The sequence below is a fragment of the Hemiscyllium ocellatum genome, chromosome 38, assembly GCF_020745735.1.
Source record: "Hemiscyllium ocellatum isolate sHemOce1 chromosome 38, sHemOce1.pat.X.cur, whole genome shotgun sequence".
Lineage (NCBI taxonomy): Eukaryota > Metazoa > Chordata > Chondrichthyes > Orectolobiformes > Hemiscylliidae > Hemiscyllium > Hemiscyllium ocellatum.
In genome coordinates, this window is record NC_083438.1 from 29,605,166 (window position 1) to 29,677,254 (window position 72,089).

The 72,089-nt window shown below is 43.3% G+C and overlaps 1 long non-coding RNA gene across 2 annotated transcripts; it reads left to right on the top strand.

Annotated features, from left to right (window-relative positions):
• The first annotated feature begins 545 nt into the window (after nt 1-545).
• LOC132833964 (uncharacterized) lies at nt 546-36,384 on the top strand. Of its 2 annotated transcripts, none has more exons than XR_009647127.1 (3): nt 546-680; nt 32,919-33,089; nt 35,638-36,384. It is a non-coding gene; the product is annotated as an uncharacterized LOC132833964 (long non-coding RNA). The 2 variants fall into 2 exon arrangements; XR_009647128.1 differs by having other exon boundaries at nt 32,922-33,089.
• The last annotated feature ends 35,705 nt before the right edge of the window (nt 36,385-72,089 follow it).

Below are 72,089 nucleotides of genomic sequence, written 5' to 3' on the forward strand. Positions count from 1 at the left end.
CCTGCAATAGCAAACAGGTTGTGGAATTGGAGGACCAACACTGTATTGGAAACAGCCAATTGCACAAAGACTGGGACAGTCAGTCTCAAAGCATTTCTGTGCTCCAAAGCACTGAGCTCAAATATCTTTGGCATGTTCTTCCCAATCATTGAATAGTGTGCATATATTTTGGCAGAGCATCTATTTACTGAAATGCTTTCGAGACCCCAGATCTCTGCTCAAAAGCGGAATGAAAATCACTTCAACAGTTTGACCATAACATTGAGTAATTTTCAGTAACTGCTGGTCTTCCATGACATCCCTGGAAGGGTTGCTTGGAAACCCGAGCACATCAGTTGTAACAACTGAGCAAAGCAGCAACTGAACCATCACCAACAAAAACGTGAAATGTGAGTCCGTGTGTTGAAGAATGCAGTAGAACTTGCTCCTCAGTAACTGAAAGAGCAGGGCGTGGTGCTTCTGTGCTTGTTGCTGCTTTCCCACTTTTAGATGCACCATCAAATCACTCCCCACAAAGAGCCTGTGCATAATATGACAAGAGTCTCTGATGCTTAAAGTGATAGATAAAAGTCAATATTTGAAGTGATTGTCTGGTGGCTAATACAGCAACTTTGTCATATGAGATGCTCAGCATTGGAACTCAACAGCATATAAGGGGAACACATTGGCAGGATGTTGAGGTTTGTGAGATTGCCTATTTTGAAAAGGAAATAATTAAAATGTTTCAACGTGGTCCGATTGGAATCATGTGGGAAATAACAAAGTTGCTCTTACTTAGTATAATTTTGTATTGCAAATGTTAACAGACAATGAATGTAAACTTTCAGAATGAATTACACAACGTTATGATTTCAATCATGGAGTTGCAAATTATATGGAATGAGTCAGGTAAGGTTTGTTGGAGATGCACAAATTTCTTTCTTGTCTGACTGCTCCACTGATTGTGAATAATGTTTAGTAATATGGGTGATACAGCAAATTATAAAGATTTGGGACCTTATCTTGTTAAGCATTAGACTTATAGAGTGATAAAGGTGTACAGCATGGAAACAGACCCGTTGGTCCATTTGTCCTTGCTAACCAGACATCCTAACTTAATCTAGTCCCATTTGTCAACACTTGGTCTATATCCCTCTAAACCCTTTCTATTCATATCCCCTACCAGCTGGCTTTTTTTTAGACTACTTACAGTGTGGAAACAGGCCCTTCAGCCCAACAAGTCCACACTGACCCACCGAAGCGCAACCCATCCAGACCCATTCCCCTACATTTACCCTTTCACCTAACCTTTCGGGCAATTTAGCATGGTCAATTTACCTAACCTCATACTTTTGGATTGTGGGAGGAAACTGGAGCACCCAGATATGGGGAGAATGTGCAAACTCCACATAGAGAGTCACCTGAGATGGGAATTGAACCTGGGTTTCTGGTGCTGTGAGGCAGCAGTGCTAACCACTGTGCCACAGTGCTGCTTTTAAATGTTGCTATTGTACCTGCCTCCACCACTTCCTCTGGCAGCTCGTTCCATACACACACTACCCTCTACCTGAAAAAGTTGCCCCATATGATTTTATAAACCTCTATAAGATCACTCCTCAGCCTCCAACGTTCCATAGAAAACAGCCCCAACCTATTCAGCCTCTCGCTCTAGTTCAAATCCTCCAACAATATTCCAAAAGTCGCCTGACCAATGTCCTGTACGGCCGCAGCATGACCTCACAACTCCTATACGCAGTGCTCTGACCAATAAAGGAAAGTTTAACAAACACCTTCTTCATTATCCTATGTACTCGCAACTCTACTTTCAAGGAACTATGAACCTGCACTCCAAGGTCTCTTTGTTCAGCAACACTCCCGAGGACCTACCATTAAATGAATAAGCCCTACCCTGATTTGCCTTCCCAAAATGCAGCCATTCACATTTATCTAAATTAAACTCCACCTGCCACTCCTTAGTCCATTGGTCCATCTGATCAAAATCCTATCATTCTTTCAGGTAACCTTTGTTGCTGTCCACGGCACCTCCAATTTTGGTGTCATCTACAAACTTACTAACTATTCTTTGTGTGTTCACATCCAAATGAGTTATATAAATGATGAACAGTGGTGAACCCAGCATCAATCCTTCTAGCACAGCACTGGTCACAGGCCTCCAGTCCGAAAAGCAACCCTCCGTCTTCCACCTTCAAGTCAGCACTGTATCCAAGTGGCCAGTTCACCCTGTATTACATGAGATCAAACCTTGTTAACCAGTCACCCATGAGGAACCTTGTCGAATGCCTCACTGAATTCCATGTAGATCCCATCCACTGCTTTGCCATTGTCAATCCTCTTTGTTACTTTTTCACAAAACATGATCAAGTTCGTGAGACGTGATTTCTCACGCACAAAGCCATGTTGACTATTCTTAATCAGGGAGGAGAAAGTGAGGTCTGCAGATGCTGGAGATCAGAGCTGAAAATGTGTTGCTGGAAAAGGGCAGCAGGTCAGGCAGCATCCAAGGAACAGGAAATTCGACGTTTCGGGCATAAGCCCTTCATCAGGAATGGGCTGATGAAGGGCTTATGCCCGAAACGTCGAATTTCCTGTTCCTTGGATGCTGCCTGACCTGCTGCGCTTTTCCAGCAACACATTTTCTATTCTTAATCAGTCCTTGCAATTCCAAATGCATGTAAATCCTGTTCCTCAGGCTTCTCCAAAAACCTGCCCACCACCGATGTCAGGCTCACTGATTAAAACGTCCCTGATTTTTCCTTATCAATCTTCCTTAAATAGTGGCACCACGTTAGCCAATCTCCAGTCTTCCGGTATTCCCCTGTGACTACTGATGATCCAAATATCTCAGCAAAGGGCCCAGCAATCATTTGCCTAGTTTTGCACAGTGTTCTGGGGTACACCTCATCAGGTCCTGGGGATCTACCCACTTTGATGCATTTTAAGACATCCAGCAACTCCTCCTCTGTAATATGAACATTTTTCAAGATGTCACCATCTATTTCCCCACATTCCATATTTTCTATGTCCTTCTCCACGGTAAACACTGATGCAAAATACTCATTTAGCATCTCCTCAACTCCTGCAGTTTCACATGTAGGCTCTCTCGCTGATCTAGAAGGGGCCCTATTCTCTCTTTAGTTACTCTTTTGTCCTTAATATATTTTTAAAATCCCCTTGGATTCTCCTTAACCTTATTTGCCACAGCTATCTCATGTCCCCTTTTGTCGTCCTGATTTCCTTCATCAGTCTATTCCTTTTATTTTATATTCTTTTCAGGATTGACTCGATCACTGCTGTCTATACCTGACACTTGTTTATTACTTTTCCTTCAGCAAAAACTCAATTTCTCTAGTCATCCAGCATTCACGACACCAACCAGCCTTGCATTTGACCCAAGTGGGAATATACTGTCCTTGGTCTCTTCTTCTCTCAGTTTTGAAGGCTTCCCATTTTTCAGCTGTCCCTATATCTGCTAAAATATGCTCCCACTCAACGTTTCAAAGTTCTTGTGTCATACCATCAAAATTGGCCATCCTCCAATTTAGAACTTCAACTTTTAGATGCGGTTTATCCTTTTCCATCACTAATTTATTTTTAAACGAACAGATTTATAGTCACTGACCCCAATGTGATTCCCCACAATCACCTGCCCTGTCTTATTTCCCAAGAGGAGGTCAAGTCTTGCAGCTTCTCTCGGTACATCCATATGCTGAATCACAAAATTTTCTTGTACACTCTTATCAAATTCCTCTCCATTGAAACCCTTAATATTTTGGCAGTCCCCGTCTATGTTTGGAAAGTTAATATCCCCTACCATAACTACCCTATTAGTCTTACAGATAACTGAGATCTCCTGACAGATTTGCTTCTCAATTTCCCGCTGACTATTGGGGGATTCGAGAATACAATCCCAAAGATGTCATCATCCCTTTCCTATTTCTCAGTTCCATCCAAAGAACATCCTTGGATGTTTTTGGAGGAATGTCCTCCCTCAGGACAGCTGTAATGCTATCCCTTATCGAAAAGGTTACGTCACCTCCTCTCTCATTCTCCTTTCTATTCTTCCTACAGTATTTGTATCGTGGAACATTAAGCTGCCAGTCCTGTCCATCCCCAAGCCACGTCTCTGTAATTACTATGATATCCTATTCCCACGTTCCTAACTATGCCATGAGTTCATCTGCCTTCCATGTTCGGCTGCTTGCATTGAAACAAATGCAGTTTAATTTATCAGTCCGACTTTGTTCTGTTTTTTCTCCTGTTTGCCCTGAGTGTTTTACTCGCTACTTTTCCCAACTGTACCAGTCTCAGTATGATTTCTTTCCTCACTATTCCCCTGGGTCTCCCATCACCCAAAATTTCTGGTTTAAACCCTCCCGAGCAGCTCTAGCAAATCTCCCTGCATGTATATTAGTCCCCTGGAAAAAAATCTGGAAAAACATCCTTGAGAAACACACAAAGGGAAAGATTGACATGCTACATGTTCTACATTATCAAAATTAGTTTGAGGCAAACACAAATAACAGACAAGTCAGGTGATAGATGTCGTCAAGACAGATCCCACGGGATTCTTAGTGAAAGCCTTCCCCACACCACAGCTCCATTCTGGTGTTAGTGACACTGTGGAACACCAAATCCCTTGTAAACTTCACAAGGCTGTCACATTGTTCAGTTTTTAATGTCATGAAGACATTAGATTCAATGTTAACAGACTTTCTCTCTTTAAAGATGCTGCCAGACCTGTTGAGATTCTGCAATGCTTTCTGTGTTTCACTTTTTGATGACCTGATCTTTAAACTGTGGAGGGAAGTTGATGTTAATATATAGATTACGCAGGTATATTAGTGGTGCGTCAAACTCTTAACAATTCCTCACCATCATTTCTTCAAACTGTTTGTTCCTTTTTTTTCCCAAAATCTCAATTGATTTTCTATCCCCTCAGGGACCAATTGCTGGTTGTTCTGGTATAACAAGTGTTTCATCAACACGATATCACTCTCACACGATTGAAGAATTGGGGACACTTTCTACAGTGTCAATTTTTAAAGTGTGTGTTGGCTGCACCGATTGGCACCAACACATTCAGTGCTGTTCCTGAAGCGTGATCTTTCTATAGGATGGAATTGCACAAGAATGGAGTACAGGTTTATAGTTCCTTAAAAATGGAGTTGCAGGTAGATAGGGTAGTGAAGAAGGTGTTTGGTATACTTTCCTTTATTGGTCAGAGCATTGCTTATAGGAGTTGGGACGTTATGTTGCTGCTGTACAGGACATTCATTAGGCCATTTTTGGAATATTGTGTGCAATTCTGGTCTCCCTTCTATTGGAAGGATGCTGTGAAACTTCAAAGGGCTCAGAAAAAATTGACAAGGATGTTGCCAGGGTTGGACGATTTGAGCAATAGGGAAAGGCTGAATAGGCTGGGGATGTTTTCCCTGGAGCGTCAGAGGCTGAGGGAAGATCTTCTTGAGGTTTATAAAATCATGAGGGGCATGGATAGGAAAAACAGACAAGGTCTTTTTTTGCGGGGTGGGGTTTCCAGAGCTAGAGGGCATAGGTTTAGGGTGAGAGGAGAAAGATTTCAAAGGAACCGAAGTGGCAACATTTTCATGCAGTGGGTACGCACATGGAATGAGCTGCCAGAGGAATTGGTGGAGGTTAGTACAATTACAACATTTAAAAGGCATCTGGTTGCATACATGAATGGGTAGAGTTAGAGGGAAATGAGGCGAAGTGTTGACAAATGGGATTAGATTAGATTAGGATATCTGGTCAGCATGGACAAGTTGGAGTGAAGGGTTTGAGTCTGTGCTGTACCTCTCTATGACGAATGTAACCATTGCGTGATAGAAGAACTGACTGCGTTGGCATTATCAAATCGCTTCAAATGAGAAGTGTAGGAGGGCTACCGCAGAGCAACACCAAACATACTCACAACAAGGAGTTAATTTACTAATGACATGACACAGGGTTGCTCCACTGTGGGCAATCAATGCGCAACTAGCAAGGTTAAGTAATCCTACACACTCGTTCCAAATTCAGTTGTGACTGATGGTGGACAATTAAATCATTAATTGGGGGAGGTCAATCACCTCCAACCTCATTGCCTGGAGGATTCCAACCCATCAGGTCCAAAAGATGAGGCTGAAACATCTGCAACACCTTCAGCCAGAAGTGCCAAGTGGGTGATCCATCTCAGTCTCCCCCATGAGATTCCCATCATCATGGATGTCAGCCAATAACCAATTCGATTCAGTCCATGTGACACCATGGAATGACTGAAGGCACAGGAGATTGCAATTGTCATGAACCCATCTGACATGCCTGTAACAGCACTGGGACAAGATGCAATGCAAGACTCCTCCGTAAACACCTCCCCAACCCAGGGCCTAGACAGTCAGGGGAAGCAAAAGAAAAGAATCAGCACCAAATAAGTTAGAATCTCAATTCAAAGACACGCAACACACTGACTTGGAACTATATCACCATTCTTACAGACAGTGTTGTACAGCATGGAAATAGATCCTTTGGTGCAACTCTTCCGTTCTGACCAGGTATCCTGATTTAATCTAATCCCATTTGCCAGCATTTGGATCATATTCTTCTCAACCCTTCCTATTTATCTCCACACCCAAATGCCTGTTAAATGCTGTCATTGTACTGGCCTCCAACATTTGCTGTGGCAGCTCATTCCATACAAGCACCATCCTCGGTGTGAAAAATCTATCCCTTAGATCCCTCCAGTTTTGGACTCCCCGAACTTGAGAAAAAGATATTGTCTATTCACCCTACCCATGCTCTTCATGACTTTATAAACTATCAGTTCACCCCTCAGTCTCCGGTGCTCCAGAGAATGTAGACCAGATTATTCAGTGTCTATAGGTCAAAGCCACCAACCCCAACATCTTCATAAATCATTTCTGCACCTTCTCTTGTTTAACTACATCTTTCTGACAGCAGGGAGAACTGAATTGAATGTGGTATTCCAGAAGTGGCCTAACTAATGTGCTGTACAGCCGCAACGTGACCTCCTAACTCCAAAACCCAATGCATTGATCTATAAAGACAAGCCGAGCAAATGCCTTCTTCACTGGCCTGTCAAACTGCCACTCCACCTTCAAGAAACCATGAACTTGCAAGCCCAGGTCACTGTCTAGGGCAGTATCTCTAAGTCTACAAGTCCTGAACCGATTTGCCCTTACCAAAATGCAACACCTCGCATTGACCATCTGGTCTCCTTCCTATCAGGAAGGTGTTGTGAAACTTGAAAGGGTTCAGAAAAGATTCACAAGGATGTTGCCAGAGTTGGAGTAATTGACATATAGGGAGAGATTGAATAGGCTAGGGCTGTTTTCCCTGGAACGTCAGATGCTGAGGGGTGACCTTATAGAATCCTGTTTATTAAATCATGAGGGGTATGGATAGGATAAATAGACAAAGTGTTTTCCCTTAGATGGGGGAGTCCAGAATTAGGGGGGCATAGGTTTAGGATGAGAGGGGAAAGATATAAAAGAGACTTAAGGGGCGATACATGTACGGAATGAGCTGCCAGAGGAAGTGGTGGAGGTTGGCACAATTGCGACATTTAAAAGGCATCTGGATGGGTATCTGAATAGGAAAGGTTTGGAGGAATATGGGCCAGATACTGACAGGTGGGACTAGGTTGGGTTGGGATACCTGGCCGGCGTGGACCAGTTGGATGGAAAGGTCTGTTTCTATGCTGCACCTCTCCACGACTATGACATGTCGACATACTCATAAGAATGTGGTTGACTCCAAACAGCCATCTGGAAAATTAGTGATGGGCGATAAACACCAGCATTGCCTATGGAAAATTCCAAATGGGATGCTTGTACTAGATACCTGATACATGGGGAGTTGTGATTCTCACTCAAAGATATTCAAGAAATGATTTACAGACCAAGATAGGGAGAGGTTGCAAACAAGGAACAAGAGTAGACCATTCTGCCCTTCAAACCAGCTATGCCTTCCATGACGACGATGCACTGATCTGATGTTCATCTCAATTCTACATATCTGCATATTCCCAATAATCCACCTCATCTTGGGCAGCACGGTGGTTCAGTGGTTAGCATCGCTGCTTTGGCACACCAGGGACCCATGGTCAATTCCAGCTTCAGGTGACTGTTTGTGTTTAGTTTGCACATTTTCCTTACATCGGTTTGGGTTTCCATTGGCTCCTTTGGTCTCTTCCCACAGTCCAAAGGATGTGCAGGCTAGGTGAATTGGCAATGCTAAATTGCCCACAGTGTTCAGGGATGTATAGGTTAGGTGCAGTAGTTGGGGTAAATGTAAAGTAATACATGAGGAGAAATGGGTCTGGATGGGATACACTTTGACATGTCAATATAGACTTGTTGGTTCAAATGGCCTGTTTCCACACTGTATTGATTCAATGAATTTTATCTTTGTAATTCAGAATCTATCTGGCTGTGACTGAAAAATACTTAAAAATATTGCATTCACGACCTTTTGATGAAGAGAATTCCAAAGACTCAGAACCCTCTGAGGGTATAAAAATTATTTATCTTCTTTATTTTAAATGAGTGCCCACTTATTTTGAAAAAATGACCACCTTGTTCTAGATTGTTCCACAAGCCGAAACCATCCTATCCACACCCACTCACTCAAGCTGCTTAGGGATCTTATAGGTATCAAACCATTCATGTCTAACCATAGGGAGAGGCTAGATACAATGGGAATTTATCCGTGGAGCAGCTTTATAACATCATGAATGGCATGGATAGGGTGATTAGCCAATGTCCCTTTCCCAGTGATCGGGTTATCTCAACCAGAGGTCATAGGTTTAAGGTGAGAGATGAAAGATTTAAAATGGACTTAAGGGACAACATTTTCACGCAGAGGGTGGTGCATGTATAGAATGAACTGCCAGAGGAAATGGTGGAGGCTGGGAAAACTGTAAGATGGATGGGTATATGAATTGGAAGGGTTTAAAGAGATATGGGACAAGTGTTGAGTCATGGGACTAAATTAGGTTCAGATATCTGGTCAGCAGGGACAAGTTGGAATGCCTTCTGTGATTGTTTCAGTTTTTGTTGATCTCATCCTGAAACTGTGGAGAGAAATCGGTATTCACACGTACATTAAATACTCTTATGAAATCCTTACCACCATTTCTTCAGCATGTGACACATTGCTAAAATTGTTTGTTGTGGTTGTCCAAACTTTCAACTCCATGTTTTAAAGCACAATGCCCCCAGGGGCCAATTATTGACAATATCAAACCTGGGAAATGAGAGCGGCGAGCAAGGAGCAGCAAACATACCGAAGCCAAAGAGTCAACCTGGAAATTTGATAAGGAGAAAGGGAAGACTGCAGACGCTGGAGATCAGAGTCCAACAGTGTGATGTCGGAAAAGCAACGCCAGTGAGGCAGCATCCGAGAGCTCGAGAATTGGCATTTCACGAATGAGACCACGTTTCTGATGAAAGGCGTATGCCAGAAACGTCGAATCTCCTGCTCCTCGGATGCTGCCTGACTGAATGTGCTTTTCCAGCATCACCCACTTCAACTGGCAATGTCACCACACAGGGTTGTTCAACACTGAAAAAAAATCAACTTGCACCAGGTTGAGTGAAGTGATCTGACAATGGTCATTCCACATCCATTTGGGACTGGGGGGGAGGGGTGGGTGGGTGGGGCAATAATTAAACGCGCAATTGGGAGGGGGCACCCACCGCCATCTTCAATAATTGGGGATTCCAGCCAATCGGTCCAAGAGATGAGGCTGAAGAATGTGCCAGGTGAGTGATCCATCTTGGTCTGCCCCATGAGATTCCCAGCATCATGAATGTCAGTCATTATCCAATTCGATTCATCCCACGTCGAATGACTGAAGGCACAGGATATTGCAATGATCATGAACCCATCTAACATGCCTGCAATAGCACTGGGACAAGATGCAATGCAGTACCAAAGTGAGGGTCCTCTGTAAACACCTCCCAGACCCATGATCTGGAAGGTCATTCTGGAAGGTCAGGAGAAGCAAAAGAATAGGCACACAGTAAGCTACAAGCTCAAGTCCAAGCCACTCAACACACTGACTTGGAACCATATCACCATTCTGATAGTCATTGAGCCGTACAACATGGAGACAGACCCTTTGGTCCAACTCATCCATGCTGATCAGATATCCTAAATTAATGTAGTCCCATTTGCCAGCATTTGGACCGAATCCCTCGATGCCCTTTCTATTCATGTACCCGTGCAGATGCCTTTTGAATGCTGCAATTGCACAAGCCGACAACACCACCTCTGGCAGCTCATTCTATTCAAACATGACCCTGTGCATGTTAAAGTTGCCCCTTGGGTCCCTTTTCAATCTTTCCCCTCTCATCTTAAAGCTTTGCCATATTGTTTTGTACTCCCTTAACCTGGGAAAAAAAGATCTTGGCTCTTCACCCTGTTCATGTCTCACATGATTTTATAAACTTTAACATCACCCCTCAGGCTCTGATGCTCCAAAAAAACCAACCCCAGCCCATTCAGCCTCTCCCTGTAGCTCAAAGCCTCCAACCCTGGCAATATCCTTGTACATATTGTGTGCATCGTTTCAAGTTCAACAACATCTTTCTGAAAGCAAGGAGGCCAGAATTGAATGTAGTATTCCAAAAATGATGTAAGCAACGTCTTGTATTGCTGCAACATGACATCACAACTCCTCTACTCAATGCAAGACAAGCGTACCTAACGCCTTCTTCACCACTCTGTCTACCTGCGACTCCACCTTCAATGAATTATGAACTTGTACCCCAAGGTCTCTCAATCAGCATCACTCGCAGGGCCGTCTCATTAAGTGCATAGGTCCTGAACTGATTGGCCTCACCAAAATGCAACACCTCACATTTACAACAATGTGGATTCAGGGTCTGAGATATTCAAGAGCTGATTTGTGGATCAACACATTCCTGACAGAGAATCGCACATCAGGAAGAACATCCATAGAAGGAACAAATGTAGGCCACATGGCCCTTCACGTTAGTTCTGCCTTCCACGAAGATCACAGCGGATCTGATTTTAACATCAACTCTACATTCCTGCACCTTCCCCAATAATCCCACCCACTCTTGGTCATTAAGAATCAATCTACTTTTGCCTTAAAAATATTTGAAGATTCTGCATCCACTGCCTGTTGAGGAAGGGAATTCCAAAGACACTCACTCTCTGAGAGAAAAAATGTTTTCCCATCTCTGTTTCAAACAGGTGCTCACTTATTTTCAAACCGTGACCCCCGAGATCTAGATTCTCCCACAACAGGAATCATCATTTCTACATGCATCCAGTCAGGTCCCCTCAGGGTGTCATATGTTTGAAAAAAATTGCTTCTGATCATAGGGAGAGGCTGAATTGGCTGTGGCTTTTATTCCTTGGAGTGTTGGAGGTAGAGGGGTGACCTCATTGAGGTTTTTGGTGTCATGAGGGGCATGTATTGTGTGAGTGACCAAGATCGTTTCCCCAGGAGAGGGAGTCCAAACCAGAAGGCATAGGTTTAAGGTGAGAGAGGAAAGATATTAAAGGGACCTCACGGGCAACTGTTTCACGCTGAAGATGGTGCATGCACAGAAGTGTTGTAGGTGGTAAAATTTCAACATTTAAGAGGCAACTGGATGGGTCCATGAATATGAAGAATTGAGAGGGAGTGGATACAGAGGATACAGAGCCAGACTGCCTTGCTGCAGTTTGGAAAAACGAGTCAGAGCAAGAGTTATACAATTAATGGTAAGGTTCTGGGGAGTGTTGCTGAACAATGAAACCTTTGAGTGCAGGTTCGTAGTTCCTTGTAAATAGAATCACAGGTGTATACACGCAGGAAGAAGGCATTTGGTTAAAGCATTGAGTACAGGATTTTGGGTGTCATGTTGCTGCACATCTCTATGACTATGATTCTAAAAAAGCTTCACTATCTACAAATTTCTGACATTTGCAGGAAATGCTCTTTATCTCAGCCTCACACTTATTATTGCATCCTGCAACTTTAGCTACGATTTGGGCAGCTAATGAAGGAACATACCTTGAGGCGGTAGCAATGAAACTAATTGCAGTTGTGCAACATTCAATACAGTTTACAGCACTTCAGAGCTCCCAATGGGAGAAAGAATGCCTGAAATGTGAGTAGGAGGTGAACGCAAACACAGACGGAGCTCTCTCGATACTGAATAATCTACTTCGAAACAACTTCTATATTTTGGTATTTGAATGCGAGTCACTGTTTCTGTGTAACTGCAGGAACGGGAACGGGCCATTTAACCCTTTGATCCTGCTCCCTCTCTCTGCACATTCATGGCCATTGAAACAGTTACAAAGCCCTCGAGAATGAGGCTGGGGAAATAATAGTGGGGAACATTGAGGTTGAAGGACAGTATAGCACAAGCACAGGCCCTTCAGCCCACCATGTCTGTGCTGACCATGATGCCATTCTAAACTAATTCCCTCTGCCTGCACATGGTCCGTATCCCTCTATTCCCTTCCTGTTCACGTGTCTGTCCAAATGTCCCTTCAACTCTGTGACTGTATCTCCTTCTCCCATCTCCCCTGGCAATGTGTTCCAGGCACCTCCCATCCTCTGTGGAATAAAACTTTCCTCGCACATCAGCTTTAAACTTTCCCCCTCGCACCTTAACCCTCCGCCTCCTGGTATTTGAAGTTGGGGTTGAATAACTACTTGGCATCAGCCTTCCCAGTAGAACACACCAGCCCCTCTTCCCTGCATTAGGCACATTGCCTTGACATTTCAACTGCTCCTCCAAGTACTTTTTAAAGGATATCAGGTCAATTATCCTTTCAGGTGATATACTTCAGATCCCCACCACCATCTGGGAGATAGTGCCCCTGAAATTCCCTCGAACCCTCCTGACTTTTACCTTAAAATGAGACAACCCTGTTATTGACCCTGTGATTAAGGGGAACTGTTGCTTCGTATCCAGACTGTCCGTGCCCCTCACACTCTTATACACCTTTATTAGGTCCTCCCTCAATCCTTCCTACTCCAAGAAAATAATCCAAACGTAGCCAGTCTCTCTTCATTGCTGAACTGCTCCGTCCCAGTCAACATCCTGGGCAATCTCCTCTGCATCCCATCTGGTGCAATCACAACTACATCCAAATGGTGGCTCAGCGGTCAGCACCGCTGCTTTACAGTGCTCGGGACCCGGTTCTATTCTAACCTCAGGTGACTGTCTGTGTGGCATGTGCACATTCTCCCGGTGTCTGCGTGGGTTTCCTCTGGGAGCTCTGGGTTTCAAAGGTGTGCACGTCAGGTGGATTGGCCATGCTAAATTGCTCATAGAGACCTGGGATGCTGTTCAGAGGGTGGATCGGTCTGAGGAGATGCTGTTTGGAGGGCTGGTTTCGACTTAGTGGGCCAAATGGTCTGATTCCACACTGTAGGGATTCTAAGATTCTTATAGTGTGCACGCAGTACTCTATCTGTGGTTTAGTCAAAGTTCTGTGCAGTTCCGACATAACTTCCCTGATCTTAAAATCTTAGCCATGGCTGAGAAAGACAAGCAGTCCATATGTTTTCTGAAGTATCCTATGAATCTATCTGATAACTTCAGTGAAATGTGGATAAGTGCCTCATGATCCCTCCATTTCTCTGAGCTTCCGAGTGGCTTTCCATTCCTTGAGTACTCCCTTGTCTTGTTCCTTCTTCCAAAGTGCATCACCTCACACTTAATGGAATGAAACTCCATCTGCTACTGAATCTGCCCAGCTGATCAATCCGCTATTATCCTCTTGTAACTTAGCACTTCACTGTCCATTACCCAGTAATCAGCCAACTTATTTATCAAGCCCCAAAATACTTAACTACATTATTTATGAAGACCACAGACAAGAAGGGATCCAGCACCGATCCCTGTGATACATCACTGCACACTGAGCTCCAGTCACACAAACAGCCTCTACCACCAAGCTCTGTCTTCAATCACCAAGCCAACATTGCATCTAACTTGCCAACTTTCCCTGGATCCCATGGGTTTTTCACTTCTTTCTTGGTCTCTCCTGTGGGGCCTTCTCAAAGGCCTTGCTGAAATCCATATAATCCACGTTAACTGCCGCACCCTCATCCAAACACAGAGTCACCTCCTTGGGAAAGTCTGTCAGATTGGTTAGGCATGACCTCCCCATGTTGATTACCTCTGACCAAACCTTGCCACTCTGACTAGAGATTAATTTTCTCCTTCACTATTTTCTCCGAAGGGAACATGTTGGGCCTTTTTCCACCAAGTTTGTCCAGGACAGGCTTTATTTGAACAAAACCTGTCTTCCCTCAATCCACAATCTTTTTTGAAGACCATCTATCTTCTTTATCATAACAAACTTAAATTGTACAGTGTTTTCTGTCACTAAAATGCCCCCTCCCATTCCCTCGATCATTTGTTCAACTTCGTTCCCCAGAGATAAGCAGAGCACTGCACTGTTCCTTGTATCACTGTCTTTATGACAAATTAAAACACTCTCCAAGTAGTCTGCCCCCTTTAACCTTTATGACGAAAGAAAGAAGATTTACAGCCCAGGCACAGGACCTTCAGCCCTCCAAGCTTGTGCCAATCCAAATCCGCTGTCTGAACCTGTCACCCAATTTCTAAGGATCTGTATCCCTTTGCTCCCCATCTACTTTTGCATCTGTCTATATGCACCTTAAATGAATTTGCCATGCTTGCCTCTGCTCCCTCCGCTGGCAATGCATTCCAGGCACCTACCACCCTCTGTGAAAAGTGCTTCCTGCCTGTATCCCCCTTAAACTTTTCTTCGCTCACCTTGAACGTGTGACCTCTCGTTATTGAATCCCTCCCATTGGTAAATACGCTTATCTCTACTCTGTCTACACCCTTCACAATTGTGTAGACCACAATCAGGTCCCCTCTCAGTCTCCTTTTTTCTAAAGAAAGTAATCCTAACCTACTTGCCCTTTCTCCATAGCTAGCTCCTTCCATACCAGGCGACATCCTTGTAAACCTTCTCTGCTATGATTATCCCAACTAATATTTAAGTTTGTTTATATCCCCTGATATTATTTCACTTTTAAGGTTTTACTACACCTTGGAGAATAGACGACATGCCTCCTCCCTCAATTGTCACTGACTGTTTGGGGGCCTAGAATAGACCTAACAGTGTGACCGAATGGAATATCAAAATACAGAGGGTTAGCCAAAACAGTACAAGACATCAGTCAGACAATCTGTGAACAGTTTTGGCCTGCTTATCTGAGGAAAGATACACTGGCACTGGAGGCCATCTAGAGAAGGTTCCTAGGTATGGAGGGACTGTCTTATTGGAGCCAGCTGTGTAGAGTGAGCCTGTGCCTGTTGACATATTGAAGAATGAGAAGCAATTTTATTGGAACATCGAAGATTCTCAGAGGACTTGACAGGGGAGATGTGGAGCACTTGATTCCCTTGTGGGAGAACGTTCACTTTACAATTTAAAAAGGTCCAAGAGTAACTCCTAAATCCAAAAGAGGGAGTGGAAACAGACAACTAATGGGGCCATCAGCTAAGGACAATTGGCATTCAGAATTGATGTTGGCATTAAGAATTGGTTAAAACTTGCAGTTGGAGAAATTCAGTCCAATGAATCAGAGACCACACACGTGGATGGCGGTGAAATTGACAAGCGGTTTATTAAACAAAGCGATATCGCGGAAGAGAAATTGACCAGGCTGGCATAGAATTGATTCTCTGTACAGATGGCCAGAATGCTCTTCCTCGAATGGAAGGTGCTAGCAGGTTTAGAACATAGAACACAGAACAATACAGCACAGAACAGACCCTTCGGCCCACAATGTTGTGCCGAACATTTGTCCTAGCTTAAGCACCTATCCATGTACCTATCCAATTGCCGCTTAAAGGCCACCAATGATTCTGACTCTGCCACTCCCACAGGCAGCGCATTCCATGCCCCCACCACTCTCTGGGTAAAGAACCTACCCCTGACAACCCCCCATACCTTCCACCCTTCACCTTAAATTTATGTCCCCTTGTAACACTCTGTTGTACCCGGGGAAAAAGTCTCTGACTGTCTACTCTATCTATTCCCCTGATCATCTTATAAACCTCTATCAAGTCACCTCTCATCCTTTGCCGTTCCAATGAGAAAAGGCCTAGCACTCTCAACCTCTCCTCGTACAATCTATTCTCCATTCCAGGCAACATCCTGGTAAATCCCCACTGCACCCTCTCCAGAGCTTCCACATCTTTCCTAAAGTGAGGCGACCAGAACTGCACACAGTACTTCAAATGTGGCCTTACCAAGGTCCTGTACAGCTGCAACATCACCTCACGACTCTTGAATTCAATCCCTCTGCTAATGAACGCTAATACACCATAGGCCTTCTTACAAGCTCTATCCACCTGAGTGGCAACTTTCAAAAAGCTATGAACGTAGACCCCAAGATCCCTCTGCTCCTCCACCTTACTAAGAACCCTATCGTTAACCCTGTATTCCGCATTCTTATTTGTCCTTCCAAAATGGACAACCTCACACTTGACAGGGTTGAACTCCATCTGCCACTCCTCAGCCCAGCTCTGCATCATATGTAAGTTCCATTGCAACCGACAACAGCCCTCCTCAATATCCACAACTCCACCAAACTTCGTATCGTCTGCAAATTTACTGACCCACCCTTCGACTCCTTCTTCCAAATCATTAATAAAAATTACAAACAGCAGAGGACCCAGAACTGATCCCTGCGGAACTCCACTTGTAACGGCTCCAGGCTGAATATTTACCATCTAACACCACTCTCTGACTTCGACCGGTTAGCCAGTTCTCTATCCAACTGGCCAAATTTCCCACTATCCCATGCCTCCTCACTTTCCGCATAAGCCTACCATGGGGAACCTTATCAAATGCCTTACTAAAATCCATGTACGCTACATCCACTGCTCTACCCTCATCCACGTGCTTGGTCACCTCCTCAAAGAATTCAATAAGTCTTGTAAGGCAAGACCTACCCTCACAAATCCGTGCTGGCTGTCCCTAATCAAGCAGTGTCTTTCCAGATACTCATAAATTCTATCCCTCAGTGCCCTTTCCATTACTTTGCCTACCACCGAAGTAAGACTAACTGGCCTGTAATTCCTGGGGTTATCCCTATTCCCTTTTTTGAACAGGGGCACAACATTCGCCACTCTCCAGTCTTCTGGTACCACCCCCGTTGACAGTGAAGACAAAAGATCATTGCCAACGGCTCTGCAATTTCCTCTCTTGCTTCCCACATAATCCTAGGATATATCCCGTCAGGCCCGGGGGACTTGTCTATCCTCAAGTTTTTCAAAATGCCCAACACATCTTCCTTCCTAACAAGTATCTCCTCTCGCTTACCAGTCCGTTTCATACTCTCCTCTTCAACAATACGGTCCCTCTCATTTGTAAATACTGAAGAAAAGTACTCATTCAAGACCTCTCCTATCTCTTCCGACTCAATACACAGTCTCCCACTACTGTCCTTGATCGGACCTACCCTCGTTCTTGTCATTCTCATGTTTCTCACATACGCATAAAAGGCCTTGGGGTTATCCTTGATCCTACCCGCCAAAGATTTTTCATGCCCTCTCTTAGCTCTCCTAATCCCTTTCTTCAGCTCCCTCCTGGCTATCCTGTATCCCTCCAATGCTCTGTCTGAACCTTGTTTCCTCAACCTTATGTAAGCTTCCTTCTTCCTCTTTACAAGACATTCAACCTCCCTCTTCAACCAAGGTTCCCTCACACGACCATCTCTTTCCTGCCTGACAGGTACATACATATCAAGGACACGTTGTATCTGTTCCTTGAAAAAGTTCCACATTTCAATGACATCCTTCCCTGACAGCCTATGCTCCCAAGTTATGCTCCTCAGATCCTGTCTTACAGCATCGTATTTACCCTTCCCTCAGTTGTAAAATCTACCCTGTTGCATGCACCTAGCTCTCTCCATAACCAAGGTGAAAGTCACAGAATTGTGGTCACCATCACCAAAATGCTCACCCACTAACAAGCCCATCAATTGTCCCAGTTCATTACCAGGTACCAAGATGATTAGGGGTTTAAATAGGGTTGACCATGAGAACCTTTTTCCACCTATGGAGTCAGCTATTATGAGGGGGCATAGCTTTAAATTAAGGGTGGAAGGTATAGGACAAATGTTAGGGGTAGATTCTTTACTCAGCGAGTCGTGAGTTCATGGAATGCCCTGCCAGTAGCAGTGGTGGACTCTCCCTCTTTATGGGCATTTAAACGGGCATTGGATAGACATATGGAGGATAGTGGGCTAGTGTAGGTTAGATGGGCTTGGATCGGTGCACCATCGAGGGCCAAAGGGCCTGTACTGCGCTGTATTTTTCTATGTTCTATGTTCAAATCCAATATGGCCTCCCCTCTGGTCAGACAATCTACATACTGAGTTAGAAAAGCTTCCTGGACACACTGCACAACACCGCCCAGGCCAATCAACTTGATCTAAAGAGCTTCCAATCAATATTTGGGAAGTTGAAATCGCCCATGACTATTACCCTGTGGCTTCTGCACCTTTCCAAAATCTGTTTCCCAATTTGTTTCTCCACATCTCTGCTGCTATTAGGGGGCCTATAGTAAACACCCGACAAGGTGACTGCTCCTTTCCTACTTCTGATTTCAGCCCATACTACCTCCAAAGGCAGATCCCTCTCGAACTGCCTTTCTGCAGCCATTATACCATTTCTAATTAGCAACGCCACCCCCCCTCCTTTTTTACCACCCTCCCTAATCGTACTGAAACCTCTGTAACCAGGAACCTCCAACAACCATTCCTATCCCTCTTCTATCCACGTTTCCGTGATGGCCACAACATTGTAGTCCCAAGTACCGATCCACGACTTACGTTTACCCACCTTATTTCTGATACTCCTTGCGTTGAAGTATACACACTTGAACCCATCTCTGTGTCCGCAAGTATTCCCTGCCAGTGCTACCTTCTCCACAGCCTCCCTACATTCTTGGACATCCTGAAAAACAGCTCACTTACTTGCTGGACTACAAGTCCGAATCCCATCCCCCTGCCAAATTAGTTTAAACCCTCCCGAAGAGTGCTAGCAAACCTACCTCCCAGGATATTGGTGCCCTTCTGGTTCAGGTGCAACCCGTCCTGCTTGTACAGGTCCCACTTTCCCCAGAATGCAATCCAATTGTCCAAATACCTGAAGCCCTCCCTCCTACACCATCCTTGCAGCCACGTATTCAACTGCACTCTCTCTCTCTATTCCTTGCCTCACTGTCATGGGGCACTGGCAACAACCCAGAGATGACGACTCTGTCCGTCGCATCTTTTAGCTTCCATCCTAACTCCCTGAGCTCCTGAATGCTCCCCACCCCTCTTCCTACCTATGTCGTTGGTGCCAATGTGCACCACGACTTCTGGCTGCACACCCTCCCCCTTAAGGATTCTGAAGACACGGTCCGAGACGTCTTGGACCCTGGCAACCGGGAGGCAACAAACCAACCGAGAGTCTCGCCCACGTCCACAGAACCGCCTGTCTGTCCCTCTAACTATAGAGTCTCCTATAACTCCTCCTCCTCTCCCCCTTTCCCTTCTGAGCATCAGAGCCGGTCACTGCAGCTTACTCTGCTAGGCTGTCCCCCCCGACAGTATCCAAAACAGTATACTTATTGTTGAGGGGAATGACCACAGGGGATCCCTGCATTGCCTGCTTCCTCCCCTTCCCACCTCTTAGTTTTACCCAGCTACCTCTGTTCTCTGGTGTAACTATGTCCCTATAGCTTCTATCTATCACCCTCTCAGCCTCTCGAATAATTCTTCACTCAAATAACAATCACGTACCTTCCCGACCGGCTTTGCGCTCTGACTTCACTTCCGCCCAGCTCCCGCCGCTCTCTGCTGCAAAACGTACCCGTTTAATACGGGTACAACACAAAGGTGATAATTGTAAAGCTGTCACAATATACTTGTGAAAATTGTAAATCGATTAAAAGAAGAATAAACTGAATGGAAATTAATCAAGGATGCAGCTGCAACACTTCATTTGTAATTGAGACAGGAGATTCCAGCCATCTCCATGAGTGGATGAGAATGTCTTCTCCAGGATTCTTCATTGCAATTCCCGTCCGTGCGAATATGTACAAATGTCCCTTCTCCTGGCATTCAGATATGTCCACTGTGTTCCTCCTGCGGGCAAAGTCCTCCTGGGCCTCTCGGTCTGCCTGCTGGCTTATGTGGTATCAGTTTCAATGGGAAGTGAGCCTGCACTTCGGGGATTGGGAGCACAGTGCTAATCGGGGCTGGGAACATTGCTGTGAAAGCTGTTTGGGAAGTGCATTTTCTGGTCTGGGAGTAGCTTGGCCTTGTCTAGTTTCTTTGTTAGCCTGTTTGCCCAAGACTGGGGCATTGTGGGTGTGTTCTGCGTGTGTTGGCAGACCTGCTTCTGTGTTTCTTATGTGGTCATGCTGTATTGGGCAGGGTAGCAGATCTTTCTTCCATATTTGCATACAGTGCGGTTCAGCTTAATCCATGGGCCACAACTTCAAGGAGCGATCTTTAATGAACAATAAATTGTAGGTGGCACAGTGGTTGGCATTGCTGCCTCTCAGTGCCAGGGACCGTGATTTGATTCCTGCCTCAGGCGACTGACTGTGTGAAGTTTGCACGTTCTCTTTGTGTCTGTGTGGGTTTCCTCCCATCACCCAAAGATGTGCCGGCCAGGTGAATTGGGCACATCATATTTTTTGGAAATAAAGAGGAGGGCATTTCCTCCCAACCAGGAAACAACGGACCCCCCGAAGTCCACACTCCACCCAGTGAGATCCAGGGGGTACCCACTGCCCCACAAGTACAGGTAACTGAAAGCTGTGATCCTCTGACAGTCCCATTGTCAGACACAGAACTGGACGGTGCGGACCCTTGCCTTGGCTCAATGACACCAGAGCAGGTAAATGACCCCAGTGAGGAGCTGGATAGCTACCTCAGCCCAGCAAAGGTCCAGCAGTTCATGCTCACCATGGGGATACAGACAGCTACCCCAGAAACAGGACGGTCAAATGGACAATGGTAACCCCATAAACTGGGGATTAAAGAAGGTTCCTTTGCTATCGTATAACAGGGCACCCACCTCACTAGGTGGGTTCTGCTGAAGCCACAGCTAAATAATAAGAGACTGGATGGTTAATAAAGGGAACTGTAAATAGGATAACTGTAAATTCGATTAATTCAGTCTGTTCTTTGTAATGTTAAGACATGCAATGTATCTACCTATGAACGACATGACAAATTGTACAGGTACCAAAGATTTATTTCTATGAATAAAGTATATTTTGAAATTAAAAAATTTTTTTTTGGAAATTAAAAAAAATAGCGTTAGGTGCATTAGTCAGGGTTAAACATAAGATGGGAGGATGGGTCTAGGTGGGGTCCTCTTTGGAGGGTTGGTGTGAACTTGTTGGGCCGAAGGGCCTGTATTCACACTGTAGGGTATCTAATAACATCAAGCATGTGAGCCTGCAATAGCAAACAGGTTGTGGAATTGGAGGAACAACACTGTATTGGAAACAGCCAATTGCACAAAGACTGGGACAGTCAAAGTCTCAAAGCATTTCTGTGCTACAAAGCACTGAGCTCAGATATCTTTGGCATGTTCTTCCCAATCATTGAATAGTGTGCATATATTTTGACAGAACATCTATTTATTGAAATGCTTTCGAGACCCCAGATCTCTGCTCAAAAGCAGAATGAAAATCACTTCAACAGTTTGACCATAACATTGAGTAATTTTCAGTAGCTGCTGGTCTTCCATGACATCCCTGGAAGGGTTGCTTGGAAACCCGAGCACATCAGTTGTATCAACTGAGCAAAGCAGCAACTGAACCATCACCAACAAAAATGTGAAATGTGAGTCCGTGTGTTGAAGAATGCAGTAGAACTTGCTCCTCAGTAACTGAAAGAGCAGGGCGTGGTGCTTCTGTGCTAGTTGCTGCTTTTCCCCTGTTAGATGCACCATCAAATCACTCCCCACAAAGAGCCTGTGCATAATATGACAAGAGTCTCTGATGCTTAAAGTGATAGATAAGATTCAATATTTGAAATGATTTTCTGGTGGCCAATACAGCACTTTGCTTGTCATGTGACGCGCTCAGTATTGAAACTCAACAGCAGATCAGGGGAACCCAGAAGCGGGATATGTGAGGTTTGTGAGATTGCCTAGTTTGTGAGGGAAATAATTAAAAGGTTTCAACATGGTCCGATTGGAATGGTGTGGGAAAATAACAAAGTTGCTTTTAAATAGCATAATTTTGGGCTGCAAATATTAACAAACAATGAATATAAAGATTGGGAATGAATGAGACAACTTCATGGTTTTAATAGTTGGCGTTGCAAATGATATGGAATGAGCCACGACCCAGGTTTGTTGGATGCACAAATTTTCCCTCTAGCCCGATAGCTTCACTGATCATGAACAATTTTTAAATTTAGTCACATGGGTGATATGGCCTGAGTTACCTTTCCAAAATGCAGCACCTCACATTTATCTAAATTAAAATCGCAGTGCCTCTCCTCAGCCCATTGGTCCATCTGATCAAGATCCCATCATTCTGAGGTAACGTTTTTTGCTGTCCATGATGCCTCCAAATTTGGTGTCATCTGCAAACTTACTAACTATTCTTCTTGTGTTCACATCCAAATCATTGATACAAACGATGAAAAGCAGTGGACCCAACACCAGTCCTTCTAGCACAGCACTGGCCACAGGCCTCCAGTCCAAAAAGCAACCCTCCACCACTACCCTCTGTCTTCCACCTTCAAGTCAACCCTGTATCCAAATGGCCAGTTCTCACTGTATTACATGAGTTCAAACCTTGCTAACCAGTCTCCCATGAGGAACCTGTCGAATGCCTTACTGAAGTCCATGTAGATCACACCCACAGCTCTGCCGTTCTCAATACTTTGTTACTTCCTCAAAAAAACTTAATCAAGTTCATGAGTCATGATTTCCCATGCACAAAGCCATGTTAACTATTCTTAATCAGTCCTTGAGTTTCCAAATGCACGTAAATCCTGTCCCTCAGGGATCCCTCCAACAACATGCCCAACATCGATGTCAGGCTCATTGATAAGGGAAAGCAGCGGAACTTTCCACCACCTTTCTGAAATAGTGGCACCACGTTAGCCAACCTCTAGTCTTCCGGTATCTCACCTGCAACTACTGGTGATCCAAATATCTCAGCAAAGGGCCCAGCAATCACCTGCCTAGTTTCCTAAAGAGTTCTAGGGTACGCCTAATCAGGTCCTGGGGATTTACACACTTTTTGGCGTTTTAAGACATCCAGAAACTCCTCTGTAGTATAAACATTTTTCAAGATGTCACCATTTATTTCCCCACATTCTATATTTGCCATGTCCCACTTCACAGTAAACAGTGATGCAAAATACTCATTTAGCATCGCCCCATCTCCTGTGGTTTCACACTTGCGCTCTCTTGCTGATCTTGAAAGCTCCCTATTCTCTCTCTAGTTACCCTTTTGTCCTTAATATATTTTTAAAATCCCTTTGGATTCTCTTTCAGCTTATTTCCCACAGCTATCTCATATCTTGTTTTGGCCCTCCTGATTTCCCTATTAAGTATAGTCCTACTGCCTTTATACTCTTTTAAGAATCGACTCGATCACTGATGTCTATACCTGACACATGTTTATTGCTTTTCTTTCAGAAAAAATTCAATTTCTCTCATTATCCAGCATTCCCTACCCTAACTAGCCTTGCATTTCACCTGAACAGGAATATACGGTCCTTCTCGCATTCTCTCATTTTTGAAGGCTTCCCATTTTCCAGCTGTCCCTTTACCTGTGAAAATCTGCCCCCACTCAACTTTTTAATGTTCTTGCCTCATACCATCACAATTGGCCTTCTTCTAATTTAGAACTTAAATTTAAATGTGTTCTATCCTTTTCCATCACTAACTTATTTTAAAACATACAGATTTACAGTCACTAGCCCCTAAGTGCTCCCCCACTGACAGCTCAGTCACCTGCCCTGCCTTATTTCCCAACAGGAGGTCAAGTTTTGCAACTTGTCCAATGGGTACATCCAGATACTGAATCACAAAGTTTAATTGTACACTCTTAACAAATTCCTGTCCATCTAAACCCTTAACACTATGCACCTATTATTCTTACAGATAACTGAGACCTCCTTACAAACTTGCTTCTCAATTTCCCACTGACTATTGGGGAATTTGAGAATACAATCCCAATGATGTCATCATCCCTTTCCTATTTCTCAGTTCCACCTAAATAGCGCCCTTGGATGCATTCCCAGGAATGTCCTCCCTTAGTACAGCAGTAATGCTATCCATTATCAAAAAGTCTACTCCCCCTCCTCTCTCATCCCCCATTCTATTCTTCCCATACCATTTGTATCCTGGGACATTAAGCTGCCAGTCCTGTCCATCCTTGAACCACGTCTCTGTAATTACTATGATATCCCATTTACATGTTCCTAACCATGCCATGAGTTCATCTGCCTTCCCTGTTCAGGCTCTTGCATTGAAATAAATGCAGTTTAATTTATCATTTCTATTTATTCTGCTTTTTTCTCCTGCTTGCCCTGTTTGACTCGCTCCTTTTCCCAACTGTACCGGCCTCAGATTAATTTCTTTCCTCGCTATATTCCTCACAGCACCAGGGTCCCAGGTTCAATTCCAGCCTTGGGTGATGCCTGTGTGGAGTTTGCACATTCTCCCTGTGTCTGTGTGGGTTTCCTCCGGGTGCTCCAGTTTCCTCCCACAGTCCAAAGATGTGCAGGTCAGGTGACTTGGCGATGCTAAATTGTCTCACAGTGTTAGGAAAATTAGTCATAGGGAAATGGATCTGGGTGGGTTACTCTTTGGAGGGTCGGTGTGGACTGGTTGGACTGAAGTGCGTGTTTCCACACTGTAGGGAATCTAATCTAATCTATTTTCATGGCTTCCCCCCCATCCTGAAATTTCTAGTTTAAACTTTCCCGAGCAGCTGTAGCAAATCTCCCTGCTAGTATATTAGTCTCTTAGAAAAATGTCTGAGATTACTGAAGTCTGTGTGTTTAATTAAAGTTTAATTAACTTATTACACAGAAAACTTCCTCGAGAAACACACAAAAGGAAGGATTGGTGTATGACATGTTCTACCATCTCAAAATTAACATGGGGCAAACACAAGTAACAGATAAATCACATGAATAAACAACCCCCACAATACCTCAGAGAGGAGATGTTGTCAAGACAGATCCCACGGGTTTTTGAGTGAAACCTTTGCCAATGCCACAGCTCCCTTCAGATATGAGTGACACTGTGGAACACCAAGTCCCTTGTCAACTTCACAAGGCTGTCAAATTGGTCAGTTTTGAAGACGAGCCACATTAGACTCAATGTTAATGGTGTTTCTCTCTCCACAGATGCTGCTAGACCTGTTGAGCTTCTGCAATGCTTTCTTTGTTTGTTTCAGTTTTTGATGATCTGATCTTGAAACTGTGGAGAGAAATCAATATGAATACATACATCACGTATGTACATTGCTGGTTCATCAAACTCATCAATTCCTCACCACCATTTCCTGAAATTGTTTCTTCCTTTTTGCCCAAAATCTCAATTGACTTTTTCTAAAACAACTATTCCCTCAGGAACCAATTACAGGTTGTTCTGCTGTAACACGTGTTTCATCAACGCAAATTCAGTGTAACACGATCGAAAAATTGAGTACACTTTCTACAGTGTCACGTTTTAAAATGTGCGTTGGCTGCAGCATGATTGGCACAAACACTTTCAGCGCTGTTCCTGACACACAGCTTTTAAATAGTGTGGAGTTGCACAAGAATGGAGTGCAGGTTCATAGTCCCTCAAAAATGGAGCTGCACGTAGATAGGATAGTGAAGAAGGCATTTGGTAGGAGTTGGGAGGTCAGTTGCGACTGTGCATGACATTCATGAGGCCATTTGTGAAATATTGTGTGCAATTCTGGTCTCCCTCCTATCAGAAGGATGTTGTGAAACTTGAAAGGGTTCAGAAAAGCTTGACACGCTGGCTGTTGGCCCGGCCAGATAGCTCAGCGGGTTGAGCACTGGCCTTGTAAACCAGAGGTGATGAGTTCAAATCTCACTGGGACTTCTTTGCATTTCGGTAGTAGATTCGCCAACTTAAAGTACATTTAAGTTGTCATTGGGCAAGCATATGGACGTACATTGAATAGTGTAGGTTAGATGGGCTTCAGATTGGTATGACAGGTCGGCGCAACATCGAGGGCCAAAGGTCCTGTACTGCACTGTAATGTTCTACATGGCCAGGTTTGGATGATTTGAGCAATAGGCTGGGGCTGTTTTCCTTGGAGCATTAGAGGCTGAGGGAAGATCTTCTTGAGGTTTATAATATCATGGGGACATGGATAGGATAAACAGACAAGGTCTTTCCCCTGGGGTGGGGTGTCCAGAACTAGAGGGCATATGTTTAGGGTGAAAAGAACCGAAGGGGCAACATTTTCATGTAGTGGGTGGTGCGCGCATGGAATGAGTGACTGGAGGAATTGGTGAAGGCTCGTACAATTGCAACACTTAAAAGCCATTTGGATGCGTACATGAATAGATAGAGTTGAGCGGGTAATGGGCCAAGTGTTGTCAAATGGGATTAGATTAGGTTAGGACATCTGGTCAGCATGGACAGGTTAGAGTGAAGGTTCAGAGGATGTGCTGTACATCTCTATGACTAATGTAACCATTGCATTACAGAAGAACTGACTGTGTTGGCATTATCAAATCTCTTCAAACATACTCAAAACAAGGAGTTAATTTACTAATGTCACGCCACAGGGTTGCTCAACAGTGGGTAATCAACTCTCAACAGGCAGGGTGAAGTAATCCTACACAGTTGTTCCACATTCAGTTGTGACTGGTGGTGGACAATTAAATAATTATTTGGGGGAGGTCAATCACCTCCAACCTCATTGCCTGGAGGATCCCAACCCATCAGGTCCAAAAGATGAGGCTGAAGCATCTGCAACACTTTCAGCCAGAAGTGCCAAGTGGGTGATCCATCTCGGTCTCCTCCATGAGATTCCCAGCATCATGAAGGTCAGCCAATAGGCAATTCAATTCAGTCCATGTGACATCAAGGAATGACTGAAGGCACAGGATGTTACAATGGTCATGAACCCATCGAACATGCCTACAACAGCACTGGGACAAGATGCAATGCAGTACCAAAGTAAGAGTCCTCCACAAACAACTCCCCAACCCATCACCTAGATGGTCAGGGGGAGCAAAAGAAAAGAATTGGCACCAAGTAAACTAGAATCTCAACTCCAGGACAAGCAACACATTGACGTGGAACCATATCACCATTCTTACAGACAGAGTTGTACAGCATGGAGACAGATCCTTTGGTGCAACACTTCATTTCTGACCAGATATCCTGATTTAATCTCATCCCATTTGCCAGCATTTGGAGCATATCCTTCTCAACCCTTCCTATTTATCTCCCCACCCACATACCTGTTAAATACTGTCATTGTTCAGGCCTCTAACACTTGCTCTGGCAGCTCACTCTATACAAGCACCACCCTCGGTGTGAAAAATCTATCCCTTAGGTCCCTCCAGTTTTGGACTTCCCTAAGTTGAGAAAAAGATCTTGTCTATTCACCACATCCATGCCCTTCATGATTTTATAAACTATCAGTTCACCCCTCAGCCTCCGATGCTCCAGAGAACGTAAACCAGCTTATTCAGTGTCTATAGCTCAAAGCTGTCAACCCCGACAAAATCCTCATAAATCTTTTCTGCACCCTTTCATGTTAAACTACATCTTTCTGAAAGCAGGGAGACCAGAACTGAATGCGGTATTCCAGAAGTGGCCTAACTAATGCGCTGCACAGCCGCAACGTGACCTCCTAACCCCAAAACCCAATATATTGGCCTCTAAAGACAAGCCAAGCAAATGCTTTCTTCACTGGCCTCTGGATGGGTATGTGAATAGGAAAGGTTTGGAGGGTTATGGAACACGTGCTGACAGGTTGGTCTAAATTGGGTTGGAATGTCTGGTCAGCATGGACAAGTTGGAACGAACGGTCTGTTTCCGTGTTGTACACCTCTATGACTATGACATACCGACGAACCCATAAGAATGTGGCTAACCCCTAACAGCCATACGGAATTTTAGGGATGGGCGATAAACACTGACATTGCCTATGGAAAATTGCAAATGGGATGCTTGTGTCATATAATTAATATGTCAGGAATTGTGATTCATGCTCAGAGATATTCAAGAAATGATTTGCAGACCAAGACATTTCTGACAGGCATGAATCAAACGTTAAGAAGAAGTTCCAAACAAGGAATAGTGTAGGCCATTCGGCCCTTCAAACCAGCTTTGCCTTCCATGAAGGCGATGGGCTGGTCTGATGTTAATCTCAACTCTACATCCCTGCATAGTCCCAAAAATCCATCCCAACCAAGGGTGCGTGTTGACTCAGTGGCTAGCACTGCGCCAGGGACCCAGGTTCGATTCCAGCCTTGGGCGACTGTTTGTGTATTATTTGCACGTTCTCCTTTTGTCTGTGTGAGTTTCTTCCGGCTGCTCTGATTTCTTCCCACAGACCAAAGATGTGCAAGTCAGGCGAATTGGCCATGCTAAATTGTCCCATAGTGTTTGGGGATGTGTAGATTAGGTGCAGTAGTCAGGGTAAATATAAAGCAATATCCTAGGAGAAATGGGTCTGGGTGAGATACTCTTCGGCGCATCAATGTAGACTTGTTGGTTTAAATGGCCTGTTTCCACATTGTACTGATCAATGAATTTTATCTTTGTAAGTCAGAATCTAGCTGGCTGTGACTGAAAAATACTTAAAGGTACTGCATCCACGACCATTTGAGGAAGAGAATTGCAAAGACTCAGAACCCTCTGAGGGAATAAAAATTATTTATCTTCTTTGTTTTAAATGAATGCCCACTTATTTTTAAACCATGACCACCAATTTCTACATTCTCCCACAACCTTCCTTTCCTCACCCATTCAGTCAAGCCACTTAGGGATCTTATAGGTATCAAAAAATTCATGTCTGACCATAGGGAGAGGCTAGATACGATGGGAATGTTTTCCCTGAAGCATCAGAGGCTGAGGAGGGACTTGATAGAAATTTATAGAGTGGCATGGATAGGGTGATTTGCCAATATCTATTTCCTAGGGATAGGGTTGTCTCAACCAGAGATCATAGGTTTAAGGTGACAGATGAAAGATTAAAAAGAGACTAGATTAGATTAAATTACTTACAGTGTGGAAACAGGCCCTTCGGCCCAACAAGTCCACACCGACCCGCAACCCACCTACATTTACCCCTTACCTAACACTACGGGCAATTTAGCTTGGCCAATTCACCTGACCCGCACATCATGGACTGTGGGAGGAAACCCACGCAGACACGGGGAGAACATGCAAACTCCACACAGTCAGTCGCCTGAGTCGGGAATTGAACCCGGGTCTCAGGCACTATGAGGCAGCAATGCTAACCATTGTGCCACCGTGCTGCCCACTAAGGGACTTAAGGGAAAACATTTTCACGCAGAGGGTGGTGCATGTATGGAATGAACTGCCAGAGGAAGTGACGGAGGCTGGGAAAACTGCAACATTTAAAAGCCACCTGGATGGGTATATGAATTGGAAGGGTTTAAAGGGATATGGGCTAAGTGCTGAAAAATGGGACGAGGTCTGGTTAGGATATCCGGTCAGCAGGGACAAGTTGGAATGCTTTCTGTGTTTGTTTCGGTTTTTGTTGATCTTCATTCTGAAACTGTGGAGAGAATTTGGTATTCACACGTACATTATATACTCTTATGAAATATTTGACACCATTTCTTCGGCATGTGACATATTGCTAGAATTGTTTGTTGTGGTTGTCCAAAATTTCAACTCCATGTTTTAAAGCACAATGCCCCCAGGGGCCAATTATTGACAATATCAAACCTGTGAAATGACAGCGGTGAGCAAGGGGCAGCAAACATATCTAAAACAAAGTCGAAGTCAATCTGGAAATTTGACAAAGAGAAAGGGAAGACCGCAAATGCTGGAGACCAGAGTCGAAGGGTATGGTGCTGGAAAAGCATTGCCGGTCAGGCAGCATCCAAGGAGCTGGAGAATTGACATTTCAGGAATGAGGCCTCATTTCTGTTGAAGGGCATATGCTAGAAATGTTGATTCTCCTGCTCCTCGGATGCTGCCTGACTGACTGTGCTTTTCCAGCAACACACTCTTCAACTGGTAATGTCACCACACAGGTTTGCTCAACACTGGAAATATCAGCTTACACCAGATTGAGTGAAGTGATCTGACAATGGTCATTCCACATCTAGTTGTGACTGGGGTGGTGGGGGGGGGGGGGTCGATAATTAAACATGCAATTGGGAGGGAGCACCCACCGCCATTCTCAATGATTGGGGATTCTAGCCAATCAGTCCAAAAGATGAGGCTGAAGAATGTGCCAGGTGAGTGATCCATCTTGGTCTGCCCCATGAGATTCCCAGCATCATGAAAATCAGCCATTAGCCAGTTCGATTCAACCCACGTGGAATGACTGAAGGCACAGGATGTTGCAATGGTCATGAACCCATCTAACATGTCTGCAATAGCACTGGGACAAGATGCAATGCAGTACCAAAGTGAGTGTCCTCAGTATACACCTCCCAAACCCATGATCTGGAAGGTCAGGAGAAGCAAAAAGGACAGGCACACAATAGCTACAAGCTCAAGTCCAAGCCACTCAACACACTGATGTGGAACCATATCACCATTCAGACAGTCATTGACCTGTACAGCATGGAAACAGACCCTTTGGTCCAACTCATCCATGCTGACCAGATACCCTAAATTAATGTAGTCCCATTTGTCAGCATTTGGACCGAATCCCTTTCTATTCATGTACCCATGCAGATGCCTTTTAAATGTTGCAATTGCACCAGCCTACAACACCCATCTGGCAGCTCATTGTACACACACATGACCCTGAGTGTGATAAAGTTGCCCCTTGGGTCCCTTTTAAATCTTGCCCCTCTCATCTTAAAGCTTTGCCATCTAGTTTTGGACTCCCCTAACCTGGGAAAACAGATCTTGGCTCTTCACCCTATCCATGACCCACATGGTTTTATAAACTTTAACGTCACCCCTCAGCTCCGATGCTCCAAAGAAAGCAGCCCCAACCTGTTCAGCCTCTTCCTGTCATTCAAAGCCTCCAGCCCTGGCAACATCCTTGTAAATATTGTGTGCATCATTTAAAGTTGAACAACATCTTTCTGAAAGCAAGGAGAGCAGAATTGAATGTAGTATTTCAAATATGACAAGAGTACTAAATACCTTCTTCACCACTCTGTCTACCTGCGTCTCCACCTTCAACGAACTATGAACTTGTACCCCAAGGTCTCTCTTTCAGCAACACTGGCAGGGCCCTATCATTAAGAGCATAGGTCCTGCACTGATTGGCCTCACCAAAATGCAACACCTCACATTTACAGACACACAACAATGTGGTTGACATTTAACAGCCCTTCATCAAATTAGGAATGGGTGCCAATGAAAAATTCCAAGTGGGATGTTTGTGTCAAATAATTAATAGAGAATTTACCATTCAGGCTCTGAGATATTCAAGAGCTGATTTGCAGATCAACACATTCCTGACAGAGAATCGCACATTAGGAAGAACACCCATAGAAGGAACAAATGAAGGCCACATGGCCCTTCACGTTTGTTCTGCCTTCCACGAAGATCACAGCGGATCTGATTTTAACATCACTCTACATTCCTGCACCTTCCCCAATAATCCCACCCACTCTTGGTCATTAAGAATATGTGTCCCCGTACTGAGGCAGCAAAATCGGATCAATCGTTCAGCTACACGTTACTGAGGGAAGAAATGTGCTTTCAAAGATATTGGTCTCGTACTCATCAGGACAGAATCACAAGAAAGCCAAGTCTCAAAGAGAACACCAATTTAGATGAGATGTGGAGAGGGTGCTCGTGACAAACACATTGATTGGTCATGGCGATGTGCTGGAGGATTCACCAGAGAGCAGTTAACTGTAAAGCTTTTGTTTAAATTTGAATCAGGCCAGTCGATTCTGATTGGTCAATACATGAACCAGAGGAAAGTACCCAAGGTTGAAAGATCCTGCCCTTATCCTCATAGCCCACACTCAAAACCCCATCCAGTCCAGTTCCACATCTCACTTCTCTTCTCTATCATTCAATGTCCATAAGGCCAAACACATAGGAGTAGGAGCAGTCCATTCAGCCCCTCAAGCCTGTTCCATCATATAATACGATCAAGGCTGTTCTCATCTCAACCACAACCCCACTTTCCTGCCTGGTCTCCAAAGCCATTTCACCCGCTACTAATTAAACATGTGTCTATCTCCTCCTTAAATTCATTTAGTGTCCCAGCATTCACTGCACTCTGGGGTATTGAATGCCACAGAATTACAGCCCAAATGATAGAAATAAATCCTCCTTATCGCTGTTTTACATTTGCTGCCACTTACCCTTAAACTGATAGCCTAGATTGACTCAAGGGAAAATATCTGCTGCACATCAACTTTAATAAGTTTCCTTTTGCATGTTTTATACCTTAATTAGATTACTTCGGGCGCTTTCAAACTGGAGTCAATCTGGGCCTCAACTGCTCAATATCGCCTCAGAGGACAAACCTTTCATCTCTGGAATTATCTGGAGAACGTTCTCGAAAATGCCTCCAATACAATGGCATCCTGTCCTGTCCAAATTCCATTGGCTGTGACCACAGAGGAATTTTCCAGAAAATTGTGTTATTTTGTTTCCCAAGTAATTTGACAGGAATGATGAGGTCATTTGAAATGTGTGTAACATCACAAGTCACGGTTCTGTTTCAATATAAAGCAGACACCAAGTGAGTATCTGCAGTGAGGAGTGGAGAGCTGTGATCAGGAAGACAGCAGCAGCTCAATAACAGACAGAAGTGACTGACCTGTGTCTCTGACAGACCCCATCAAAGCTTGACAATGAAGTTGGCTCTTGCTTTCACCATTATCTGCTTGTGCATTTCTCATGGTAAGTCTGTTCTCTTTTCATTTACTTTTTGGGATTTCTCTGACGTTGAACTCAATCCTCAGTTACCCCAAAGACACTGAAGTGTCCAACAAGTAGTTATTTACGATCAGAAAGGGACACCAACACCCATTCCTGTCCTGGAATCAGTTTGCTAACCAATCAATTGTAACAAACTGATATATCATTGAACCCTTACAGTGCAGATAGAGGGCATTCAGCCATCGAGTTCTATACTGACTCTCCAAAGAGCCTCCTATCTTGACCCAGCCCTACTCCTATATCCCTGTAACCCAAAGTTTGCACATCCCTAGCTACTATGGCCAATTTAGCATGGTCAATCCACCAAGTCTGCACATCTTTGGTCTGTGGGAGGAAACCGGAGCACTCAAAGGTTTTCACACAGACATGGAGAGAACATGCAAACTCCAAACAGACAGTCACTGCAGACTGGAATCACAACCGGGTCCCTGGTGCTTTGAGGCTGTAGTGTTAACCATTGAGTCACCGTGCCACCCCAAATGTCTTTCCCTCAAATCGTAAGTTTCCCAAAGAGCTTCATTGAAGGATTACGAAAAGAGAAGGGCAACTCCATGTTCTCAAGAGATTTGGGGTCAGATGTTCCAAAGCTTAGTCTTAATAGTCTTCGTCTTCATGAAGTAAAGCGAAGTCAGGAGACAGGGAGGTGGAGGGAGGAATTTCCAGACTTCAGGCAGTTGAAAACACGGCCACTGCTGATGGAAGGATGGTAATGGCCATTCCTCAGGATGCTCAGCGGAGTTCTTTCGGTCTCTTCTGAGGAGTTGCAATGATGGGACAGATCACCAGTCTGCTCCCATTTAGGAGGTATATGCTCATTTGATGCTAATGTACATTTTCATGAAAATAGCATGCAGGAATATGGGAGAATATGGCAGGAGATTTGGCACTTAGTAACAGAACCTGTGCAGGCATGATTGGCTGAATAGTATCCTTCTGCACTGTCACAATCCTGCAATTCTGTGATTGCTTCTGGGTAGATGGTAGAAACATGGAAGGCAGAGCAGATGCGAAGCTAATTGGAGTGGGGGAACTCATGTCCTTTCAGGGGACTAGCTCCTGCAAGTTTCCATGTGCGAAAAAGGATGGGTGAGGCAAGTGGGCAGCTGTGTCCACATAGGTAGCCATAGTTACAGAGTCATTGTCATATGGTATTATAGAATACAAAGAACCCCTTTGGCCCATGGAGTCCATGCTGGTCATCAAGCTACTCTACCGTAATCCCATTTCCCAGCACTTGGTCCATAGCCATTTGTATTACAGCATTTCAAGTGGTCATCTGAATACTTCTGACAGAAATGCAATGGTTCCCAGCTCCATCACCATGGAGGGGATGGAAACAGCCCCTGGTCAGAGGCCAAGGCATTCTGGGAGATGGTCGGAGAGCACTGGAAGTTGAAACTTCCTGGGAGATTCCCATGTGACAAACGCATCAGAACCTCCACATCTTTGGTCACTTCTCCAGAATCTGATGATTCTGCCCCAGAAATCTTGGTCCATCAGTATCATGGAAAGGTTTGACATTCCAAAGTGAAGTCCGCAGACTGGAAAGTCTAATGATGGAATTTTTGCACTCCCTTTCTGGAAATAATAGCTTTCCTGAACTGCACATATTATTCAATGTGTGGTTGAACCAATCTCTGACACAATTTATAATAATTCAATTCAAGAGTTGTGCGTACCACAAGGACCCTCAAATCCATCTCTTCTGCAGTTTTCTGTGGTCTTTCATCACTTACATAGTATTCAGCTCCTCTAATCTTCCCACCAAAGAGCATAAGCTCACCTTTCCCCACATTTTATTCCATCTGCCAAGCTTTTGTCCACTCTCTGCACCTGTCTATATCCCTCAATAGATCTTTTCTGTCATCGTCAATTGCCTTTTTACCTGTTTTTCTCCGTTATCCCAACTCTCTACCTTCTACTAATTAGCCAATCCTCAATCTATGGTAATATATTTCCCCCAATAATGTGGGCACCCATCGAAGGAATGTAAGTGCCTTATCAGACATGTTTTGGAAATTCCCTTTAAATCTCACAATCTTCCCTCATCAGAAATGGTATTTTGCTGCTTCCCTTGCCCTTTTACGATCTCAGAGTCTAATCCTGCACCAGGATCAAGAAAGCACACTAAATCATTAATTCCTTAAACAGCAACGTAGAATGATTCAGTGCAAATCTCAGAGTCAACTCTCGCTGAGAAACGTGTGGGTGTTTTGAGAACAAAGACCACGAGGCAATCTGAGACAATTGAAATCAGAACAAAGTCCTCATCAGATTTCACTGCAGAACATGTCCAGGCTTTGGAACTAGTCTGTATATTGTGCTGAAGAATTTAATTACATGTCACTTAAAACATCCACTGCATCAATTGATAATGGAGTTCTACTGTCAGGGAAGCTTGTCTCTGGTATTGCAAAGATGTTTTATTAACAAAATTGTTTTCTTTGCTTCTCCCCTTTTCTGTGCTTATCTGATGCCTCATCTACAATGATGTCAACTAACACACCAGCTGCAAATGTTTACGGAATGGGAACGGCATCAACGACAACTCCAAATCCGACAACAACTCCCAGTCCGACAACAACTCCCAGTCCGACAACAACTCCCAGTCCGACAACAACTCCCAGTCCGACAACAATTCCAAACTCAGACTCAAGTGAGAGCAGTGAACAATCTTCCGATGAGTCTGATTCCAGTGACTGATAGTTGAGATTGAAGAGGTGACAGGGTTGGAGTCAAGTCTGTTCCAGCCAGTAACCATTGCTGGGTTGGGTCAGCTAGACTCTTGGAAGGAGCAATGCAAAGCTGTATTGGTTTCTTACTCTTTTAGTTGGCTGTGCAACTGTCTTAATGTAACAATTATATTCTTCATGTATTAATGCAATCTATAAGGGTGTTGAGGTGTATTCTGGCTTCGACTGTGTATTGATCTGGATGGCAGAACCTTCAGTAATACTGTTATGCCTTATAAACCGGCTTGTAGCAACTTAAAGCCATAATGAGATGGGCAGACCTGCAGGGGCTGGGTGACATCACTGTGATAGTGGGCAGGTGAACCCTGTTCACATTGACATACCAGGGAGTGGGCACGAGTGCCTCAGCTGTGCGGTGAAATGTCCACAGATACTGAAATGGATGGACTCAGGGAAAGCAGCTCAGTTCAAGTCCCACCTGTCCCTGTTGTATCTGAAGAGTTTAATTCAAAATCTCCACAGCAAATGTCGTTCTGTTAATGTCAGTCTGAACGTTGCTTTTCTTGCTTCAACTTGTCCTTCCAATCTCTTAATAAAACATGAATGATCACGAATATCATCCAGTTGTTCATACTTTGATAAAATCTTCACCTTACCTCAAATGGTTTACAATAATTTCTTAATTTGCTCTTTTCATTTTTGTTTTCACTCAACCAACAGAACCCCACGTATCATTTGACATTATCAAAGAACAGCTGTAGCCCTTTGAAGGGACCATAGTTGTCTCTCTATTTGAGAGAGGGAAAGCAAATCAGAAATAAGGAGCCCCACTCCACATCAGTATGTGGGTCAACACTGGGAGTTAGACCTGTCTGAATGAGCAGGGTTGGGACAGGGATTGAAATGGTGCTGTTGGCATCAGTCTGCATAGCAATCCAGCCATCACACTCTAAATCCTTTCTATTCATACGCCCATCCAGATGGCTTTTGAATGTTGTAATTCTACCAACCTCCACCACTTCCTCTGGCAGCTCATTCCATACCCACACTACCCTCTGCCGAAAAAAGTTGCACCTTAGGTCCATTTTAAATGTTAATCCTCTCATCTTAAACCTATGTCCGCTAGCTCTGGACTCTTCCAACCCAGGGAAAAGACCTTGTCTATTTACCCTATCCATGCACCATATGATTTTACAAACTTCTATAAGATCACCCCTCAGCCTCCAACATTCCAAAGAGAACAGCCCAAGCCTATTCAGCCTCTTTCGGTAGCTCAAATCCTCCAGCAATATTCCAAATGTGGCCTAACCAATGTCCTGTACAGCCACAACATGACCTCCCAACTCCTATATGCAATGCTCTGACCAGTAAAGGAAAGTTTACCAAACATCTTCGCTATCCTATGTAGCTGCAACTCTACTTTCAAAAAACTATGAAGCTGCACTCCAAGGTCTCTTTATTCAGCAACACACCCGAGGACTTACCATTAAATGTACAAGTCCTGCCGTGATTTGCCTTCCTAAAATGCAGCACCTCAAATTTATCTAAATTAAACTCCACCTGCTATTCCTCAGCCCATTGGTCCATCTGATCAAGACCCCATCGTTCTCAGAGGTAACCTTTGTTGCTGTCCACGACACCTCCAATTTTGGTGTCATCTGCAAACTTACTAACTATTCTTAGTGTGTTCACATCCAAATGATTTATATCAATGATGAAAAGCAGTGAACCCAGCACCAATCCTTCTAGCACAGCACTGGTCACAGGCCTCCAGTCCGAAAAGCAACCCTCCACCACTACCCTCTGTCTTCCACCTTCAAGTCAGCACTGTATCCAAATGGCCAGTTCTCCCTGTAGCATATGAGATCCAACCTTGCTAACCAATCTCCCATGAGGAACCTTGAAAAATGCCTTACTGAAATCCACATAGATACTATCAATCCTCTTCAATACTTCTTCAAAAAGAAAAACAATCAAATTCATGAGATATTACTTCCTGTGTACAAAGCCCTGTTGACTATTCTTAATCAGTCCTTGTGTTTCCAAATGCATGTAAATCCTATCCCTCAGGAATCCTTAAACACTTGCCCACCACCGATGTCAGGCTCATTGGTGGAAAGTTCCCTGGCTTTTCCTTATCACCTGTCTGAAATAGTGGCACGTTAGCCAATCTCCAACCTACTGCCATCTCACCTGTGACTACTAGTGATCCAAATACCTCAGCAAAGGCCCAGCAATCACATGCCTAGTTTTGCAGAGTTCTAGGGTACACCTGATCAGGCCCTGGGGATTGACCCATTTTTATGCATTTTAAGACATCCAGCAACTCCTCCCCTCTAATATCAACATTTTTCAAAATGTCACCATCTATTTCCCCATATTCTATATTTTCCACATCCCTCTCCACAGTAAACACTGATGCAAAATACTCATTTAGCATCTCCCCAACTCCTGTGGTTTCACACATAGGCTCTCTTGCTGATCTTGAAGGGGCCCTGTTCTCTCTCTCACTAACCTTTTGTCCTTAATATATTTTAAAATTCCCTTTGAATTCTCCTTAACCTTATTTGCCACAGCTATCTCATGTCCCCTTTTTGCCCTCCTGATTTCCTTCATAAGTATACTCTACAGCCTTTATACTCTTAAGGATTGACTCGATCACTGCTGTCTATACCCGACTAATGTTTATTGCTTTTCCTTCAGCAAAAACTCAATTCCTCTAGTCATCCAGCATTCACGACACCAACTAGCCTTGCACTTCACCTGAATGGGAATATACCGTCCTTGATCTCTTGTTCTCTCATTTTTGAAGGCTTCCCATTTTCCAGCTGTCCCTATTCCTCCGATACTCTGCTCCCACTCAATGTTTCAAAGCTCTTGCATCACACCATCAAAATTGGCCATCCTTCAATTTAGATGCGGACTATCCTTTTCCATCACTAATTTATTTGAAAACGTACAGATTTATAGTCACTGGCCCCAATGCGCTCCTCCACTGATACCAGTCACCTACCCTGCCTTATTTCTCAAGAGGAGGTCAAGCTTTGCAGCTTGTCCAGTCGGTACTTCCAGATGTTGAATCACAAAATTTTCTTGTACACTCTTAACAAGTTCCTCTCCATTGAAACCCTTTACACTTTGGCAGTCCCAGTCTATGTTTGGAAAATTAAAATCCCCTACCATAACTACCATATAATTCTTACAGATAACAGATCTCCTGACAGATTTGCTTCTGAATTTCTTACTGACTCCCTGCTTGTATGTTAGTCTCCTGGAAAAAAATCCGAGATTACATCCTTGAGAAACACACAAAAGGAAAGATTGACATGCTACATTTTCTACATTATCAAAATTAACATGAGGCAAACACAAGTAACAGATAAGTCACATGATAGGAGATGTTGTCAAGACAGATCCCACGGGATTCTTAGTGAAAGCCTTACCCACGCCATAGCTCCCTTCAGGTGTTAGTGACACTGTGGGACACCAAATCCCTTGTAAACCTCACAAGGCTGTCACATTGTTCAGTTTTTGATGTTGTGAAGATGAATCACATTAGACTCAATGTCAATGGCGTTTCTCTCTCCACAGATGCTGCCAGACCTATTGAGCTTCTGCCACGCTTTCTGTGTTTCACTTTTGATGACCTGATCTTTAAACTGTGGAGAGAATTTGCTATTAATACATACATTATGCAGGTATATTAGTGGTGCGTCAAACTCTTAACAATTCCTCACAACCATTTCTTCAAATGGTTTGTTTTTTTTTTGCCCAAAATCTCAATTGATTTTCTATCCCCTCAGGGGCCAATTGCTGGTTGTTCTGTTATAACAAGTGTTTCATCAATAAGAATTCACTCTAACATGATTGAAGAATTGGGGACACTTTCTACAGTGTGAAGTTTTAAAGTGTGCGTTGGCTGCACCGATCAGCACCAACACATTCAGTGCTGTTCCTGAAGCGTGATTTTTCTATACCATGGAGTTACACAAGAATGGAGTACAGGTTCATAGTTCCTTGAAAATGGAGTTGCAGGTAGATAGGGTAGTGAAGAAGGTGTTTGGTATGCTTTCCTTTATTGGTCAGAGCATTGATTTTAGGAGTTGGGATGTGATGTTCCGGCTGTCCAGGACATTCATTAGGCCATTTTTGGAATAGTGTGTGTAATTCTGGTCTCCCTCCTATTGGCAGGATATTGTGAAACTTGAAAGGGCTCAGAAAAGATTGACAAGGATGTTGTCAGGGTTGGATGATTTGCGCTACAGGGAAAGGCTGAATAGGCTGGGGCTGTTTTCCCTGGAGCGTCAGAGACTGAGAGAAGACCTTCTTGAGGTTCTTAAAATCATGAGGGGCATGGATAGGATAAACAGACAAGGTCTTTTCCTTGGGGTGGGGTGTCCAGAGCTAGAGGCTATAAGTTTAGGGTGAGAGGGAAAAGATTTAAAAGGAACCTAAGGGGAAATGCAGTGGGTGGTGCGTGCATGGAATGAGCTGCCGGAGGAACTGGTGGAGGTTAGTACAATTACAACATTTAAAAGGCATCTGGTTGCATACATGAATAGGTAGAGTTGAGAGGGAAATGGGGCAAGTGTTGGCATATGGGATTAGATTAGGATATCTGGTCAGCACGGACAAGTTGGAGTGAAGTGTCAGGTTCTGCGCTGTACCTCTCTATGACGAATGTAACCATTGTGTGATAGAAGAACTGACTGTGTTGGCGTTATTAAATCGCTTCAAATGAGAAGTGTCGGAGGGCTACCGCAGAGCAACACCAAACATACTCAAAACAAGGAGTTAATTTATTAAAGTCACGACACAGGGTTGCTCAACTGTGGGAGAATCAACTCGCAACAAGCAGGGTTAAGTAATCCTACGCGGTCGTTTCAAATTCAGTTATGACTGGTGGCGGATAATCAAACAATTAATTGGGGGAGGTCAATCACCTCCAACCTCATTGCCTGGAGGATCCCAACCCATCAGGTCCAAAAGATGAGACTGAAGCATCTGCAACACCTTCAGCCAGAAGTGCCAAGTGGGTGATCCATCTCGGTCTCCCCCATGAGATTCCCATCGTCATGGATGTCAGCCAATAACCAATTTGATTCAGTCCATGTGACACCATGGAATGACTGAAGGCACAGTAGATTACAATTGTCATGAACCCATCCGAAATGCCTGTAACAGTACTGGGACAAGATGCAATGCAAGACTTCTCCGTAAACACCTCCCCAACCCAGGGCCTAGACAGTCAGGGGAAGCAAAATAAAATAATCAGCACCAAATAAGTTAGAATCTCAACTTAAAGACATGCAACACACTGACTTGGAACCATATCACCATTCTTACAGACAGTGTTATACAGCATGGAAATAGATCCTTTGGTGCAACTCTTCCATTCTGACCAGATTTCATCTAATCCCATTTGCCAGCATTTGGATCGTATCCTTCTCAACCCTTCTTATTTATCTCCCCACCCAAATGCCTGTTAAATGCTGTCATTGTACTGGCCTCCCACAGTTGCTCTGGCAGCTCAGTCTATACAAGCGCCACCCTTGGTGTGAAAAATCTATCCCTTAGGTCCCTCCAGTTTTGGACTCCCCTAAAAATTGAGAAAAAGATATTGTCTATTCACCCTATCCATGCTCTTCATGATTTTGTAAACTATCAATTCATCCTTCAGCCTCCGATGCTCCAGAGAATGTAGACCAGCTTATTCAGTGTCTATAGCTCAAAGCCGCCAACCCCAACATCTTCATAAATCGTTTCTGCACCATTTCATGTTTAACTATATCTTTCTGAAAGCAGGGAGACCAGAATTGAATGCTGAATTCCAGAAGTGGCCTAACTAATGTGCTACACAGATGCAACATGACCTCCTAACTCCAAAACCGAATGCATTGGCCTCTAAAGACAGGCCGAGCAAATGCCTTCTTCACTGGCCTGTCAAACTGCAACTCCAGCTTCAAGAAACCATGAACTTGCAAGCCCAGGTCACTCTCTAGGGCAGTATCTCTAAGTCTACAAGTCCTGAACTGATTTGCCCTGACCAAAATGCAACACCTTGCATTAATATTCTGGTCTCCTTCCTATCAGGAAGATACTGTGAAACTTGAAAGGGTTCAGAAAGGATTCACAAGGATGTTGCCAGGGTTGGAGGATTTGAGCTATAGGGAGAGATTGAATAGGCTAGGGCTGTTTTCCCTGGAGCTTCAGAGGCTGAGGGGTGACCTTACTGAATCATGTTTATTAAATCATGAGAGGCCTGGATAGGATAAATTGACAAAGTGTTTTCCCTGGGGTGGAGGAGTCCAAAACTAGAGGGCATAGGTTTAGGATGAGAGGGGAAAGATATAAGAGAGACTTAAGGGGCAACTTTTTTTCACACAGAGGGTGGTACATGTACGGAATTAGCTGCCAGAGGAAGTGGTGGAGGCTGGTACAATTGCAACATTTAAAAGGCATCTGGATGGGTATATGAATAGGAAGGGTTTGGAGGGATATGGACCAGATACTGACAGGTGGGACTAGGTTGGGTTGGGATAATCTGGAAAATTAGGGATGGGTGATAAACACTGGCATTGCCGATGGAAGATTCCAAATGGGATGCTTGTACTAGATAACTGATATGTGAGTAATTGAGATTCTCACTCACAGATATTCAAGAAATGATTTACAGACCAAGACAGGAATGAATCATACACCAGGAAGAAGTTGCAAACAAGGAACAAGAGTAGACCATTCAGCCCTTCAAACCAGCTCTGCCTTCCATAACGACAATGGGCTGATCTGATGTTAATCTCAATTCTACATATCTGCATATTCCCGATAATCCACCCCACCTTGGGGTGCACGGTGGTTCAGTGGCTAGCATCACTGCTTTGCCATGCCAGGGGCCCAGGTTCAATTCCAGCTTCAGGTAACTGTTTGCGTTTAGTTTGCACGTTCTCCTTATGTTGGTGGGGGTTTCCTCTGGCTCCCCTCTAGCTCCTTTGGTCTCTTCCCACAGTTCAAGGATGTGCAGGTTAGGTGAATTGGCAATGCTAAATTGCCCACAGTGTTCAGGGATGTGTAGGTTAGGTGCAGTAGTCTGGGGAAATGTAAAGTAATATGTTAGGGGAAATGTGTCTGGATGGGATACTCTTCAGTGTGTCAAATGTACACTTGGTTCAAATGGCCTGTTTCCAAACTGTATGGATACAATGAAGTTTATCTTTGTAATTCGGAATCTATCTGGCTGTGACTGAAAAATACTTAAAGATACTGTATCCACGACCTTTTGAGGAAGGGAATTGCAAACACTCAGAACCCTCTGAGGGAATAAAAATGATTTCTCTTCTTTGTTTTAAATGAGTGTCCACTTAGTTTTACAAAATGACCACCTTGTTCTAGATTCTCCCACAAGCAGAAACCATCCTGTCCACACCCACTCAGTCAAGGCTAGATATGACGGGAATTTATCCCTGGAGCATCAGAGGCTGAGAGGGGACTTTATAGAGATTTATAAAGTCATGGGTGGCATGAATAGGGTGATTAGGCAATATCTATTTCCCAGGGATAGGGTTATCTCAACCAGAGATCATAGGTTTAAGCTGAGAGATGAAAGGTTTAAAAGGGACTTAAGGAACATCATTTTCACGCAGAGGGTGGTGCATATATGGAATGAACTGCCAGAGGAAATGGTGGAGGCTGGGAAAACTGCAACATGGATGAGCATATGAATTGGAAGGGTTTAAAAGGGATATGGGCCAAGTGTTGAATCATGGGACAAAATTAGGTTCGGATATCTGGTCAGCAAGGATGAGTTAGAATGCCCTGTGTTTGTTTCAGTTTTTGTGCATCACACACTTCGACTGATAATGTCACCACACGGGATTGTTCAATTGTGAAAAACATCAGCTTACAACAGGTTGAGTGAAGTGATCTGACAATGGTCATTCCACATCTAGTTGTGACTGGGAGGGGGGGGCCGATAATTAAACTGCTATTGGGAGGGGGCACTCACCACCATATTCAATGATTGGGGATTCCAGCCAATCAGTCCAAAAGATGAGGCTGAAGAATTTGTCAGGTGAGTGATCCATCTTGGTCTGCCCCATGAGATTCCCAGCATCATGAATGTCAGCCATTAGCCAGTTCGATACAACCCACATGGAATGACTGAAGGCACAGGATATTGCAATGATCATGAACCCATCTAACATGCCTGCAATAGCACTGGGACAAGATGCAATGCAGTACCAAAGTGAGGGTCCTCCGCAAACACCTCCCAAACCCATGATCTGAAGGTCAGGAGAAACAAAAGAATAGGCACACAATAAGCAACAAGCTCAAGTCCAAACCACTCAACACACCATCTCACCATTCTGATAGTCATTGAGCCGTACAGCATGGAGACAGACCCTTTGGTCAAACTCATCCACGCTGACCAGATACCCTAAATTAATGTAGTCCCATTTGCCAGCATTTGGACTGAATCCGTCAAAACCCTTTCTATTCATGTACCCATCCAGATGCCTTTTAAATGCTACAATTGCACAAGCTGACAACACCACCTCTGGCAGCTCATTCTAATCATACATGACCCTGTGTGTGCTAAAGTTGTCCCTTGGGTCCCTTTTAAATCTTTCCCCTCTCATCTTAAAGCTTTGCCATCTAGTTTTGGACTCCCCTAACCTGGGAAAAACAGATCTTGGCTCTTCATCCTGTTCATGCCCCATATGATTTTATAAACTTTAACGTCACCCCTCAGCCTCCGATGCTCCAAAAAAACCAGCCCCATTCAGCCTCTCCCTGTAGCTCAAAGCCTCTAACCATGGCAACTTCTTTGGAAATATCGTGTGCATCGTTTCAAGTTCAACAACATCTTTCTGAAAGCAAGGAGGCCAGAATTGAATGTAGTATTCCAAAAATGATGTAAGCAACGTCTTGTATTGCTGCAACATGACATCACAACTCCTATACTCAATGCACTGACCTTTCAAGACAAGCGTACCAAACACCTTCTTCACCACTCTGTCTCCCTGCAACTCCACCTTCAATGAACTATGAACTTGTACCCCAAAGTCTCTCTTTTAACAACACTTGCATGGCCCTATCATTAAGTGCATAGCTTCTGCACTGATTGGCCTCACCAAAATGCAACACATTTACAGTCCCACAACAATGTGCTTGACTTTTAACAGCCATCATGGGTATTGCCAATGAAAAATTCCGAGTGGGATATTTGTGTCAGATCATTAGTAGAGAATTTGTGACTCAGACTCTGGAGATATTCAGGAGCTGATTTGCAGATCAACACATTCCTGAGAGAGAATCGTACATCAGGAAGAACATCCATAGAAGGAACAAATGTAGGCCACATGGCCCTTCACGTTTGTTCTGCCTTCCACGAAGATCACAGCGGATCTGATTTTAACATCAACTCTACATTCCTGCACCTTCCCCAATAATCCCACCCACTCTTGGTCATTAAGAATCAATCTACTTTTGCCTTAAAAATATTTGAAGATTCTGCATCCACTGCCTGTTGAGGAAGGGAATTCCAAAGACACTCACTCTCAGAGAAAAAATGTTTTCCCATCTCTGCTTCAAACAGGTGCTCACTTAATTTTAAACCTGGACCCCCGAGATCTAGATTCTCCCACAACAGGAAACATCGTTTCTACATGCACCCAATCAGGTCCCTTCTGGACATCATATGTTTTTAAAAATCACTTCTGATCATAGGGAGATGCTGAATCATCTGTGGCTTTTATTCCTTGGAGTGTTGGAGGCAGAGGGGTGACCCCATTGAGGTTTTTGGGTTCATGAGGGGCATGTATTGGGTGAGTGACCAAGATCATTTCCCCAGGAAAGGGAGTCCAAACCAGAAGACATAGGTTTCAGGTGAGAGAGGAAAGGTATAAAAGGGACCAGACGGACAACTGTTTCACACTGAAGCTGGTGCATGCACAGAATGAGCTGCCAGAGCGAGTGTTGTGGGTGGGTAAAATTTCAATATTTAAGAGTCATCTGGATGAGTCCATGAAAATGAAGAATTGTGAGGGAGATGGGGCAAATGCTGGAAAATGGGATTACAGGAGCATCGGATATCTGGTCAACAAGGGCAAGTTGGACCAAAGAATCTATTTCCATGTTCTGCAACTCTATGACTCTTCTAAGCTCCATAGGATACAGACTCAGCCTGCCTTGCCTATCCTCATAAGGTGACCCACTTTTTTCAGGTATGAGTTGAGAAACCCTCCTCTGAACTACTTCTAATGCATTTACATCTTTCCATCAGTCTAGGAACCGAAACTGGTGTCAGAATCAAGGGCTCAATATTTATTTCAAATATTAATTCAAAGTGAATCTGAAAATTCCACAATTATTGCTCACCAACTGTGAATCGAAGTAACGGAATCTGGCAATTGGTATTTGACCATGAGCAGGGTCATTGAACAAGGTATGATTGACAAACTGGTATCCAAGTCAAGTTTTTATTAATGTGCATCCCCACAGAGGCAGAAAAAATCAGACCAATCAATCGTTCAGCTATACGTTACTGAGGAAAGAAATGTGCTCTCAAAGATTTTGGTCTTGTACTCTCAGGACAGAATCAGAAGAAAGCCAAGTCTCAAAGAGAACACCAACTTAGACTAGATGTGGAGAGGGCGCTCGTGACAAATACACTGATTGGTCATGGCGATATGCTGGAGGATTCACCAAAGAGCAGTTAACTGTAAAGCTTTTGTTTAAATTTGAATCAGGCCAGTCGATTCTGATTGGTCAACACACTGACCAGGGGAATGCACCCAGGGTTGGAAGATCCTGACCTTCTGCTCATAGCCCTCACTCGTAACCCCAACCAGTCCAGTTCCACATCTCATTTCTCTTCTCTATCATTCAGTGTCCATAAGGCCTAAAGATATAGGAGTAGGAGCAGTCCATTCAGCCCCTCAAGCCTGTTCCATCATATAATATGATCAAGGCTATTCTCATCTCAACCACAACACCCCATTCCTGCCTGGTCTCCAAAGCCCTTTAATCTGTTACTAATTAAACATGCATCTATCTCCTTAAATTTATTCAGTGTCCCAGCGTTCACTGCACTCTCGGGTATTGAATGCCACAGGATCACAACCCATTCGACAGAAGTAAATTCTCCTTATCTCTGCTTTAAACTTGATGCCATTTACCCTGAAACTATAACCTAGATTGCCACACAAAAAGTACAATATCTGTTCCACGTCGACATTATCAATCTCCTTTTGCATCTTATATACCTCAATTCGATTACTTCAGCTCCTTTCAAACTCAAGTGAATCTGGGCCTTAACTGCTCAATATCGCCTCAGAAGACAAACCTTTCATCTCTGGAATTATTCGAGAATGTTCTCAGAAATGCCTCCAATACAATGGCATCCTGTCCTGTCCAAATTCCATTGGCTGTGACCACAGAGGAATTTTCCAGAAGATTGATTAATCGCGTGATTTACTTCACAAGTAATTTGACAGGAATAATTTGATCATTTGAAATGTGTGTAACATCATGAGTCATGGTTCTGTCTCAATATAGAGTAGACACCAAGTGAGTATCTGTAGTGAGGAGTGGAGAGCTGTGATCAGGAAGACAGCAGCAGCTCAATAACAGACGGAAGCTACTAACTGGTGTCTCTGACAATTCTCAAAGATTGACAATGAAGTTGGTTCTTGCTTTCACCATTATCAGCTTGTACATTGCTCACGGTAAGTCTGTTCTGTTTTCATTTATTCTTGGGATTTCTCTGATGTTGAACTCAATTCTCAATTATCCCAAAGATAATGAAGTGTCCAACAAGTAGTTATTTACGCTCAGATGGGGACACCAATACTCACTCCCATCCTGGAATCAGTTTGTGAACCAATCAATGGTTACACACTGATATATCATTGAACTCCTACAGTGCAGAAAGAGGACATTCGGCCATCGAGTCCCACACTGACTCTCCGAAGAGCATCCCATCTCGACCCAGCCCTACTCCCATATCCATGTAGTCCAGCGTTTCCTATGGCTAATCCACCTCGTGTGCACCTCCCTAGACACTATGGCCAATTTAGCATGGTCAATCCACCCAGTTTTCATATCTTTGGTATATAGGAGGAAATCGGAGCACCTGAGGTACTCACGCATACATGAAGAGAACACGTAAACTCCACACAGACAATCACTGCAGTCTGGAATCACAGCCGGGTCCCTGGTGCTGTGAGGCTGCAGTGTTAACCACTGAGCCACTGTGCCACCCCAAATATCTTTCCCTCAAATCAAAAGTTCCCAAGGAGCTCCACAGAAGGAGAATGAAAAGAAAAGGGTAACTCCCGAGTTCTCAAGAGATCTGGGGTCAGATGTTCCAAAGCTTAGTCTTATAAGTCTTAGTCTCCTGCCCTATTACAATCTCAGAGTCTAATCGTACACCATGGTCAAGAAAGCACATTAATCATTCATTCCTCAATCAGCAATGTAGAATGATTCAGTGCAAACCTCAAAGTCAACTCTCGCTGAGAAATGAGGGAATGTTTTGAGAACAAAGACCAAGAAACAATGTGAGAGAACTGAAACCAGTCCCAGATCCTCATTTGACTTTTCACTGCAGAACATGTCCAGGCTTTTGAGCTAGTCTGTATATTGTGCCAAAGAATTTAATTACATGTCACTTAAAACATCCACTGCATCAATTGATAATGGAGTTCTACTGTCAGGGAGGCTTGTCTCTGGCATTGCAAAGAATGTTTTTAAAACAAAATTGTTTTCTTTGCTTCCCCACCTATTCTGTGCTTATGTAGTTGAGACATCACAATGATGTCAACTAACACACCAGCCGCAAATGCTAACAGCATAATGAAGCAATCTTCAACTTGTACTGAATCTTTCAGCAGACAGCAAATCAAAATCTTCCGGTGATGATTCATCCGATGCGAGTAACGCGTTAGATTGAAGAGGTGACAGGGTTGAAGTAGAGTCTGTTCCAGCCAGTAACCATTGCTGGGTTGGGACAGCTAGACTCTTGGAAGGAGCAATACAAAGCTGCATTGGTTTATAACTCTTTTAATTGGCTGTGCAACTGTCTTAATCTAGCACTTATATTCTTCATGTATGAATGCAATCTATAAGGGTGTTGAGGTGTATTCTGGCTTCGACTGTGTATTGATCTGGATGGCAGAACCTTCAGTAATACTGTTATGCCTTATAAACCGGCTTGTAGCAACTTAAAGCCATAATGAGATGGGCAGACCTGCAGGGGCTGGGTGACAACACTGTGATAGTGGGCAGGTGAACCCTGTTCACATTGACATACCAGGGAGTGGGCACGAGTGCCTCAGCTGTGCGGTGAAATGTCCACAGATACTGAAATGGATAGACTCAGGGAAAGCAGCTCAGTTCAAGTCCCACCTGTCCCTGTTGTATCTGAAGAGTTTAATTCAAAAGCTCCACAGCAAATGTCGTTCTGTTAATGTCAGCCTGAAAGCTGCTTTTCTTGCTTCTTCCACTCTCTTAATAAAGCATCAATGATAACAAATATCATTCAGTTGTACAGATGCTGACGAAATCTTGACCTTACCTCAAATGGTTTACAATAATTTCTTAATTTGCTCTTTTCATTTTTGTTTTCACTCAATGTCAAATGATACGGGTATTTTGTTAGTTATCAGGGATGGAGGTGTTGCCCCTTGAAGGGACCACAGATGTCTCTGTATTTCCCTTACCCAAATAATCAGAAATAAGCAGCCCTGCCCCACCCCACATCAGTACGTGGGTCAAGACTGGGAGTCTGACCTGCCTGAACGAGCACAGTTGGGACAGGGATTAAAACGGTGTTATTGGCAGCAGTCTGCACAGCAATTAAGCCATCACACTGCTTGATCAGTAAAAAGAGAAGCTTTAGGAATAAAAAAAGAAATAAAAAAACATTCCTGATGAAGGGCTTTTGCCCGAAACGTCGATTTCGCTGCTCGTTGGATGCTGCCTGAACTGCTGTGCTCTTCCAGCACCACTGATCCAGAATCCGGAAAGAGGTTAAGATGAGGGTGATAGGGCGGAGAGGGAGTGGGGGTGGAGAGGTCGGGAAGCAGATTGCAGGTCAAGAAGGTGGTGCTGAATCCGAGGGTTGGGACTGAGATAAGGTGGGGGGAGGGGAAATGAGAAAGCTGGAGAAATTTGCATTCATCCCTCGTGGTTGGAGGGTTCCTAGGCGGAAGATGAGGCACTCTTCCTCCAGGTGTTGTGTTGCCATGGTCTGGTGATGGAGGAGGCCAAGGACTTGCATGTCCTTGGCGGAGTAGGAAGGGGAGTTAAAGTGTTCAGCCACGGGGCGGTTGGGTTGGTTTGTGCGGGTGTCCCAGAGGTGTTCTCTGCAATGTTCCACAAGTAAGAGGCCTGTCTCCCCAATGTATAGAAGGCCACATCGGTTGCAGCGGATGCAGTAAACGATGTGTGTGGATGTGCAGATGAATTTGTGATGGATATGGAAGGATCCCTTGGGGGCTTGGAGGGAAGTGAAGGGGGAGGTGTGGGCGCAAGTTTTGCATTTCTTGCGGTTGCAGGGGAAGGTGCTGGGAGGGGAGGTTAGGTTGGTGGGGGGTGTGGACCTGACGAGGGAGTCACGGAGGGAGTGGTCTTTTCGGAACGCTGATAGGGGAGGGGAGGGAAATATATCCTTGGTGGTGTCTGTGAGAGTGTTGTCCTGAGCTGGGGTATGGGATATGAAAGACTTAACAGCAATCTAGGTATGTTCAATATATCATTTCAGCTGCATGATACTGTGATCTTTTGCTATATATTCTGTGTCTTGTGATCCTGTTCCACAGCTGATGAAGGATCAGTGCTCCAAATACTCGTACATCCAAAAAAAACTTGTTAAACTATAACCTGGTGTTGTGTGATTTTTATCTATGGTTTTTATAAGCATTCTTTCAGAGATCAATGAGGCACCATGTCTTACTTGAATTTATCAAAAGTCCTGTTCTCTGCAATAAAGTGTTCTGATAAGTTTATGATGGAGGAGGTGGGTATGCAATAATATCTAGCTAGACATTTGGTCAGAGTAATTCTAGGAAAGTATTCCTCTTATTCTGAGGGTGTTTGTCCTGATTTGTGGAACTGCAGTAAGAGATATCTTTTCTGTCATCCTTGATCATGGATTATATTGCAGGTTGTGTATGCTTCTGCAAGAAGAGTTACGTTGAAAGATTCACAGGCTCTGGTGTGCATGAGTTCAGAGCAAAAAGTCTGAAAACCCAACATTCCTGTGTGAGGGAGGGGGGCCTAAAATGGATCCATGAAATTGGATTTTCATGAGGGAAGAAAAATGATAATTGAAAGCTGGATATTGGAGTGGGTGATATGCAAATAAAAGTGTTTCACTGTTTCTGTTAGATCAAAATAAATGAAACTGTGAATTGGCCAGATAATGCACAATTTCCCCACTGACAGTTCAGATAAAGGAGGTCCTGATTAAAACATAGAGCCAAGAATGGGGAGGAGCAGACCCAGAATCATCTGTGAAATGCGCTGTTGTGTCAAAGCACGTACACACAGAACACTATTTAAATCGTACCTGTCCTTTGGGAAACTAAATCTTCCCAAGAAAGGAGCTGGAATTACACCTAAGGGAAGTTGGAATCTTGAGGGAAATTATGGCCCTGATGGGTGCTCTATAAGTTGAGTGGTCAACCTGATAACTTTTAATTTGTTGCAATTTTCTGTCAATTCATCTTTAACTTATGTTGACTTTGCTTTGGATATTAGTATACAAGTTAGAAAAAGGAAGCTTTGTCCATTCCCACCCTCCCCGGATTGTTCAGTAGGTTTGGATCTTTGTGTTTATTCTTAACAGGGGTGATAACATCACATTTTAAAATTCAAAGAGAGGAAGTTTATTGGGAGGATATTGAGAAGAGGTTTTAGATTGTTTTCACTCCATGCAGTGCAGATTAAGTAAAAAAATGTGCAGGAACAGGTAGAAAGTTGGAGTTTCTAGAGAAACACTGAAATATTGATAGGGACTTCACTGTTTCGCTATGTTTGGACATTGGGCTGGTGGATAGAGTGCATGATGTGAAGATGAAATTAAATTTGCAGCTGCTGATTGATCTTTTCCTCTTTTCTTCTCTCTGCTAGTTAATCTGGTGGCAATTGTGAAAATGTGGTCTCTCGCCATGTATCACTTGCTACCTTATGGGAATGGCAGCCTCTGATCTTCTTGTCATCATCACTGATCCCTTATTGAGGTGGTCAGCCTCAATTTATTTTGCAGATTCCTTCATTTTCATTACTCCTCTCTGCATTGTCATTTATTTTTCAGCTATGGCAGCCACTGTTGTCTCTGTGTGGCTCACAGTTGCTTTCACCGTGGATCGATTTGTGGCCATTTGTTGTGAGAAGCTGAAAACAAAATATTGCACCAAGAAAACTGCAACTGTAGTTATATTAACAATGAACATACTGGGCTGTTTGGAGTCAGTCCCTTGGTGCTTTGTAAAGGAACCAGATATGTAATCGCTAATGTTCCCTGGAATTGTGTCACAAAACAAAGCTTCTGCACATCCCCTGGATGGGCTGCGTTAGAACTGATTCATTACATTTTAACACCTTGTATCCCTTTCTTCTTAATTCTGTTGCTCAATGTTTCGACAGTCAGACACATTTCAGTAGCAAATAAATTTCGAAGGGGACTTCTGGGCAAAACCTACAGAGATGAGCACAATGATCCAGAGATGAAGAGTCATAGGAAATCCATTATTTTACTCTTGAGCATTTCAGGCAGTCTCATCCTGTTATGGGTGTTACACATTGTGTACATCATTTACCAGTGAATTACAGATATGATACCGTATTACTCCTATATTGACCCGAACTACACCATATACCACACATCAAAGATGTTGCAAGTACTCAGTACTTGCACTAACATGGGAATTTATGTTGTGACCCAGAATAAATTCAGAGAGGAGTTGAAGAATGGGGTGAAATACCCATTCAATCTCTTTATTAAATTTCTGTCAACAGTCACAGGGATACATTTGTAAACCTCTCCCTTCTTTTTCTTGGTGCAATAGTCTCTCTCAGCATCAGTCTAGACCGATGCATAGGTAATAATTCCCCTCAGTTGAAATCCAGCACACTCCACCTAACTCTACACCCAAAGCCAGCCCAACCTGACTACTCCCAGCCCCTAATGTAGGGATGATTATTCCTCTGCAGAAGATAATGGGTCAGTGATGATTAATAACAGTTTGAAAATCCAAGGGCAATTAAAACTCACTAGAGAATTGAATATTGTTGAATTAAAAAAAAACAAAATGCAATAAGCTACTGAATAGCAAAGTACTTAAGGCAAATGTTGTGTACTATAGCAAGAGTAAATGAGAAGAGAATGAGTGACAAGTTTTCACATATTACCCAGAACAGTAAGAGATCCCAGTACTGAGTGATAAGTGTATTTTAGGTGGTGAATGTGAAGAAATAAGGACTGCTGTAATTTATTATAGTTTCCATCTGTCTGCATATAGTGGTAATTTTTTCTATTTATCCCTGATCGATATCTCAACTCAGATAATTACTGAGTATGTCTCGTTAGTCACAGACACTACTTTCCGGTGAGCAAACTCTTCTAATTAACAGAAAGACTGTCTCTTTTTTAAATTGTTTTTTAATTGTGAGAAGAAATGACAAATAGCTGTTTTCAAAACAAAACCCAATGTTTTAAAGGATGGCTGCATATTTGGAAAAGCAAGTAATCTGATATTCATGATAAAGTGTAATGTGTATAGTTGCTTGAACAAACAGCAGTCAAAGATTTGGGTTGGACATGAGTTGGAGCCAAGGGGTTCTGTGCAAAGAAGAAAGTGGGTGACACTTTGCCAGTCAATAATTAGATAATTGGTTGTCAGGCAACTTAATAGTTTGGAGTTGGGGACAAGACACAGAGAGAGGTCTTTTGATCTCCGCCTGCTCAGGAGCCTTCAGTCTGTTCTTTTTTTTTAATTCATCCGTGGGATGTCGATGTCACTGTCTTCCCATCCCTAATTGTCCCTTGTGAAGGTGCGGATGAGCAGCTTTCTTGAACTGCTTCAGTCCATGTTCTGGAGGTTGACCCACAGTACCGTGAGGGAGGGAATTTCAGAATTTTAACCTAGCAAAAGTGAAGGAAAAGTGATAGATTTCCAAGTCAAGGTAGTGAGTGACTTGGAGGGGAATTTGCCGAGTTTGCTGTTCCAATGTATCTACTGCCCTTGTCCTTCTAGATGGAACAGTTATGGGTTTGGAAGGATCTTTTAAGGATGCTGTTTAAGGATCTTTTGTGAATTTCCACAGTGCTTCTTGTAGATATTACTGAGTGTCGGTAGTGGAAGCAGTGGATATTTGTAGGTGTGGTGCCAGTCAAGTGGGCTGCTTTGTTCTGGATGGTGTAAAATCTCCTGAGTAATGTTTCCATTGCATCCATCCAGGCAAGTGGGGAGTATTCCATCACACTCCTGATTTGTGCCTTATAGACTATGGACAGGCTTTGCGCAGTCAGGAGGTAAGTTGCTCACCAAATTATTCCTAACCTGTGGCCTGCTCTTGTAGCCACTGTGTGTTTCTACCGAGTCCAGTTGAGTTTCAATAACATTGATAGTGGACGTAGTAGTAACATTGAATCTCAAGGGACGGTGGTTAGGTTGACTCTGGTGATGGTCATTTATGTGTGTTTGAGAATGTTGCTTGCCACTTGTCAGCCCAAACCTGGATTCTATCCAGATCTGGTTCCATTTGAACAGGAATTCGTTCAGTATCTGAGCAGTTATGAAAGGCGCTGAATTGTGCAATCAGTGAACACCCACACTTTTGACCTTATGATAGAGAGAAGGTCACTGATTAGCAATAGATTAGCCATGGGCAAAATGCAGGCTTACGGGGGTAGGTCTGATGGAATACTCTTCGGAGGGTCGGTGTGAACGTGATTTGCTGAATGGCCTGATTCCACCCTTTAGGAAATCTCTCTGACTCCATGGGCAAGGGACAAATATTCAATCTAAATCATAACCTTTCTCAAGCCTGTTACATGAATTTTTGCTTGTAGCTCACAGTGGCATCCTCATTAACATTCATAGAGTTCCTATAGTGCAGAAAGAGGTCATTCTGACCATCATATCTATAACAGTCCTCTAGAGAGCATTCCACCCAGACCCCACCTCTGTAAACCCACATTTACCAGAGTTGATCCACCTAGCCTGCACATTCCTGAGCACTATGGGTAATTTTAGCGTGGCCAATCCACCTAACCTGCACATTATCGGACTGTGGGAAGAAACCAGAGCACCTGGAGGAAACCCATGCAGACATGGGGGCAATGTGCAAACCCCACATAGTCACCCAAGGCGGGAGTCGAGCCCACATCTCAACTGCTGTGAGGCAGCAGTGCCAGCAACTGAGCTAACCATTCGAAATGTTGATTTCAGTCTGATTCTGTTTTATGGTTCCCTCCTTTGCAGAGATCACGTGTGTTAGTCTGACTTAGTGCAACATAAAATTTCATTGTAAAGAGAGGGAGATATTTTGGTGTATTCAATTGTTTTCTTTACATGTTAGAAGATTAATGGCAGTGATTCATTATACTTTACAGGAAAAGTTCCCACGCAATCAAAATGTAGCAGGAAATAAAGGTGCTCCACTTAATTTCAGGTGAGATTTTATTTCTAAATTTTAAATGCAGTGTTAGAGATTGTGTCACTTCATTGAAACATCTATTGAGCTGTTCAAGTCATGTAGTGGAAAATTGGTTCTGATAACATCAATGTTCACAGCAATATTCCAATTAACACAACTGCCAGGATAGAAAGAGACATCCCATTATCTGTGATAAAACAAATACATTGAGTATTATTTTGAAAGTAGTGAATATGAACAAAACTCAAAATGTAAAACAAAAATGACAATGGCAATAATATAGCAAGCTTAAAATTAGTTTTACACTGTAAAGACTTTGTAAGTATATATGTCAAACACAACTTGACAACGACCCATAGAAGAAATTAGCATAGATCATCTAACACTTGAAAAAATTAGTTTTAAGGGATAAAGTCCAGAGAATCCTAGTGATGCTCAGCAGGCCTGACAGCTTTGTTGGAGACAGAAACAGAGTGTACACTTTGAGTCCAATATGATTCTCCTTTGGAACTGGATAAAATGTGTGAGATACTGTGGCTTGAAGAGGTGTGTTTTGTGTTGGTTTGTTTTAGACAGAGAGATTGGGGGACAGGTGCCAAGTAGCCTCTGAGAAGATAAACAAATTATGAGGGCTTGGGTTTATTTTTTAAGTAATTTGGAACAAGAGAAACAGCCTAGGTGGGTGTCATCAAGCTCTCACAGATCCAAGATTTTTAATTAGCTTTCAGTTGATGTTGCTGAGGTATCAGCAGGGTTGGAATGCAGTGAATCTCTCCTGCCTGCTACACTCACTCCCTGAGTTTTCTGTCAGAATTGTCTTTTAATGTTCTTTCCTCCTGGATTGGAGATCTGCATGTGAGACAATCCTATTTTCTGAACTTGCCTATTGCGAAGAGTTTGTTGATGGGATCTTGCTATATTGGAACAGTTACTGTTTAGTACTAAAATAATCTATTCTTCTGTTAAGTTTTCCAACACATTTGTTCTTCTAAGTTCCTCTTTCTTTTGTTGTATTTTAATGGTAGTATTTGAATGAATTGTGTTTCGCTTCACATCGAATAGTTTGACCAATCGAATTGCATCTGGAACACAACACCTCACATTTACGTTTAAAATAAGAAAATGTTAGGTTCTAAGCTACCTTTAATATATTTTGATGGGGTACAGTGTGGTCCATAACAATGGGATATCCTGAAGAAGTGAAGCAGAGCTGCAGAGGTTTAAGCACAGATCTAATCCAATCTACTCTATCTAATCTAATCTAATTTCCAAAGATGAAACCAGGTAATATAAGGTATGACAGTCAAGGGCACAGCAGTTGAAAATAGGGATGCTGAGCAGGCCAGAATTAGAAATGAACATAAATTGGCGATAGTTACAGGAAGTGAGGCAACTGCAAAAACAAAATAAAGAAAGGGATGAGGGAGGGGAATGGATGAATTGGAAAGGAAAGGTGAGAATTTCAAAGCTAAGGATTTGTCCAATGGCATGAAAATGAGGGACAAAAAGTAACATCCTGTGAGTAATGTAATGAACATTTAGTATATTGCTGCCAATAAATATTTAATTTCCTTATATGCAGAGCTTAAAATGCAGTATGCAATCTGTGGTCTCACCAAAGCTTCATTTGATTATAATACAACACATTTCTTCTTCTGCTTCAAATCTCTAACAATGTGGCAGAAGGCAATTGGAGGAACAACACCTCATCTTGCACCTGGGCAGCCTAAAACCCAGAAGCCTCAACATTGAGTTCTCCAATTTCAAATGACCTCCTTTCCCATCACTGACCCCCTTCCCAGCCCTCCCTTCCACTCCTCCCTGCCACTAACCGGATTCATTCTTCCCATTGGCCAAACAGGTCATACCCTCGACCTGTCTTCACCTATCCCGACTAAATCACCCTGTCCCTGCCACCCCCTTTATCTGCAGCTCCCCCTACACCTACCCATAGTCCTGAGAATGGTCACACTCGAAACATCAACTTCTCTCCCTCCTGAAGCTGCCTGGCTTGCTGGTTTGTTCCAGCTTCCTGCCTGTCTCCACTGTCACTTATTGATGAGTATTGGCCTCTGGTTATTCAATGTCTCAATTTTAAATATCAAATTTTTAAATCTCCAAATGGATGTGCATCTCCATTTTGCGATAATCACCTTGAGCTCCATAATTGTTCACTTTTCTCTGCCCCTCAAATCCTAGCCTCTAGTAAATCATGACAATCTCATATATACTCCAAGGTAATTTCCCCTAACCAGTGCAAATATATTGTTCATGTTTATTTGATCAGATCGCCTTATTATCTTGTGTATCTCCCAGACTTCTGTCTTGTGAATAAATGACTTCCAAATTCAGAAATCTTTCCTAACACATATAATATCACCAGGTGTTATTCACTTTGCTCAATTCTTTATGTTTTTTCATCCAGTATGGAGAGCAAAGCTTTTCATTGTACATCACCTAATTTAATATGTGGTTTTTGGATTATAATTTGATGTGTCTGAAATTGAATTCTGGATCCAAGATTTATTTTGTGGTTTGAATAAACTCTGCTGCAACTCTTGGTGATTTCTTTATCTCTGCCCTCGATGGATTTGCTTTCCAAACGTAATGTCGATAGATCTGCCAGCTAATCAACACTGTGAAGATTTAGAGCATACCTGCCTTGAAATCTGGACCACATATCTGTGCCCAGTATGCTTACCTCGAATAACGGTGCCTGTATTACACAGGTTACTGCTGCAACAGATGGGTATCGTGTTTCCCAGCAACCCTGGAATAGTGCAATAATCGCTGGATGCACAGGCTTTAAACACATTCGTGCTCCCAGCTATTGACAACAGAAATACACAGGTAATTTGTGGCACCATTGATATGTTATAACGTAAGTAAGTAATAAGTAATTTCAGTTGCATTCCTGTCTACATTATATCAGAAATGTTATACCTTCTTAAACAAAGTGAAAAAACTGAGGGTAAGCCATCAGGCCGTGTTCACACATGGACTGATATCTCCTCAAAATATTGCTTATAAAATCTAATCTGACATTCATGGTTGCAAACTATTGCTATTTTAAAGGCTGATATTCCCCAACTGACAAAATTTAAACCAAAAAGAACGATGCAAGCATCTATCGTGATCACTTGTAAAGGTAAAGTTGCCATAGTCCTACTCTCCTTTTAGAGAGCGATGGCTGGTGGTGCTTTAAGCTGAGGGTCACAGTGCCTCAGGTGATGAGCCCATTGGCCTCAGCTGGCACAGGAATTGAAGCTGTGCTGCTGGTCCACTTCTCAAATCAACCATCTAGCCGACTTTGCTAAACAATGTTGAACTGCCATGGTTACCTTGGTGTGCATACAGAATCTCTCTCTCTCTCTCTCACTCTCTCTTTCATTGGATATGTAAAGAAATATTTCCAGTTGCTGTGTTGACATGGACATATTAGATTCATTGAACTATACAGTGGGGAAACAGACCATCCAGTACAACTTATCCATGCCGATCATGTTCCCAAACTAAACCAGGTCTGTATCTCTGTGTGTGTCCAATATGTCTTTAATGTATCTCTCTAAATGTACTTTATTTGTTGTAACTGTACCTGCATCTTCTACTGCCAATTCATTCCATATATAAATCACCCACTGTGTGAAAAAGTTTCCCCTCATGTGCCTTTTAAATTTTTCCTTCTCTTCTTAAAATTATGCCCTCTAGTTTTTAACATCCCACCCTTTGGAAAATACCTTGGCTATTCACTCCATTAGTCTTGTGATTTTGTAAACTATTTTAAGGTCATCCCTCAACCTCCAACGCTCCAGCTTAAATACATGCCCCAGTCTGTCGTTCGTCAGAGGAACATTCTTGGAAATCTTTTCTGCACCCTTTCCAATTTAATAATCTGCTTCTGAAAGAAGAACAACCATAACTGTATGCAGTACTCCAAAAGTGGCCTCAACAGCATCTTGTACAACCCCATCATGGCATCCCTACTCCTATACCCAATAGCCTGACCAATAAAGGCAAGCATGCCAAACACCTTCTTTTCCACCCTGCCAATTTGTGACAAAACTTTCACGGAAATATACCTACGTGTCTTCAATTCTAATGTGCCCCAACAGACCAATATCAGTGAATTTGGTCGCTTTATTTGTGCTATGACTGATTTGTTTGTACAATTAGAGTGGAGATGGATAAGACACAGATTTCAGCTTTTAAAAGTTTAGCCTTTTTTGCAACTCCAGAAATAATTTAAAGCTCAGGTATTATGGTACTTGATCTCTGCATCCAGAAGTCCTGCCATTGAACTTTGCGGATGCTATTTTCACTGGTTGGTGCTGAATCATTTACAATTCCATATTCTTGACTAAATTTGGTAGCAACATATTTCAGTGCAGCATCCTTCAGTTGGCACATTAATTTCTTTGTGCTGTGTCGAATTCAGATCAACAGGCAATTGCAGCATTGTCTAATAAGATTGCACCTCTATAGATAGTATTCATTACATCATTGACAAAGATCATGTGCACTTTGCAAAAGGCAAGTTGCTGTTTGGGAATAGACCAGAAAGATCATTGGGCATTGGATCCGTAAAGGTCTTAAAATGTCCATCTAGTGTTGGGGCTGTTGCCACACTGTCTGACAAAATATTAAGCTCGCTGTCATGGGAAATATCTAAGAACTACAAGGAAGCCTCTCATAGGAGCAGAAAAATTGTCAAAGTATTTACCTCTCTTGCCATTTAACTGTTGAGGAACAAAAAGATATATTGGCACTGTTAAAGAAATTAATGCATGTTTTTTCATCCTGTCTATTATTATCAATGGAATGATTGGAATGCAAACTCGTAAACTTACAACCTTCTGAGATAGAAGCCTCTAAGCAACGATCCTGATTTCCAACGCATTCCACCATACTCGAAATAATAGAGGGATACTGGCCAAAGCACTTCAAGCCATTTGGGGTGTTATCACCTGAAGATCAACAAACATAGAATGTTAAGATGACTGAATGAATTGACTAGAGATCATATCTTTTTTTTAAAAATGCATGAAGTTTACATTTCATGAATGGCAGATCAATCTCCGAGTATCTGCAAGCATCAAACAACACAAGAACAATAACACTACAATTCCCATTTCCTGTACAGGATGTATAAAATTCCACAATTAAATTAATTTATTTTTCTCCTTGGGAATTTTGTTTTAGAATATAAATTTGAATGTTCTTTAGCTACTGTTTCAGGCAGTACATGCTAAGCAACAAAACAAAAACACTCCTGAAACAATTCTTCCCTCATTATCTCTTTGAATCAAATTACTTTTCTGCAGTCTTTTTCCAGACCTTTATTTTTGCCCGAAATGACACTTTCTGTGATGATCTCATAATTGCAGACATTTCACTTAAGTTTATCATTTTGTTTATAGTGAAAAAAAAGCAATCCCAGTGTCCTGATTCTGAGATTTACCTCGACTTGTGTTTGTTTGTTAGATTGTTGCCAAACAGTATATTGCCTTTGGCTTTGGAATTCAAGTTGAGAATATCAGTTGTAACTGATTTCAAAAAAACGTGACTGTTTCCATGAATGCAATCCTCCACAATGAGAAATCATCAGTTCCATACGTGAAGTAAAATTGAAAATTTCAGACAAACGTTGTATTATTATGAATTGCTACTAAACTGAGAAAGTTAGCAAGGAGTTGCAAAGGAGGGGATGAGTTTATGAAAAATGAAACTCTCACATTGTTTGGATGTGCTATCATACAATAGCAGAATCATCCTATGCAGAGTGAGGTGGTTAAGTTCAATGTGCTATGACGGGACTGTGGCTTTAAGAAGTGTACCTTGTCCTTATTTTCTTTTGTGAAGAGAGGTTGAAACAGAGGTGCTGAGCGATCTGCTCCAAGCCAATAAAGTAACCACATTGTGAGGCCTTGGAATTTTTAAAAAAGTTGAAATAAAAGAAGCAGCATGAACATGTGGAGTCAGGCTCCCACAGAACCAGGCTTTTAGTTTAGCTTTAAGCAGGTGAAGTTGGATGTGGAAGCTGTTACATCTGTCTTGGCCACAGCAAAATGCTGGAGTTCCGTCTCTTTGCCGGAATTTTCTCTTGATACTTTGTCCTCCTGGACTGAAGAAACACCAACTGTGAAACAATCTATTTGACTGAATGTGTCTTTGCCAAGAGTGTGTTTCTGGGATGTTACTATATTGGAACAGTTCAGTAGTTAGATAATCTATCATTCTGTTCAGTTTTCTAATAGATTGATAGTTAAAGCAATTCTTCTTTCTTTTGGAATACGGTGCCTTATACTTGCCTTTAGTTAAGATGCAAGTTAGGATCTAGGCGCTCAGTTTGATATGTTTTGAAGTGCTCCATGACAGTGTTTACATTTATTTTTTGAAGAAACATCCTAATTGCACCACAAAAGTGTGTTGATAATGTACAATAATTATTAGTCATAATTATTATAATCAGTAATAACTATTAATGTATATTAGTGATTTTTTTTAGAAGATTTGTGGCTCAGGTTGATGATAAGTATGTAAGTTAGCATGCTGAGCTTGAAAGTTTGATTTCAGATGTTTCATCATCATTCTAGGTAACATCACCAGTGAGTGTCTCGGGTGAAGCACTGGAGATATTTCCCACTTCTCTCTTTATAGGTCTAGGTTTCTTAAGGTGGGTGATGTCGTTTTCAGTTTTCTTTCAAGGGAAGGTCAATAGGATCTAAATTGATGTGTTTATTGGTGGAATTCTGGTTAGAATGCCATGCCTCTAAGAATTCTCGTGCGTACCTTCTTCGGCTAGTCATATGTTGCTGGACCAGACAGGGAGACTATGGGTCTAAGGGGGGTACCAGGTTTGTGTATTTTTGATATTCCATAGAAGCGAGGTATGTTGGATCCATCTGGTTGAATGTTTTGGAAGTCTGTCCTGTTTAATTCTCCTGATTTTTTATGTGCTGTGAGAAAGATTCTGTTTAGTAGTTGGGGTAAGGTCTATTGCCACCTTCTGGTAAGTGCCAGTATCTGCAAGCAGAGCATTTGCCTTTTTAAAATAGCTGAATATTTTAAAAATAATAGTCATACATCCCTTGTCTGAATGTAGGATAATGATATTTTTCTCCTTTTAAAGTCTTTCTTAGGGCTTTATTTTCTTGAGCATTGAGTGTGTTTCTTTCCATTTTTTGGCCTGATGTAGGTGCAGGATCTAGTCTTATGGTCTGCCGTGTTTCTTCTGAAAGACCTTTGTTTTTTAATGTGGATTCACATGCTGCAAGGAATTCCTTTTTACTCGCATCTTTGTTACTGTAGTTTAACCCTCTGACTAGAGCTGTTTTTTCTGTATCGGTAAGTGGACAGTCTGAAAGATTTTTTAACCAAGCATCGGTTTTGTATGTAATTATGTGAGTTTATCTAACTTACCTTGAAGTCTGCGTTTTTTCTTTCTCTGTGTTTGTTGTTTAAAGCTTATGGTTTGTTCTCATGGCATTTGTTCATTCAACGTCCATCATGGTATTGAACAAAAGTTTTTGGTGCAAAATCTCCCAAAAACTAAAACACCTAACTGAAGATTCATGCCAGTGCACTCACTCCACCCAAGAATTCCTGCACACCATCAAAGACACCAAGATAGAAGAGGACGAAATAATGGTCTCCTTTGACATGACAGCCATTTTCACATCAACTAACATTAACCTGGCCAAAGAAACCCTGGCATTACTACTAGAAAATCCAGGACTACAAACACCAGAGAGCACCAACTTCATCAGCAAAGACAACATCCTGAAAATAGTGGACCTGTGCCTCAGACCCATAAGACCATAAGACATAGGAGTGGAAGTAAGGCCATTCGGCCCATCAAGTCCACTCCGCCATTCAATCATGGCTGATGGGCATTTCAACTCCACTTACCCACATTCTCCCCGTAGCCCTTAATTCCGTGAGACAACAAGAAGCTATCGATCTCTGCCTTGAAGACATTTAGCGTCCTGGCCTCCACTGCACTCTGCGGCAATGAATTCCACAGGCCCACCACTCTCTGGCTGAAGAAATGTCTCTGCATTTCTGTTCTGAATTTACCCCCTCTAATTTTAAGGTTGTGTCCACGGGTCCTAGTCTCTTCGCCTAACGGAAACAACTTCCTAATGTCCACCCTTTCCAAGCCATGTATTATCTTGTACGTCTCTATTAAGTCTCCCTTTAATCTTCTAAACTCCAATGAATACAATCCCAGGATCCTCAACTGTTCCTCATATGTTAGACCAACCATTCCAGGGATCATCCGTGTGAATCTCCACTGGACACGTTCCAGTGCCAGTATGTCCTTCCTGAGGGGTGGGGCCCAAAACTGGATACAGTACTCAAATGGGGCCTAACCAGAGCTTTATAAAGTCTCAGTAGTACAACGGTGTTTTTATATTCCAACCCTCTTGAGACAAGCTTTCTTAATCACGGACACAACCTGCATGTTTACCTTTAGAGAATCCTCGACTAGCACTCCCTGATCCCTTTGTACTTTGGCTTTACGAATTTTCTCACCGTTTAGAAAGTAGTCTATGATTTTTTTTTTGCCAAAGTGCAAGACCTCGCATTTGCTCACATTGAATTCCATCAGCCATTTCCTGGACCACTCTCCCAAACTGTCTAGATCCTTCTGTAGCCTCCCCACTTCCTCAGTACTACCTGCCTGTCCACCTAACTTTGTATCATCTGCAAACTTCGCTAGAAGACCCGCTTCACATTCAATAACAAAACCTACGAACAAGTCAATGGAACACCTATGTGATCACCAATATCAAGGCTCCATAGCAGAAACAGTAATGTTGAGGCTTGAACAAGCTGTCTCCCATCTATCCAACATAAACTTTGGGTCAGCTACGTAGATGACACCTTTGTCATCACAAAATGGAAATACACAACACCATCAACAGTATCCTGACAAGTATAAAATTTACAAAAGAGGAGGAGAATGACAACAGACTCCCATTCCTTGACAAGACAGTTGAACGTACAGTTAACAGAGAGCTTCAAACCAGCGTCTACAGAAGAACAACAAACACAGACCAAATACTTAACTTCAGAAGCAATCATCCCAACACTCACAAATGGAGCTGCATCCAGACATTATTTCAATGAGCAACATCACACTGCAGTACCCAAGAATTACAAAAAGCAAAAGAAAAATATCTATACAATGTTTTCAAGAAAAATGGGTACCCAATAAACACATACTACTGATTTCTCAGAAACAAGCCCAAACAAGCAGTGACAACACAATCAAAAACTATAGCTACAATACCTTATATCAAAGACATATCAGAAATGATCTCCATACTACTCAGCCCCCTTGGCATCATGATAGCCCACAATCCTACCAACATACTTAAACAGCAACTAATAAATTTAAAGGATTCATTAGATACGACCAGCAAAACTAACGTCATTTGCAAGATACCATGCAAGAACTGTTAAAAAAAGAATACATTAGACAAACAAGCAGGAAACTTGCCACCAGGATATATGAACACTAACTGGCCACCAAAAGACATGACCCACTGTCACTAGTTTCTATACATGCAGAAAAAGAAGGACACCACTTTGACTGGGACAACACACGCATCCTAGGACAGGCGAAACAAAGCCACGCACGAGAATTCTTAGATGCATGGCAAGCTAACTAGAAATTCATCAATCAACACGTCAACTTAGATCCTATCTACCTTGCCTTGAACAAAAGAACCAGAAATAACATCACCCACCTTAAGAAACCAAGACCTATAAATAGAGAGGCAGGACCTACAACCAGCACTTCACTGGAGACTCTTCAAGCTCAGCAAATTAAGTTACATTCTTATTAATGTATAATAATTTTTTAAAATTGTTTTTATTTCAAGGGTTAGGAAAAGCCTTTACTTGTCAGTGTAGTCATGACTTACAATATACTCTTGTCTGGTACTATGGAACTTACCAGCACACACAGTTCATGCTGCCTCCTATTTTCCATGACTGCAGTACTTCGCATTGTGGGAATTCTGTAGCTGACCAGAGTCTGACTAATGATACTAATCAGAAGAGCGCTAATGGCACAGTGGCCGTGTCCCTCGCTCTGGACCAGAAAGTCTGGGCTCAAGTCCCACCTATGCGAAGCATTCCTCACAGCGTGCTTGAACGGTTGGTTCAAAGTACTTCAAGTGGAGGAATGTGAAATGTATTTCCTGGGAGGGGAGTTGAGGCAGGTAACCTCACACCCTTTAACAAGCACTTGCATGAACATGATGTGTCATGACATTCAAGGTTGTATGCTCATTGATGGACAGAGGACTAGTGTTAATATTACTGTATTGTTTGGCTGACTGGGCCAATTTGAAGAGCCACATCTGTATAGTGTATGAGTCAATGATTTTGTATGGCACACAACTGAATGAAGCATGAAGGACAAATCTGAGACAGTGTCTTTACAATTCCTGAACATGATTTTCAGTCTCTGCAATGTGGTCTTCTAAACTCCCAGCTCAGGATTGGCCCTGCTATTTTGGAAGGTGAGGAAACTGCATGTGATCAGGGGTCTCTTTCCCCCGTGACTCCCAATCCTTCAGAAAAGTCTTTGATTTTGATTTCTGATCTGTTCTCTCCTGAGCCATAGAAGTTCCAATGAGAGAAAAGAGCACGACAGTGGAGAAACAGATTGACTTTATCTATCACTCAAAGGAGAAAGTGAGGTCTGCAGATGCTGGAGATCAGAGCTGAAAATGTGTTGCTGGAAAAGCGCAGCAGGTCAGGCAGCATCCAAGGATTCCTGATGAAGGGCTTATGCCCGAAACGTCAAATTTCCTGTTCCTTGGATGCTGCCTGACCTGCTGCGCTTTTCCAGCAAGACATTTTCAGCTCTATCACTCAAAGAGTCCTGCTCTGATAATGACACTCTATTTGCATAAGAAGCTTGTACAATAATTCAGAGCAACACATCTGCTTATGTAATTTATTCATAGCATGTTGGCAAACCCGAAATCATAGAATACCTATAGTGTGGAAGTAGGCCATTCAGCCCATTACATCCACACCGACTTTCTGAAAGCATCTCGCCCCTCTACCCTAACCCTGCATTTCCCATGGCTAATCCATCGAACCTGCGCAATTTAGAATGATCGATTCACCTAATCCGCACAGCTTTATTCTGTGGGAGGAAACCAGAGCATCTGGAGGAAACCCGCATGGACACGTGGAGAGCATGCAAACTCTTCAGAGACATTTGCCTGAGGCTGGAATCGAACTCAGGTCCCTGGCGGTGTGAGGCAGCAGGGCTAAGCACTGAGGCAACATGCCTCCTGATGGTTGTTCCGTGATAATGAGCTAGAAAGTCATCTCTTGAAATGTTACAGTCATTGTGGTGTTAAGGATTTTCAGGACCACCCTATAGTGTTATTTGGTCTTTGTTCAACACTCATATTAATTATCCTGTTTAACCTACCTAAGGAGACTAGTACACCTCTAGTTTTTGCATGGTTGGAAGATGATACTTATACCTGATACGTATCCAGAATCTTACCTTTCCAACCAGGACCATTACATAAGTCCTCACTGCAGCAACTTTCATTGAACTTGTGAAAGCCATAATTGATGGACATTGAATTTGCGCAAATCTTACAACCTTTCCAATATTCGTGGTCGGTTTTTCCATCTGAAATCAGAAAGAACATAATTTTAATTCTATTATTCAAGTATCATTCTATATCATACATTACACCTGTTGTGGCTGTGTTTGCCAGAGGGATGTCATATTACAATGATCATCCTTTCTCTTTCTATATATCTTTCAGTCTGTCTATTTATCTTCCTTGATTGCTATTTAAATAACTATTTAACTTGCTTCCTATATCTCTCTAAATATATCTCCCCTCTCTAGCTATGCAGATAGCTGTATGTCTATGAGGTCCTGCATCTCAGACCACTTATATAACTATAACAAGCATTATTGGTCCGTCATGACAATTGGTTGCTGCCAATCCTTTTGATCTAGCCAGGCAGGAGGTTGGAAGAACTCAGTAAGCCAGCAGCATTAGGAGGTGCAGAAGTCAATGCTTTGGGTGTAACCCTTCTTCAGGACTGGAGATTGATGTGGGGATGCTGCAGGTAAAGGGGCAGGCAGGGGACAGGGTGGTGAAGTGGGGATAGGTGAAGACAGGTAGAGGGAACAACCTGGTTGGTCAATGGGAGGACTGAATCCAGTTGGTGGCATGGAGCAATGGAAGGGCTGGGAAGGGAGTCGGGGGATGGAGAGGAAGTTAATTGGAATTGGAAAACTCATTGTTCAATCTTGTAGTCTGTAGGATGCCCAGGTGGAAGATAAGGTATTTCTCTCGTAGGAACTGTGGTTTGTTCTGGCAATGGAGGAGGCCAAGGATGGTCATGTCAGAAAGGGAGTGGTTGCGGGGAATTTAAATAGGTGGTGACTGGGAGGTCTGGTTGACCGCTGCGGACCCAGCTGTGATGCTCGGTGAACCATTCCCTAAGTTTATGTTCAGCGTCCCCGATGTAGAGAAGACCTCATTGGGACCACCTATTGCAATAAACTAGGTTGGAAGAGAGGGAGCAGAACCTCTGTTTCACCTGGAAAGACTGTTTGGGCCCTTGCATGGAGGTGGGGGTGTGATGTACTGTTATGTTTTGCAACTTTTCTGGTTGTAGGTGAAGGTAACTGGAGGTTCGGTGGTGGGAGTGGCATGTACCAAGGATTGTTGGAGGGAATAATCCTTCTGGAAGATGAGAGGGACATAGTGGGGAAGATGTTCTTGGTGATGGGGTCTATTTGGAGTTGGTGGAAGTGTTTGAAGATGATGCATTGGATGCAGAGACTGGGGGCGTGGTAGGTGAGGACAAGGAGTCTCTGTCTTTAACGCATTGGAAGGGGGTGTTTATGGCAGTGGAATGGGGAATGGAGGTGGTGTGGCAGTGGGCTGTCTGGATGATGGAGGGAGGAAAAGTGCATTGTTCAAAATAAATAGACATTTGGGATGCTCGCGAATGGAATGTCTCCTTGTTTGAGCAGATGCGATGCAGCCAGAGGAATTGGGAGAATGGGATGGAGTTCTTGCAGGATACTGGGTGGAAGGAGGTGTAGTTCAGGTAGTTATGGGAGTCTGTAAGTTTGCAGTGAACGTCTGTCTGGAAACTGTCTCCAGCGATGGAAATGGTGAGGTCAGGAAAGGATGAGGAGGTATCTGAGATGGACCAAGTGAATTTGAGGGCGGGGTGGAAGTTGTGGCAAAGTCGATGGACTGTTTCAGTTCAGCCTGGGTGCAGGAGGCTGCACTGATGCAGACATCAATGTAACAGTGGAAGTGTTGGGGAGTACAGTGCCTGTGTAGGTACTGAAGAGGGACTGTTCAATATAGTCGATAAATATATTTCAGGCACAGGTGGGGCCCATCCAGGTAGCCATGACTACACCCTTGATTTGGAGACAATCGGAAACGTTAAAAGGAAAAGTGATTGAGGGTGAGGACCTGATTGCTGAGACGGAATAGGCCATTGGTGGAGAGCTACTGGATGGATCTGTTGGAGAGCAAGAAGCAGAGGGCCTGGAGGATGACCTTGTGGGGTATGGACATGTATAAGAACTGCATGTCCCTAGTAAAGAGAAAGTGCTGTGGACCAGGGCACCGAAGTTGCTGAAGTGGGTGTAGTTGGTGTTGTGGATTTGGGTAAGAAATGCCTGAACTAAGGGGGCAAGGATGAAGTTCAGGTAGGATGAGAAGAGTTCGCTGGGGCAGGAGCATGCTGAGACGATAGGTCGGGCAGGGTAGTTAGGCTTGTGAATCTTGGGGAGCAAGTAGAATCAGGCAGTACAGGTCTGGGGCACTATAAGTATGGAGGCAGTGGAGGGGAGATCACAAGAGGAAATAAGAGCACGGGCAGTATCTTAGATTTGGGCATGATGGGTTGCAGTGGGGTCATAGTTAAGAGGCAGGTAGGATGTGGTGTCGAAGATCTGCCTTGCCCTTTCTTGATACCAATTGTTCTGTATGTGTTTAGAATTCTATACCAATATTTATATATCTATATTTCTAAAATCATTCATGTAATGTGAGTGTCATTGGTTTGTCAGAATCCATTGCCCATCCCTATTTCCTCCTGAGAAGACGGTAGTGACTTGCTTTCTTAAACTGCTGCAGTCCATGTTCAGTAGGGAGACTAACATGCCATAACAATACAGGGTATACAATGCAATATGGGACAAAACATACCTCTCTATCAATAGTTAAAAATAACACAACACCAGGTTATAATCCAACAGGTTTAATTGGAAATACACTAGCTTTTGGAGCATCACTCCTTCATCAGGTGATAGTGGAGGACTCAATCCTAAAACACAGAATTTACAGCAAAACTTTACAGTGTGATGTAACTGAAATTATACATTGACAAATAACTTGATTGTCTGTTGAGTCTTTCATCTGTTTGAATACCATGATAGTTTCACTTCTTTCATGTGTAAATCACAAAACCTTTTTTTTAAAAGTTGCATTCTCAGGTTAGCTGTAACAATGGATGATAGCTAGACAATATGTTGAAGGTGTTAGCCCCCTGCGTTCTCTGCCTATGTCATGATGTTTAGATTGATTCTAATCTAAAAAGTGGAATTACGGAGTTTTACATGAATTCATGCAGTTTTTGAGCAAAGTACAATGTAACTCTGCAAGTACAAATTCACCCCACAAACATATATGTGGGCATGTGGGTCTTTATCTGTTTGTGTGTGTGTGTGTCTGTCTGGGTTGGGCGTTGTGAGTGTGAGAGAGAGTGTATGTGTTTGTGTGCAGTAAGTGTAGAGTGTCTTAAGCCTGTGAGGGGGTGCGTGTGGGAGTGTGTGTGCGTGTCTGGGGTGGGGATTGTGAGTGGCTGTGAGAGAGAGTGTATATATATATGCATGAGTGTAGAGTGGTGTAAGTCTCTGAGTGTGTGTGTGTGTGTGTGTGTGTGTGTGTGTAGGAGTGTCTGTGTGTGTGTATAGTGCAACGGTGGTCACTTGTAGTGTGACATGAACCCAAGATCCCGGTTGAGTCCCTCCCTATGGGAACCGAACTTAGCTATCAGCTCTGCTTGGCCACTTTTCGCTGCTGCCTGTCCCAAAGTCCACCTTGGAGGATGTTCACCTGAAGGTCCGAGGTCAAATGTCCTGGATCACTGAAGTGTTCCCCCATTGGGAGGGAACATTCCTGTCTGTTGATTGTTGTACGGTGCCCATTCATCTGTTGTCGCCCGAAACGTCGATTTTCCTGCTCCTCAGATGCTGCCTTAACTGATGTACTTTTCCAGCACCAAACTAAACTACACTCTGCTTTCCAGCATCTGCAGTCATTGTTTTTACCTTATCCATTGTTGTAGCCTTTACAAATTCATTCTTGGTTTCCCTCCATCCTCAGGGTGACTTCTTTTCTTTCTCAAATCCCCTCTAAATTTCTTGTCTTTTAGCTTAGCAATATGCACACCCTTGTAGTATTCCTGCACTCTTTAAATGAAGGGAAAAGGCCACTTTCTGTTCAACCTGCTCATGCTACTCATCGCCATAAACCCCCTGATCAGATCTTTCATCCACCATAAGATCATAAGACGTAGGAGCAGAAATGAAGCCATTCAGCCCATCTGTTTGTAGTAAACGTCTGTCTGGAGACTGTCTCCAGAGATGGAAATGGTGAGGTCATGAAAGGATAGGGAGGTATCTGAGATGGACCAAGTGAATTTGAGGGCAGGGTGGAAGATGTGGGCAAAGTTGATGAACTATTCCAGTTCAGCCTGGGTGCAGGAGGCTGCACCGATGCAGACATCAATGTAACAGTGGAAGAGTTGGGGGTACAGTGCCTGTGTAGGTACTGAAGAGGGACTGTTCTATAAAGAGGCAGGCGCAGGTGGGGCCCATCCAGGTACCCATGACTACCCCCTTGATTTGGAGGCAATCGGAAAAGTTAAAAGGAAAAGTGATTGAGGGTGAGGACCAGTTTGGTGAGATGGAATAAGCTGTTGGTAAAGAGGGACTGGATGGATCTGTTGGAGAGCAAGAAGCGGAGGGCCTGGCGGATGACCTTGTGGGGTATGGACATGTATAAGAACTGCATGTCCGTAGTGAAGAGAAAATGTTGTGGACCAGGGAGCTGAAGTTGCTGAAGTTATGGTGGGTGTAGTTGGTGTTGCGGATTTGGGTAAGAAATGCCTGGACTGAGGGGGCAAGGATGAAGTTCAGGTAGGGTGCGAAGAGTTCGCTGGGGCAGGAGCATGCTGAGACGATGGGTCGGCCAGGGTAGTTAGGCTTGTGGATCTTGGGGAGGAGGTAGAATCAGGCACTGAAGACTCGTGACACATTCTGTGGCGGCATGGCAAAGGGACTCAAGACTGGCCATCTACCTCCTGCTGGTGTTGATCTCAGAATCAGGGTGAAAGAGCCTGGCTCTCAGCCCATGGCTCAGCACTTGAAGAGAACTGTAATGTTGAGCTTATATTTTGATTTTTTTATGTTTCTACTTTAAACCTGTGATCTCGCACCAAGGTATCTTTGCATCTAAAATGCTGTTGGGAATGCCAACTTTTTACATTTTTTGCTGTACTCCTGTAT